This window comes from Lathyrus oleraceus, chromosome 6 (genome assembly GCF_024323335.1).
Source record: "Lathyrus oleraceus cultivar Zhongwan6 chromosome 6, CAAS_Psat_ZW6_1.0, whole genome shotgun sequence".
Taxonomy (NCBI): domain Eukaryota; kingdom Viridiplantae; phylum Streptophyta; class Magnoliopsida; order Fabales; family Fabaceae; genus Lathyrus; species Lathyrus oleraceus.
In genome coordinates this window covers 309,419,016-309,485,561 of record NC_066584.1, presented here as the reverse complement: position 1 = coordinate 309,485,561, position 66,546 = coordinate 309,419,016, and the positions used below count along the sequence as shown (strand labels likewise).

The window sequence follows — 66,546 nt, the reverse complement described above, 5'->3', positions numbered from 1 at the left end:
ACTGGAAATGGGAGAATTAAGACCGACCAAAATGTCTGTGCAATTAGCAGATCGTTCCATCAAATATCCTGTAGGAATCCTTGAAAACGTTCCCGTACGCATAGGTCAGTTTTACATTCCCACTGACTTCACAATTATGGACATTAGAGAAGATGATACGACACCTATTATACTAGGAAGACCATTCTTAGCAACTGCCGGTGCAATCATAGACGTAAAACGAGGACGACTCACCTTCGAAGTAGGTGAAGAGAAAATTGAATTCATTCTTTCCCAATTCTTGAAAGCACCTGCAATAGAAGCCACATGTTATTTCATGGATATCATCGATGAATGCATAAAAGAAGCAGAGTCAGGAGAAGACAAATCATCAGACTATCTTTTAGAGGACAAATCTAAACAATGCCTAGCAATAACACCGGATCCTACGCAGTGTCTTAACAAACCAACCCCTGATTTGAAAACACTTCCCAAAAATCTGAGATATGAATTCCTAGACTTAGAACTTGAACGACCTGTGATAGTTAATGCAGATCTAGGAAGACTCGAAACAGAAAAACTCCTACATATCTTAAGAAAATATCCAACCGCACTAGGATACCACATCACCGATCTTAAAGGAATAAGCCCTTCTATTTGTATGCACCGCATCATGTTAGAAGAAGACTGTAAAACCTCTAGGGAACACCAGAGAAGACTAAATCCGATCCTAAGTGAGGTAGTAAAGAAAGAAATAACCAAGTTATTGGAAGCAGGTATTATATATCCTATATCTGATAGCAAATGGGTTAGTCCTGTACACGTTGTACCAAAGAAAGGAGGCATAACCGTTATTGAAAACGAAAAAGGAGAAACTATAACTAAACGAATCGAATCGGGATGGAGAATGTGCATTGATTATAGGAAACTAAACAAAGCAACCCGAAAAGATCATTTCCCTTTACCATTCATTGACCAGATGTTAGAACGATTAGCTAAACATTCACATTTCTGTTATTTAGACGGTTATTCAGGCTTCTTTCAAATACCAATTCACCCTGATGACCAAGAAAAGACAACATTCACATGCCCTTTTGGTACCTTCGCGTATAGACGAATGCCGTTTGGTCTGTGTAATGCCCCTGCAACTTTTCAAAGATGCATGATGGCAATATTCGCCGACTTTCTCGAAAACATCATGGAAGTATTTATGGATGACTTTTCTGTATACGGACAGAGTTTCGAAGAATGCCTTGAAAACCTGGAAAGAGTTCTGGAACGATGTGTAAAAGTAAACTTAGTACTTAATTGGGAAAAGTGCCACTTTATGGTACAAGAAGGCATTGTTTTAGGACACATCATCTCGAACAGAGGAATTGAAGTAGACAAAGCCAAAATAGAGGTAATCGAAAATCTTCAACCCCCAAGAACTGTGAGAGAAGTACGAAGCTTTTTAGGACACGCCGGTTTTTACCGACGATTCATCAAAGACTTCTCTAAGATAACTAAACCCTTAACCGGACTGTTGATGAAAGATGCTGAATTCATATTCGACGATAACTGTTTAAAAGCATTTCAAACTCTTAAACAAGCATTGATCTCCGCACCCATTATGCAGACACCAGACTGGAATGAACCATTCGAAATAATGTGCGATGCCAGTGATTATGCTGTAGGTGCTGTTTTAGGACAAAGAAAGGATAAAAAGCTTCACGTTATATATTACGCTAGCAGAACCCTGGATGAAGCGCAGATGAATTATGCCACAACCGAGAAAGAACTCCTAGCAGTGGTATTTGCGCTAGATAAATTTCGTTCTTACCTGGTAGGAGCCAAAATAATAGTTTACACTGATCACGCTGCTATCAGGTACCTTTTAACAAAAAGGATGCTAAACCTAGACTCCTAAGATGGATCTTGTTACTACAAGAATTCGACTTAGAAATCAAGGACAAGAAAGGAACTGAAAACGTAGTAGCAGACCATCTCTCTAGACTTGAGAACCTTGAACCAGAAAGAACATCCATTAATGATGATTTCTCGTATGATAAACTCATAGCTACTTTGGAAGAGAACAACTCCGACATGCAAGTAGAAACCACCTTAGCTATATCTGTCATACCATGGTACGCTGATCTAGTCAATTATTTAGCTGCCGGAATAGTTCCACCTACTTTATCTTACCAGCAGAAGAAACGATTCTTCCACGACATAAAACACTATTACTGGGATGATCCCTTACTTTTCAAAAGAGGCCCCGATGGTATTTTCCGTCGATGTATACCCGAAGAAGAGGTAGAAAATATAATCCAACACTGTCACTCTGCGCCTTATGGTGGACACACAAGTACATCCAAGACCTGCTCTAAAATCCTACAAGCTGGCTTTTATTGGCCAACTATATGGAAGGACGTACATGCGGCTATTAAGGAGTGTGACAGATGTCAACGCACGGGAAACATATCTAGACGTGACGAGATGCCACAAAAAGGTATTTTGGAAGTAGAGATTTTTGACGTGTGGGGGATAGACTTCATGGGACCTTTCCCATCCTCTTTCGGTAACAAATACATACTCGTGGCAGTTGACTACGTATCAAAATGGATCGAAGCTATAGCTTCTCCAACAAATGACACCCGAGTAGTAACTAGACTCTTTAAAAATATAATATTTCCGAGATTTGGCATCCCAAGAATAGTAGTCAGTGATGGTGGATCACACTTTATATCCAAGGTACTCGAAAAACTACTACTTAAATATGGAGTGAGACATAGGATAGCAACACCTTACCACCCTCAAACCAGTGGACAAGTGGAAGTATCTAACAGAGAAATCAAGCAAATACTAGAAAAAACGGTCGCCACTTCAAGGAAAGATTGGTCATTGAAATTACCAGAAGCTTTATGGGCATACCGAACTGCTTATAAAACTCCCATAGGGACGACCCCATTTAAGCTCATTTATGGAAAATCCTGTCACCTCCCGGTAGAATTAGAACATAAAGCCTATTGGGCTATTAGAAATTTAAATTTGAATTATAAAGCCGCCGGTGAAAAGAGAATCCTTGACATAAACGAATTAGAGGAACTCAGAAGAGACGCCTATGAAAATGCCAAAATCTATAAAGAAAGAACAAAACAATGGCATGACAAGCGTATATCAAGGAAAATCTTCAAGCAAGGCGACGCAGTACTTTTATTTAACTCTAGACTAAAGTTATTCCCGGGAAAACTACGATCCAGATGGTCAGGACCTTTTCATATCACTAAAATCTTTCCCAGTGGAGCGGTAGAAATAAAAGGACAATCTACAGAACCGTTCACCGTAAACGGGCAACGTCTGAAACATTATCACTATGCGGAAACCAACGAGGATTCGCAAATTCTACACTTAGACGAAACGCCCCCAGGACTCATAGACTATATTTAACAGTTTATTTGTCGAGCTTGCGACATTTAAACAAAGCGCTTAGTGGGAGACAACCCACAAATTAATTTGTTATTTTATTATTCTATTATTATTATCATTTCCTTATTTTTCTCTTAATTATTTCTTTTAATTTCTATTTAGTATTCACTATTGATTTATTCAAAAAGAAAAAAAATATATCTATATATAATAATAATAATTCTTTTCTTCTTTCGGCATTTGGCCAAATCCTGACTTAAACTCATGTTTCTTTTCTCTAGCTAACACTAACCAGATGGGACATTCTGATCGTATGGGTATCAAGTTCCGAGGAATGGCTCAGAAACGAAAGTTTGAAGAACTAGCCGCTAGAGAGATGCTACCTAGTTTGTATGCTGATGATTAGGCTATGACTGCCCTTGGACTGAGACAGAGTGTCCTGTTTTTGCTGAATCAGATAGGATGGGAGACCTCCCCTATCCTGAGACATTTCACCACCTACCGGAGACTCACACTAGAATTCCTTAGTTCATTAATCTATCTACCCAGCCATGGAAAAGGAATTAGCAGAGGTTTTATCCAGTTCAGAATGTTCAATATGGAGTACCAATTTAATATTAGAGACTTCACCAACCTTTTGGGTTTTCCTACCTCCTTTGATACATTCACTGTAAGCCAGGAAGAACTTTTTGAATATAGAGAGCTTGAACACTTTTGGGGTAAGCTGACTGGAAATGATGAGCCCGAAGAACATGAGTTTCTCTCTGGAAACATACATAACCCGGCTTTTCGCTATTTCCATAAGATCCTGACCCACACTTTATTTGGGAAGAAGCCAAATAGTACTTCAGTTTCACGTGATGAACTCTTCATCATATTTTGTGCTTCCCAGAACCGTCCAGTAAACGGTGCTACTTTTATGTTAGCTAATTTGGACCACCTTATCCAGGATGAGCGAGCACCCATTAGAATAGGCGGTTTGATCACCATGATAGGTAATGCTATTGGATTACGTCAGCCTATGCTTGACCTTAGCCCTTTTTGCGGCATTAATACTATGAGTATACCCTTCCTCTTCAACACTATGTTTATAGCAAACATAGGGTCTGATGAGTTTGAGCTTATTATTGATAACCAGGTTCTCTGCCTATTCACCATGCCCGATCCTAGAACTAGTGTTCATAACCAAAGGAACTGGCTCTATAACCTGAATGAAACCCCAACTCCGGCTGGATCCACTGAATCCATCCAGGATTATGAGATTTGTGATGACTATGAGCACTATGTTGACCATATCTCTCATGCTGAATCTGACCCTCAGACACCTTCCGGCTACTATGATATTGATCCTCCCCCTCAGCCTGTCCTGACCGAAGAATCAGTCATGCCTGATCTCCGACATCATATGCCAGGAACAGATATTAAAACCGTCATTGAAGCCTTGATGTCAGAACAAGACGCCCTCAGGGAAGATTTCCATAACTTGAGACTTGAAATCCTAGAATACATGAGCAGCACGGCAAGTCAGTTACGTATGTTACGGCATCATGTTAACTCTTTTACTCCTCCGGCCAGAGATCCGAAGATAGATGGAATTTAGTTATTTTTCTTTCTAAGTTATTTAGTTTTAAGCTAGATTTTTCATTAATGTTGTTTGAATTCATGTTTATTTCTATTTCATTTCATTATTTTCCTTCCCTGTAATACATTATGATCATTCTTATTGAAGCTGTTTAGTTAATTTTATTATGCAATGGCTATTATGCTCTACTGTTGTTACCTATTATTATTATTATACAAAGCAAGTAAGCGTGCACAATACATTAAAACTGCAGACTAAAAATGATCATAAGCAAAATGAAACATTAAAATACGCTACCAAAGTAATTCTGTGAAGCGCTACTGAAGCCTTGCCAAAAAGGACTGTGTGACGAGCGTCACACACTCCATGACGAACGGCACGCAAAACGCCTGTTACGAACGTCACAGCCTTGTGACGAGCGTAACGCCCCTCAGACATGTGAACGTTAGGGAGCCGTTGGAGACGAACGTTACACTTTAATTTTTTTACATTCCCCATTCATTTTTCATTTACCACACTTAATTACTCTTCAACCACTTTTTCTTTCTATCTTCCAATCCTTCTCCTATAAATACCTACCAAAACTTCCTTCATTCACCACAAAACAATTCTCTCATATCAAATACATTTCTTTTTCTTTCCAAATCATCCCTTCAAAAATTCATCACAATGGCGGAAAATCAAAATTTCGGAAATATCATCTTCCGATCCGGAGATGACAACTATCAGCAAGAGCAATTCGAGCGCTTCCAACAGCGAGGCGTCGCTTCCACCAGGTACCCCGATTTAACTTGTTTACAACAATTAGGCTTACTCCAAGGTATCGAGTGGATGCTCCGTCAAGCCAACTTAACCTTCCTTTGCACCCATAACCAACCCACCTACCCATCCCTAACCTTAGAATTCTTAAGTTCATATGACTACACCACTCCCGCCGGTGAGGGTGAATTTCTGACCGGTACCGCAACCTTCCGCATGTTTAACACCGAGTACTCTCTAACCCAAAACCAATTGAGTACCATGCTACAATTTACCACAGAAGGCCAAGTCTACCCCAGAATCCCTCCCGACCTAAACTGGAACACAGTTGGCGTTTTTGACCTTTTTAAGAAAATTTCTGGTATAGAGACCTACAACTGGGAAGAACTCCTTCTCTCCCACATCCATAACCCCACCATCCGTTATTTTCTCCGTATCTTGCAAAACACAGTTTTTGGTAGACCAAACAACAGTAAGGTCAACTCAAAGGAGTTATTTTTCCTCCAGTGCGTCTTCGAACCGCAAGCCCAGGTAAACGCCGCCTCCTTTCTCTTTCATCATATCCGCACCTTATGTGCTAGAGGCCGGCAACCCTTTATAATTGGTGGATTAATAACCTCCATAGCACTTGGCCTACACCTAGGGGATAGACTCCAAACTTTAGAATCCCTACCTCCCCTGTCTATGGATATCAGCTATTGCCGCTCCAGCCGCCTGATTAAAAACAGAGTAGGCGGAGGGTATTATCTTATGGTGAACAACCAGGCTGTCTCAAGCGTTGTTCTACCAAATATCGCCCTAACTGAGGTCACAAACCCCGACCGCCACCTCTATGATCTAAACGCTCCTGAAACCACCGAGCCTTTACAAACAAACCCACAAACAGATGAGTTTGAAGAAATGGAACAAGGTGATCATCAACCTACACAACGTTCAGCCCCGCTCAACCCTTCCAGTAATGCAGCCGGCCCATCCTCCCAACGTCGTCGACGAAGAAGGCCTGCGACCAACGACGACATTATGGATGCTATCGATGGAATGCAGGCACAGAATGTAGAGATGATGCAGATGATGCGTCAAATGCAACAGCAACAGGACGCTCGGAATGCCATAACCGACCAGCGGTTTACTGAATTGTTCAGCAGTTTCGACAACTTAGACATACGTCAAAGATCACCAGGTCCAAGAACCAGAGGCGGAAGGCAACCTTAGTTGTTATTTTCTTTGCATTTCCATTTTGTATTTCTTTCCCTTAAAACATTGAGGACAATGTTTAGTTTAAGTATGGGGGGGAAACAATATTCTTCCTATTACCATTTTTCAAGTATGTTATTTTCCCTTTCATTGTTATTTCCCTTTCTTATTATGAAAAAAAAAAATTATTATAATATATATTTATTTTAAGTCAAGTCCCTAGTGTGAAAAATTCTTATTATCTATTCCCCTCAATTTTCTTGAGCCATAACAAAAAAAATTTTAACACACCCAATAAGTATAAAGGTTGCTTACTTTATAAAACTTGAGTGAGATCAAAACAAAATCATTACCGTAACAACTCTCTGAGAACCTCAATATGTTAGATCAGGATAAAGTACCTATTATACCGATTCCTTGAACTTTTAGTTCTATGGCAACCCCAAGTAGTTTATACAGAAGTCAGCACCATCTTAATAGCAAACTACGTGGAGAGCCGATGAATATAAGTGAATGATCCCCAAAGTAACCTAAAATATATAAAATATCAAGAAATGCACTAATTAAATTAGGTGATCCTTACCAGATCATTTAATCTAAAGGTTGCAGATCATGCAAAAGCACAATACGAAAGATCCATTATGAGTTGGTTCAGTAGGAATCTGGTACTGAACTTGGTAGGGCGGACTACGGTTCAATCCCCCGCAATTTGCAATGGACTGAATAATGAAGTTATCCGACTTATGTACCAGAACTTCTAGCTAAAAGCGGATCATAATCACTAACCGGTTACTCCACTATGTGCGCGAAAAGATAAAGGGCTTAATGTGATTTCGCTAGAATGAAAACGGGTAAAATAAGACTAAAGGAACCAGGATAGCTATCATAGGGTACTTGAACTGATTTGCATAAGGTAGGGTTATCTAAGTTGTAACGGTAGTTGTTGATGTCAAGATTAAACTCAAGTCCTCCTAAACAAAAATCCATTTGCAACCTAGTACGAATTGATGTGTGCTTTGAAATTTCATCTGGCTAAAAACTTTTAACAAGTTCTATACTGAATTTTGCTTGAGGACAAGCAAAGATTTAAGTATGGGGGAGTTTGATAACACGAAATTATATCACATTTTAAGACTTAATTCAATTAGATTATATTATCATTTACTTTAGTTTATCTCATTTTATCAGATATTATGCAGTATTTCCTTGCTATTTATGTCAGGTATCCATTTTGAAGCAAAAGTGAAAAAGGGAAGAAAAGGAGGTGTAAAAAGGAATAAAAAGAAAACAAATAACAAAGACCAAGCCCAGCCCAAAGAAAGTGCACGTTATGCCTGTGACGGGCGTCACAAGGAGTGTGACGAGCGTCACACTAAAAGCACTCCTGTGACGAGCGTCACACATGGTGTGACGAACGTCACACCAGTCCTCTATATTTTTGGCGCAAGGAACTCAACTGACCACGTTGAAGCCTACTTCCACGCACGCTTAACCCTCGGAACGAGACCACGCACACGGAAACCCTTGAAAAGTAGTTACACCAGCAGCTGTATAAATAGCAGCTAATTGGGAAGTTTCAGAAACCGGTTTTTCCACACTCACATTGCCGAAGCTCTGCCAAATTTTCTTTTCACGCCTTTTGCTTATTTTTTCCTTTCCAGCACTTAGCATTGTTTATTTTATTTATTTCTTTTGCAAGCTTTACATTCTTTTTCCCTTGCAAATTTACCTTTCCAATTTTAACTTTTAGATATTTTTTCGCATAATAGTTTCTACACCGGAAACTATTGTGCAACTTTATACTGGATTTAACCTTACGTTATATTCCAGTTTTATTTCCTTGATTTAATTTACTGTTTAATTGAAGAATCCAAGAACAAATCCTACCGGCTTGTGGTGGAGTGTTCAAGACCATTGTATTACGCATTCAGGTTCTTTAATCATTATTTAATATTTTGTTTTATTATTTATCTATATTATCTGCCTGGAATGAGTCTGTTTATGCATGATATAAGTTCTTATTTATTTAGCATGTCTGGCTAATTTGCCTAGGTATCGGTATGTAAAGTAAGCAGAATAAGGGATCAAGACTGAGTCGGTCTATCTAAACTTAAAATCAAAATCAATCTTTTTACGGTTTCAACTTACAGGTTTAATAACAAGATTTTTTACAAAAGTAAAAGACATAAAGAAGTTAAAATCAATAGAGCGAGAGTTTGAGATTTTAACTGGACAGTGTAAGTTAGGCATTAATTCTAGATCAGGGCGAGAGCAAGTTTTAGAGTTAATTAAATTCTGACCTTTTCCAAAAAGTATTTTTAAAGATTGAATGTGAGGACGAGAGTTAAGCATTTGGATTTAATTATATAACCTAAGTCAACAGAGCGAGAGTTTGAGATAAGGGTGTTTAAAACGGTCAGTATTTTCTTAAAAAGAGTTTCTGCAACTTTATTGTTTTCAAAATATGGTTTTTGACTTAATTATAAGTGACAGCAACATTAATATAAAATCATGGTTTATTCAACAGAGCGAGAGTTTGAGATAGAACCTTTAACCAATAAAGTTAACCGAAACGATTCATTTTACAACTAAGAAACCGACAAAGACTTGATTCCCTAGTTTTGACGAACTACATACCGATATCCGTCTTATTAATATTTAATCTAGATATTAGTTTAGCTCTTAGTTTTTCCCAAACAATCAAACATTTTCACCTTAGATTTACGTAGTAACCTTAGTTAACGGTATATCGATTCATAAGTCCCTGTGGGATCGATATCTTTTAAAACTACGCGATAGAACTGTGCACTTGCAGTTTGTATCCCATTCTCGACTCACCCAGTCGAGCGATCAAGGGCACAGACAAAATGACCTATAATCTTTTACCATAAAAAATGACTTTTCAAGAAAATTAGCTCTTAATTCCAACATAAACATTATTTAGAATGTCATAAATAGTAACCTTTCTCTTGAAATCATTTTCATATGACAAAAATTGTAGGAGATGGGGTCTAGAGAACCCTAGATTTGACTAGTTGACTTTTCTGGTCAACCTCTTTGGACCAACTTGCAAACTTGAAGTTCTATTGCTCTTTGGGGATCATGGAGGATCATATATGATTATGATGAAGTTCAATAGATTATCTCATGATATCTTTGTCCAAATGTAGAAGAAACTTGTTGAGGAAGACACACAAGATACCCAGATGAATTAGGACTTCCTTGACAAACAAGCTTCAAACACTTGATGAATTCTTGACCAAAATGAAAAATAAAGAACATGGGGATCAATATATGATTATTTGAACCAATGTGTACCTTTTTTAACATGATCCCTTACATTGAGGGTCTCAAACCCTAGTTGTGAGCTTGATAAGGCACGGGTGGATGCACACACTACCTACAAAAGAAATAAAGGTACACTAGACATATTTTTGTATTTTTGGTTAGTAAAAAAATAAAAATAAAGTATGATACAATCAAATATGCTTGATGATATCTCCCAATGCAACCCCAATGAATGATAGGTGAGGAGGATATCAATGTGTGATCCCAATGCCAATGCAAAGTTATGAGATGGAATGAGGGATCTTAGGGTCAAAATTGGGGTCTTACAGCTGCCCCTATTTAAGGTCATTCTATCCGGGGATGTGAAGGTTAAAATCTTTGTATCAATGCGATAGAATGGACTTCAATAACAATAATAAGAAACAAATTTTGGTTCCTAAGAGACCTCATGATGCATATGATATGAATGCAAAAATAATCTTTGTGGGGAATATATTACCCCAAAGGAAAAGAATCCAAAGAAACTGAAAGTCCACAGGAGTACAATGCATTCCATAAGGAAAGCTCACTGAGGGGACAGGGACTCTGGGGGATAAAAGTTATGCGTAGGCCAGGCTACGACTTAAAAACTGCTGGAGACACGAGGGGATTTCCATGAAAATAAATCAATGGAAAGACTCGGACTGGGGGAAAAGAGTTTGCATGTGTTGGAATAAAACCAACACAATAAGAAATAAACATTGGGGAAAGGCGTAAATTAGGACGAAGCTAAAATACTCACACAATAAAAAGGAAATTCGATTTCACAGAGAAATGTGAAACCAGACTCACTTGAGGAAGAAAAACTTCAACACAGAAGTAAAAGAGATATATTATCTACCACCTGTTACTGGGTAGGAAGATAATACACTCGAACAGAGGGACATCCATTACCGATTAAGATAAACATATCAAGGATGACTCACTGAGAAAAATGGGGAATATTCATTATCGATTACTGGGTAAGAATAGCCTATTGGGGGAAATGAAGAAATAGGATTTACAACTACCTATCACTAGGCAGAATACCGAAAGAAGAATATTTGTTATCGGTTAGGGTAAACATATCAAGGATAGATTTTCAGGAAGAATCATCAGCTACCGGTTACTGGGCAACTTAAAAAAGGAAAGGATATTTGTTACCAGTTACGATAAACATATCAAGGATAGACTACTAGAAAAGGAGGAAAAACCACCAACTACCAGTTACTAGGCATCTTAACAAAGGTGATGACCACAAAAACACATAGGATTTATATCTACCAGTTACTGGGTAGAAGATCAAAGAGAGAGTATTCGTCACCGGTTAAGGTGAACATATCAAGGATGGACTTAGAAGGAAGAATATATGTCACCGTTTAAGATGAACATATCAAGGATAGAATACCAAAAGGAATAGGATTTACAACTATCGGATACTGGGTAGAAGATCAAAGAAGGAGAACTTGCGAACTTGGTTGAATATTGGGTAGAAAATAGGGTTTGTTCTTGTGAACTTGGTTGAATATTTTCTTGTAACTCATTTGTAATATTTTATCAATTCTTGTAAGTATAGTGAATCGGATAATTGCTCTCTCCCCGAGAGTAGATCGTTTGATCTAACTCGATAAACAAGTTATTATGTTTATTGTCTTTACTTTATCTTATTTTGCCAAGTTAAATTATTGTCGTATTGCTTAGAGGGATATTTTTGCTGGAGGACAATTATATTGGTTGTCATTGTTCTTTGTCTCCATACACCAAATTTCTTGGTGCGTTTGAACTTTGAATAATTCTTTGCAAATGCTTTTAATTACTATATCCATTTCATAACAAGTGGCACCCACTGTGGGGCAAAGGGGTTTTTTTTACAAGTGAGCGCCATTGATTCTAAATGGGAGATCGGGAAGTTTTTAGGAGGAAACAACTTTTTATTGTGGAAAGTGAAGATGCAAGCAATCTTAACTCAAGAGAAGTGTATTGAAATATTGAAGGGTGAGACATCATTGTCTTTATGCCTAACATAAGCAGAGAAGAACAAGATGTTGGATAAGGCCAGAAGTGTCATTATCTTGTGTCTCTGGGATAAAGTTTTAAGGGAAGACGCAAAAGAGAAAAATGTGGCTTCGATGTGGGCAAAACTTGATCATTGTATATGACCAAGTCTTTGGATCACAAGTTGTGTAAGAAACAATAATTATACTCATTATGAATGGTAGAGAATAAATCCATAGTGAAGCACTTGACAGAATTTCACAAGGTTGTTGATGGTCTTGAGAATATTTAGGTAAATATTGATGATGAAGATAAGTTTTACTCTTGTTAATATCATTATCCAGATCGTTTGAGAATTTTAAAGATTAATTTATTTATAGTAAGGAAGATACTATTACATTAGATGAATTCCATACAGCCGCGGGATCCAAAAAAAACCAAACGTAAAAAATTTGAAGATTGACAATAGTGGTGAAAGCTTGAGTGTCTCAAGAGGAGGAAGTGAATGTGGATGGATATCCAAATCAAAGAGGTTTGACAAGTCAAAGTTAAAATGCTTTATTTTTTAGAAACTCGTCCCCTTTAAGATGGATTGTCCTAAGAGAGGAATAATGAAATTTATGTTTAGATTGTAGTTGCCTACGATGAGAATAATTATGAAAGTGTTGGTGTATTAAGGTGTCGAGGATGGAGACTGAAGAGGTTTAGTTCGTAGAATCGGGTTAATTTTATCACATGTGTTCATTAAAATGTATTTTGAGACTTTGAAGCAAGAGCAATGTGGAGTTGGTCTCCTTGGTGATAATAAGTCTTACAAGCTTCATGATATTGTTTCCCTCAAACTTAAAATGTTTGATTATCGTGAGTTTCTTCTTCACAATGTGAGGTATGTTCTAGAGCTCAGGCAAAATTTGTTATCTATAAGCATGTTTGATGATTTAGTCTATTGCATTAGAGTTGAATATAGGATGTTGAAGATTTTGCATGGTGAATTGATCATAACTAAAGGATTTATAATATGTGGCTTATATATTTTAGAAGATTCCAATATTATTGTTCACTTATCATCGACTAGTGGAGACTTTCATGACAAGAATAAGATATGAGATTTGAGATCAGAGCATGGTGGATGCTTGGAGGTTGTTTTAGAGAACTTTAATTAGATTTTCATAATATAATGTATTAAATTACACGTGATTGTTAAGTTATCATTGAGTTCGAGGGTAAGGCTGGTGCCAAAGCAACTTACCTAGTTGGTAAGTTTTCATTTAGAGGAATATACTTCTAAATACTTATGGAGGTTTGGAGTAGGAATACCGTAACATAATATGTTTTGAAGATCATCAAAACTTTTCTTATTGATCAAATCAATCTAATTCGACTTGATGGTAAAGTTGTTGATTATGTCTTCAAAGGTTATTCAAGAGGTAGGAAGGGTTATGAGTTGTTGGGAGTGGAACTTAGATGATCAAAGTTCATGCATCGCAGATGTATTACTTATAGTACCTTCTATAACGGGAATAAGAATAAAGACTTAGGGATTAAGCTTTTAGAAACTATGGCTGAGAAAACTCGGTTTGAGGTGGAGGTTCCTACGAATGATAATAATAGTTGTGATAGAACAATTATAGAGGCCTCTAATTATCATTTGACTTTTAATAAAGTAAGGAGGGAGTTTGTACCATCTCAAAGGGATGGTTATGCATGCCTTGAGTATTATGCTTTTAATGTGGCTGAAGGGTTATGAAACTCATAAACATGGACCTTTATGGAGGAATTCAAAATTAGCTGGAGTTAAAGATTGTTGAAAAATTATATTTCTGGGATTGTTAAACTACTAAAGCATAAAAAGGTGGTTTATAAAAAGTAGATGCAAGTTGCTAGATTAATTTTCAAGTGTGTCTTGAACTTGATCAATATTGTTGAATATTGATTCAACATGGTAGATACCAGCAAGACGCTTGATGGGTAAATTGACATCATCACGGTTTTAAGTCAAAGTGGGGATTTTTGAAGTGTTCCGTAAAAATTTAAGTGTTGAAGAGAAAGAAAACATATTTATGGATTGCATAGACTAGAAATCATCCTGGAAGCTGACGAATACGACATAGCCAAGAGTAAGGCTCGCTGTGAAGGAGGCATGGTGTGAGGCTGACGAAGGAGTTGACACGATGTTAGACTAGCTTAAGAGCTGGAACGAGGGGGAAGAGTGAGGATGGTGATTGAGTCAGAGAAAATTGAGGTTAGCGATGGAGTCGGCATGGTGAGAGGTTGGCAGCAACATGACAGTGGGTATGGGTCCAGCGGATGGTTCAATTCGTCGGAGCTCGAGTTTGGTTTTCTTGCTATGCGCGTATTGGGATTCAATGTTTTAGTTTGTGGATATGTTTGTTTATGGGTTATTTTTTTTGGCTTGTTGTGGATCCATTGAGATTCAGCAATTATAAATGTGTATCTCTTACATGCTTTCCATCACAACCTTTAGAATTTTAGAGTTGAAGACAGAGAAAAGAGTTTGAGAATCCTAATAATAATCTTAGATAGGCAATAGAAAATTCCTAAAAATATGTTATTGAAATTTGGGAAATCCTTTGAGATATCTAAGGGGAATTAGTAAACACTTCTAAACACTTTGGACTTATGTAATTCATATATTGATAGTTGGAGAGATTAGGAAAAACTTGGATAGAAAATAGGGTTTGTTCTTGGGAACTTAGGTGACTATTATCCTGTAACTCATTTGTAATCTTTTGTAACAACTCTTGAAAATATAGTGAATTGGATGAGAGTTGTACTTTCCCCCATAGTAGATCGTATTATTGAATTGGATTAACAGATTATTATGTTTATTGTATTTACTTTATCTTTTTTCCAAGTTAAATTGTTGTCTTATTCCTTTGAGAGTTATTTTTTCTGAAGGTCTTTTATTTTGGTTTCCATTATTCTTTGTCCCCATACATCAAATTTCTTGTGTGTTTGAACTCTGTAAATTCTTCACATGTGTTTTTTATTATTCTATCAATTTCAAAACAAGTGGCACCCACCTGGGTCAGAGGGATTTTGTTTAAAAGTTAGTATCTTTGATTCTAAATGGCAGATCGAGAGGTTTTAAGGAGGCAACGACTTTGGATTGTGGAAAGTAAAGATGCAAACAATCTTAACTCAAAAGAAATATATTGAAGCACTAAAGAGTGAGGTGTCGATGGCTGCACGCCTAATAGAAAAAGAGAAGATCAAGATGGTGGATAAGACCAGAAATTTCATTATCTTGTGGCCTATGGATAAAGTTCTAAGGAAGTCACCAAGGAGAATATTGCAGCTTTGATGTGGACAAAATTTGAGTTTTTGTATAAATCTTCACAATTGCTTTTAATTATTCTATCAACGTCACAACATTAGGCTTTATCAAGTTTAAATATGTCTTAATAAAAAATCAAAGTTCATAACTGATTCTGCCTTTTCAAAAGTCTGGTTAGCATTTTGGCATATTTAAAAGTTTATTTATTTTAATATATTTAAATTAGTAATTTGGTTTATATTTAAATCTACTAATGAGGTAACTAACTAGATAAAAGATTAACGAGACTAACAACTTATTTGGATTGATTTATATGAATTTACTTAGTGACTTAAGTTTTGTGAAACTCTTTATTTGAGATGAATTATGAAAATAACTTATATTATTGTTTTGTTTTATATTTAACCTGGAATTTTAGAATCTAATTATATAAAATATCATATTTTCATTCTATTTAATAATAATACATTTAAATTTGCAAAAAAAATATTAATAATGTTAATAAACTTATATTGTTGAAAAGGTTAATAAATTATAATTTAACCTAAACTAAAAATATATAAAAGAATAACAATAGTAATTAAAAGAACATTCTTTATGTTTACTTATTATTATGTGGTTCTGTCTAATATGATTAAGAGATTTTTGTATGATACGAGGTCTAGTTTTTTTATTTAAATAAATTTATAAAGTTATATAAGTATTATGAGGAAATAATATTAAATGAAAATGAATATGTCATGAGTAAAGTGGATAAATATATATATATATATATATATATATATATATATATATATATATATATATATATATATATATATATATATATATATATATATATATAATCACACTCCACATCTTATGGGGCGATGTGTAACTTAGTTAATGATGGCGGTTTAAAATTCTCTATATCTCCCCAACATATATTTAAAATTCTCTAAGAACGAATGTTTCTCATATCTCATCAGACATATGTTGAGGATCCAATACCTCCAACTCATTCATAATATATGTCTCTGACTAAAGTTGTTGGACATTAATGACCTTATCTTTCGAGGATTAGTTTTGGCGATGAAGATTGTCCATAGCGGTGCGCATTTCTTTTATGACATTTTTCTCGCCGTCAAACTCCTCACTTAGTATAATAATCTGACTGAATTCTACAATGGTGATCCAATTTAATTTTATCCAGACACCAGTATAGATGCGTATTATACTTGCTAAAGGTACAAATATATAATAATCTCTAGTCATTAAAGCTTGTCAAAAGTTTTAAAATTTATGGTAAGATTAAGAGTTTGCTCCATGTTGGGAGAAACTCATGTACTTTGTATTTCTATGTTGTAGTTAGTTGGTTGTCTATCACCATATAATAAAGTCACTTTTCAGCTACAAAGAATGACATGCCTAACTTTATTATATTGATTATAGGGTGTCATATATTTGAATTGAAAAGGATGTGTATTGTTAAAATTGCTTGCAATTCTCACTTTTTCAAATTAAGAAGATTTGATAAAAGAAAACTGTAATGTATAGAAATTAAATTTTGGAATCTTTTTGATATTCATGAAATGGACATCCATAATCTAAAATCTGGGAATAACTTAGAATAGTTTGTTTAGGAGCTCCTTTTTCCATGAACATAGATACTCATAACATTGATTTGATATGTTGTTTAATTCTCGAGTATCTTCCCCCGTTTCATATGAGCAATTTTATATTTTAGGAGTTGAAACCTCTTGCTACTTTAAGGAGACACTTCAAGCCTATATCTTCTATGAAAAAGGGGCCAAATATATATGAAAGTGATTCAACCTTATCCATTTATTAAAGGTTGAGAATTCTAATAACAGAGGAAAATTGTAAACTATAGTAAAAGAGTGCATAAAATTTGGTTATGTTCAATTGAAATAAGTGGAAAAAAAATTGGTTATTTAAATAAATAGAAAAGGAGTACTCATCCATGTTAAATAAACTTTAAATATAAAATGGTTGATTGGTTTAAAAAGGAGGTGTGTTGAGAGAATATTAATAAAAAATATAGTTGATTTGTTTTTAATATGAATTATTTTTGTAATTTATATAATATCAAATTAAAATTTGATGTGAGGTTAAGGCTTTTTATTTAGATTTTTTTTTTTTAAACATTTGTGATAATTAAATTAAAAGAAAATCTGGTTTAGTTATTGACTTTAAAATTTATAATGGTCAAATTAAAAGTAAATTTTATATTGTGACTATATTTTGATTTTTGTTAAATTAAAATATGTTAAATTTAATATTTTATTAAATATTTAATTGTGATGATTAAACTAAAAGAAAATCTTACCTAGCCATTTATTTTGAGATTTACACAATTAGTTAATTTTTTATTATTATTCAAAAGTATTTGTGATGATCAAATAAAATAAAAGTTAAATTAATCACCAATTTAAAAATGAATTTGATAAAGCCACGCGATTTTAAAAATTAAAATCATGTTGTATTTGAATAGCATTTTCATTAAAATTCTTTTTTTTAACATAATTCAAAATGAATTAAATAATAATAATAATAATAATAATAATAATAATAATAATAATAATAATAATAGTTTAAGTTTAATAGATTGATATTAAAATCTAATGTATATTTATTCAAAAATAGATTAAGCAAATTGAATAATAATAATAATAATAATAATAATAATAATAATAATATATTTGATAAAAATAATAACAATATAAATAAAAGTAATAACAAAAGGCGGAAATTCAAAAGAAAATGGGATTATAGTTCTTTCTTTTTTATTTTATTTTTCATGGTTAAAGAAAAATAAAATAAAATGTCAAAATAAATAAATAAAAGATTGTGGATGAAAATATGATCACAAGTAAAAGAGATGCCTTTGGCTTGTGATTTATTATTTATGGATTGTTTGAGAAGAAAATGTGAGTTTAGAAGAGGAAGATGATGAGTTTGGAGATATGAGAGTTGTATCCTTCTCTTATATAGTTCTTTCTATTTTGTGAGCAAAACTATCCTCTCATTTTGGAGGAACCAGAAATGAAGGCAAATTTTTGAAAGGGAAGAAAAATGATTATGATGTGAATAGAAGTTGTTTGAAAAATAAGGAAAATGGATATGGCATGAATATTAGGTGAAAATGGAAATGGCATGGATTTTAGTTGGATAGATGAGAGTTTTATCTCCTCTAATTTGGGAGAGATGACATATGGAGGGAAGATGTTGAAAGAGAAAAAAAAGATTATGATGCAAATAAAAGTTGTTGAAAAATAAAAAAAAAATGGAAATAGCTTGAATCTTAATTGAAAATGAAGATGATGCGGGTGTTAGTTGGAACTTCCGTATGTTTGGGCTCAGATAAAATGGGTGTGATAAATAGACATCAAACTAATTATTTTTTAGAAGAATTTGGTTTTTAATTTTTATTTCTTTTTTTGTTATTTTAAACATAATTTTGTATTTCAAGTTTTAGACTAATATGTTGAAGGATTCTATTAATTTTATATAAGAAAAGTATTGTGAATTGATGATGTAGATTCTTTATACAGTTGTGCATACTTTGGGTGTGGTTGCACTAGGGGTTGTAAAATTAACACTTCAGCGTCCAAGTCAGACAGTGAATAAAATGGGGTGAGTGAATTATGATTAGAATCGTACCTTATACTACACATGTGGTGACTTATATATGATGGATGATAATTAGGTTTATTTTGTATTGGGTCTTTTGCTAACCCAAAATAGTTGCACTCGCTTTCCGTGGCGTGGCATACGGGAAGCCTTTCAAGAAACTAGAAAAGACTTTTTATGATAGGGTATCACGCAGAGAAATGGAAGATATCTGAGGAACATATGCATTAAATTATAATTTCATCATTGAGACACTTCACATGATTTCCTTACTCTTGGTCCTAGGTTCATAAGTTAGGGCGTTGCACTTTTCCATTATGTGCTCGAATGCACTCAAGTGTCTTTGTTTTGTTAAGGCGAGATTTGACTTGTTTTTCATCTTCCCATTTTCTTTCATTTTAAATCATTTATTTATCTATCTTGCTCTATTATATAAAAAATATTTTGGTCTTTCAATTTATTGTTTATCCTTCTTGCAACTGAGACTTGCTTTCTTCTCACAAACTCTTTCTTTCTTCCCTGGACTACAGTGACCTCTAAGTTCTGCGTTTTTTGATTCACCATCATCTTCGAAATTCGCTTGCCTTTTAAATTATTAAAAAATGAAGAAGAAAATGAAAATAAGGCGGCAAGCCTGCGCCCGTCAACCCGACACCTCGGTGGGGCGGACTAGATTTATATGCCCATTTTTATTTGAGGGGTTTGCCCGTCCCACACCTTTTTTTACGGGTTTAAGGTAGGACGGAACAGGAACCCCGTTTTGCCACCCCTAACACCCGTTTTGCCACCCCTAACATTGTAACTTATTTTGTGTGCATATATACATATTAGTATAATTAAAACTATTATTATTATTATTTTTGTTATGTGACATTACTTCAAGTTGGTTTTGTAAATATGTATCATTTCCAACTTGAATAGAAGAGTGTTGAATAGTTGAAGAAGCAAATGTTTTGTAAGAAAATCTCAAATAACTTTATGGGGTTGGGTTGTAATTTCTCTCTCACAATGTGGTTGTCAATTTCTTGATGTTTCAGCAATGTGGATGAAACTAAGGGTATCATAATAAATAATTAGTAATTTGGTGCGTTTAATTTAAAGTTCTTGAAACAAGTATAATAGAGTGATTCAACGATCTTTGTATGATTGAAACATGGAGGAGACGCGATATATCCTCAAATGTAATACTCATCTTACCAATGAAAAGATGAAATGATGATGTCTTTGTGTGTCATCTCTCAACAAATACAGACAAAAGACCATGGTCAATATAACCATATATTGTCCTACACAATATTTTCTAAAATCAAAGTTCATCTGGCTTTGGATAGCTTTGTTATCTCCTAGCATAATTTATACACTTCAATATATCACGGTTCTGCAAAAATAAATACATCAACGCCATACAATATAATTTGTATGAAACTGATGTTTAAAAAAGTAAATATTTATGCTACCTCTCTTTCTCACACATGTCTAGTAATATAATGTGCATAAAGAGGAAATAAAAACATATTATTTAAGCCTATAGGATAACCACTTGATGCAGAAATAGAAGGTTCGGCTACAGGATGTGAATGATTCGCATGTACAACGACGGCATTAGGGGCATGAACAGGAGCAGAGGTGTTTTGTCATTAACCAGAGAAACATGCCCATGGGAAGACAATCTCTTAATATACTGAGATGATTCTCCATCAACTCATAATGTTTTGACTCTCTTTATACGCATTAAAGCTTGTTGAGACACCCAACCATGTATGTATCTTAGTTGTTTGTCAACCATATTTTTATTAGCAAACACAATTAAAAAAAGAATGATAAAAAGAATAACAAACATATAATTCATATTTTGTTTTCCGTATTAGGGTTTAGATTTTAAAATCTGAATTTTTAAAATTGTGTGGATTTTAAAATCTGAATTATCTCGCATCAGGAGAAACCGCAACACACACCCTACAATCCAAATGCAAAAGGATTCAAACAAATGATGTAACCAAATGTGACTTAACTCGTTTCTATTGAATGTAACTTAATGGAGTTTAACTGAAATCATTTATAAAATTGTATTGCGTGCATCAAAAGCAGAAAAAACAAGAATGAAAAAATTATCAAATATGAGAGATAAAAACTTGCTTGAATAAAAAAGAGTAAAAGTTGATGAAGATGCTTGATTTGAATGAGCAGAGTACATATTGCGAGAGAAGCTTGAAAAAAAATGTGAAAATTGAATTTGTACGAGATTTGTTTGTGTTCTTGAGAGAATTTTTTTCAAATGTAATAAAATGGATTAAAAAAAATAAGATCCCATAACTAATATTTATATGATAATTATATGTAGTTATATTTATATGATAATTTTATGTTGATAAATATTTTTTAAATAAATTGGATCAACAATTACGCAATCCAACCAATGATGTATCTGTCTTCCCATTAATCTAGTGTCTTGATCAGATTGACCATCTTTCTAATTTAAAACGTTGCATGATGCAAAGAAACAACCTACACATCAAACTCCATAGTGCCAATAATTCTCATCTCTTCTAGTAACTTTTGACAACTCTGAATATATCTGTATTTTTTTTGCTTACGCCCACACACAAAAAGAACTTTGAACACTCATCTTCGTTAACAACTTGGCCCAACTCTGGTTCTAAAAGCCAAGTGCCTCAAAATTTCAATTGGTACATGTAATATTGCTGATATTTAAAAAAGAGATTTCTTAATGTACCCTAAGACAACATAAAACTACTTAAATACCCCTAATTTTTAAAGATGTATCCGCAAAATTTAAGGGAATTCAAATATTTTCAGGTGGTTCCTAAGTAATTTAATAAATCCCCTTAAAAATTACATGTATAAGAGTACTAGTTTTGAAGACTTGAAGAGAAGTATTTTTAGCTCCAAACACCAAAGTATAGTTGGCTAAAAAATCAAATGGCTAGAGAATGAAGGGCACGCCGTTTATTTCTTCCTACTATGTTTTCTAAGGCTGGCCCTGAGTACACACAAAGGTAGTGATGCACACAATGGAATAGTTTCTTTTCGATCAAAAGTTCAAGTTTGACAAGCATGCCAAACCACTATACTTGTGTAAGAACAGCAGAAGAACTGGCAACCACCTAACAGGCCATGGGCTGGCTTGTGTTGGCACTTGGCATATCAAATATATCAAAGTAAAACATGGAATGAGAGAATACAGTTGAGTTGGCAGAGAAGTTTTCCTCTATTAAGAACAATTCCAGGAAATATTCACTGAAATTTATATATATACTGATCTAAATTCTGTACGGGATATCATAAAATAAATTATAAAAACTTTGCAGGGAAAAATTTTGACACCACCTAAGTTAAAGTTACACCTCTCCCACAACTCTACAATGACTCTTCCTGCCCTGCATTTTGCAAAACAGGCTTAAATACATATGTACAACAAATCTAGTGATACATTCACATGTCATGTGCAGATTATGTTGAATCCTCCTTCAAGGAGTCCTGCATGTACAGAATGATGGACCATAAACCCCTCCTAAACAAAGCCAGAGTTCGGGTTGAAAAAGACAGTTATACCTAGTAATCAAGGAGGGAAACATGAGTACCACAAACCCTATTGTTAGTTGAAGGACAACTCAACAGTTAATCGGAAGCATACCAGACTTGGATCCTTGGTTACTATCACCTAGGCCGCCAAAAGTTTGGACCTGACATGCAAACATAATTTTTCAGTAATCTCCAAAGTCAAAGGGTCCAAAAAGATCATCTAATAAAGAATCATCATAGTAGAGGAAAAATAGTGGTAAGGGGGGATGGACCTCTGTTTGTAACTGGAATTGAATCTTCAAAGGGTGGTCTAAATGGCATGGTGTTCCTGTGATTCATTGACCGAGGAGGAAATCTCCACCCATGACCTGGTACTCTAGGTGGTTCACATGGATGACACCCATATGGGGAAGGCATATCTTCGTCCGGATATCTAGGACCTACACAATAAAAAATACTATTTCAATATACACATCAACAAAAAAGAAAAACCATTGCATGGTCAATCAACATGAATATTCGCTACAACGAAAACCATCAAAATACGTATATCTATTGTCCTAATCTTACCAGAATAAGTTGGGGGTACATCCCATCTCTCTCGGTAATCATATGGAGGCGGTTTTAATCTTTCATGATTATTATTATAGAAGTGCTCTCTCTCCAAGTTCTCCGCAAAGTGTTGCCTGTTGGAGTAAGGAGGTGGTGGTGGTGGTGGTGGTGGAACCTCCCTTTGATGTCTCACATGATGTTCCCCGTGAACAAAAGAAAATTGATTTGACGGCACATGACATGGTGGCCTTATAGAATATCCTCTATTATTCATAGCAACACCATCAGAATGTTGATAATTTACTGGTGGTACAGGGAAACTGTTGAAAGAGCAAGTAGACTCTGGCATGTGCACTTCTCTATATTCTGAGCCATGATAGTGTACTGCATCACTACTAGGATGGTTACTCCTTGGTGCAGCCGATGGCTGAGCCATGGGGTGAAGTGGGTTGTCTTTTACACACTACAAAAGAACAGAGTAGAAAGGACACCATTAGTTATTACTTCTTGGTGCCACTGATTATTGTATGAGCTCTCGAGTTAAATACAGTACAATATGGATCAGAAGTAGATGAAACAAGGTGTGAAATATTAAGAGAAAGTTGTGAAACATACCTGTGATTCTGCATGACCTCTTGAATTAAATACAGCACTACATGGATCAGAGGTAGATGCAACAAGGTGTGGCATAGGAAGGGGTGGTGGGGGAGGAGGTGGTGGGGGTGGGGGTGGTGGAGGTGGTGGGGGTGGGGGTGGAGGGGCTGATGGTGGAAGTGGGGAAGATTGAGGCACAAGCTGAGGTAGAGGGGCAGCAGACAGGGAGATATTCTTCTCAAACTGTGAGGTATTTCCTCTTTCAACATTGCAAAATGAATTCATTTCAACATCATGAGTGGGAGCAACATCTTCCATTTCAAGTTCACCATCAACATCTTCTAAGATATGCCTGTGTTTATCAATTGTAGAAGTCATTTCATGTACTTCAGAAATATGCTCAGGTGTGACAGCCTCAAAATTCCCTCCATCGGAATCACTCTCTTCATTGTCATCTTCATCTTCGTCTTTGAGCATTCGGGGCATGCAAAATCCAGGTAGCTGCAAACTTGAGTTGCTACAAGATCAAATGAATGTTTAAGTACACTATCCTGATCACCAAAAAAAAACTGCCAGCAGTGTATGCATATTAATAGAAAAAAACTCTACAAACAAAATCAAACCTTCCATATTCGTCAACATGCATACCCTCCATTTCTCTTATAGGGTCATCCATAGCCCTCTCTGTTTTTAATGATCGTCGTGAAAAGACACCTGCAGAAATTGAACTATACAAATCCAATTCCCGGATATGGTGGCGAACCATGGGTTCTGGTAGGATTTTTCTCTCCAACCACAGCCTTAAAACCTATACAAAGTTAAAAGATAATATTAACAAAGAATGATAATAAAACATAGCAACAAATAAAAGCATAGAGTTCTAACTCTATACTTAAAATGAACCTTAATTAACTTGCCTTAAGACATTGCCTACGGTTCTCTTGTGCAGCATTTCCAGGAGGAACAGCAGCGGATAATAGTCGAGGGAGGACTGCTTGGATAGCGGAGGAATAAACTAAACAAACATCACCTGGAAAAATCAGACATCTTAAATATCAATTATTTATTAACTGTTGGCTTCAATGTATTCTTTCTTCTCTTTTGGTCAACAAGACTCGGGCAGTAAAGCAATAAACAAGTTACCTTTTAAACCTCTAGAAAACTGTGCAATAGAGTCAACAAGAAAAAACAAATCTACCCTCCGATGCAGACTTGATTCATTTTCAAGATTGTGGGCAAGAATTTCCATGACCTGTAACACAGCCCAACATCTCAAAATATGCATATGGTATCAATAAAAGACATGGAAAATTTTATAAAATAAACAATTTTGCAAAGAAAATAACAGAAATGCCTATTCAATGACTTTAACTCCCATTGATGCCCAGACGCCAAAAGAATAATAACAGAACATACAACAATCAAGCCTTATCACACTAAGTGGGGGTCTGTCACATCGATCAAATACTGCCACAATGTTCTATTCAGGACCATGTTTCTATCTAATTCGTTAATCTCGAGATCTTTCTTAATAACTTCTCTTATAGTTTTTTAGGTCTTCCTCTACATCTGTTTGACTCCTCTCCATCTGATCTACTTTCCTTACCGCAGAATCTACCGGTCTTCCCTCTACATGCTCAAACCACCTAAGTCTATTTTTCACCATTTTTTCTACTATATGTGTTACCTCAACACTCTTTAATGTTGTTATTTCTAATCTTATCCTGTCTAGTCTTGCCACACAATCAAAAAGAGTACATACATGCTCCATATTCTAAGTTACACTTTGACAAGCAAACTCAATAAACTCAATAAACTCTAATGAGGTTAGAACCCAAGCTTTCTGATAGACCTCTTAATAGTATTAATATTATATTATATTATATTATATTATATTAGGCTTCAAGTATTACGTTATTAGGTAACAGCCAGCAAGAGATCCAATGATAATATTGTAGAAAACTAACTATAATTAATTAATTAATTAAATAAATAAATTCAATGCAAGCTTGTATTTTATGATTGGGGAGGTACAAAAATGAAAAAACAGTGATGACTCAAGGCAACCCATTAAGCAATTGAATAAACAGTCTTCAAGAGACCTTCCCTCCAATTTATTGGTCTTGAAAAATCAAAATGATCCTCCCATAGAATCCATACCTAACTCATTGTCAATATTAAACTCAAGTATTAACAGTCCAACATTGGGATGCAGAAACAATTCCTAATCGCACCATTCACCTTGAGATCATTTTTAGAAGAGGTTAAAAATCAATTCATATTTAAGAACAAGGGCACATGAGACAACTGAATTATACCATGCTTTTTGTAACAATATCCCCTCTCTTCCCCCTCAAAGTGGAAACGCAACAGAACAAGAGGAATGTGACTATAAATGCAGACCATATAATCTTTGACTTGTTTCTTATAAAACGCACATGGAAGATTCAGATTGGATGGGGCTCAATGGTCACAAAAACTTCCAAAAAAAATCATAAATAGACGAATTACAAGGATAAAAGTAGAGCTAATCTAAATCAACAAGTATTCACAATTCAGATTCAACAACAGAACATTTTCAGATTAGAGGTGAGGGAATTTTTTAAAAGAAAGAGAAATTTGTATTACCTTAGCTGCAATGCCAAACTTTGCACAGTCAATAGCTATACGTGTTGCTCGGCCAATACTTTCCTTTGTCCTTTTCAATGTCCCAAGCATTGCTTCAAAATAAAGCAGAGCAGCCCGACCCGCTTCAGTTGACTTGCCCATTGATCTTGATTGTTGAGTTGCCTCAGATCCATACTTATTTTCATCAACGGGACCAGAAAAAGTTTGTTTCTGGTGTAAATGTACACCAGGACTACAACTTCCATTGTGAAGCATATTACTACTGTCTGATGTGGATACATTGCAAATTGACGTGTTTGGAGGTGATCCTTGTGGAAGGCAGTCTCCCCCATCTGTCAGGGATGTACTTGACCGAATGCCCGAAATAACCTTTTGACCCAGACAGTCAGATGTTGAAACAGAATTCAAATCCTCCTCTGGTCCTTTACACTTTACCTCTTTTATGACCTCACTCCTGAAATTGAGGAACAGTCACAGGACTATTCTAGAAATAAAAGAAATGGAGCACAAATAACTTTTACTCAATAATTGGTCTCATTTAATATTTAGCTAAAACTGTAACACGAATAAAAGATATCAAGTCACTCCATAGGATTCCATCATAACAAACTTTCAATATGATCTAAATACAAAAATGGATATGATCTAAATGAGGAAAGCAAAAGTCTACCAAGGTAAATTCTATAACAAAATATCATAACAGACAAGAGAGAGATAAACAAAAAAAAGTAATTTAAGACTATAAAGATTGTTCTTTTACTAATTTTTGCTGTGAAGATTTGTATCAAAAAGATTAGGCCAAGAACTATAGAAAACCACAACTAAGCTTACATGTCATTTGCTCTGTCAACATCCACAACTACTGGCGTCAGACACTTCATATCCTCAGAAATAGCAACCTCATTCCGAGGCAGAGCAATATTATTTTGAGGGGAAATAACTTCTTTCTTAATCACATCTGCCACGGAAAGATGGCTTATTCCATTGTGCTCTGATGCATCAGATGTTGTATTTGAATGATTCGATGTTATAATATTGTCTTCACTAATTGGTGGTAATGACAGGTCAGGTGAATCTTGATTGCTTTCAACTTCATAACATTTTGAATCAAAATTTGGAGAAATTTCCCTATGAACCTGAATTTCCGAATCCGCGTTAGTAGCATGACAAACCACAAAATCACCGAGTTCTTCAACTTTATCTGCAGCACCTGCGAGAACATCTGTGCCAGTTTTTTGTGGTTGGAACCTGGTTGACAGCTTATCCACTTGATTTGAATTAGCTGGCAAACTATGCACAATGATATGAGAAGAATCACCATCACAGGCATTGAACTTTTGCAGCTCTAAACTACCACCTTCATGATCATTAATAGTCATATTTTGGCTTGTCTTGATAGCAGATATACAGCATGTGCCAATTGATGTCATTCTGGAGGCTGATGATTCTATGCGAGCTTGACCTTCTTCCGCAGCATTAGCTGACATGGCTTCTAAAGCTCGATGAAGACGTTTAGATGGAGGTAAAGCAGCTTCACAATCCACAGAGCAGAATGTTTGATCTCTCTTATTATTACAAATCTGATTTTCAAAACATGGTGCAAAATTCTTTGAAGGAGAAAAACTTTCCACAGTTCCAATCAGGACGGATGAGCCTGCATCAAGAGAGCTTCCATTTTCACGATTGGAGGAATCTATCATCTGGGATGGTGGGCTAATACCTTCCTTAAAGCTTTTCCCTGGAGCATTGGTTCCATTTTCACAATTTGAGGAATCTATCATCTGGGATGGTGGGCTAAAATCTTCCTTACAGCTTTTCCCTGGAGCATTGCTTCCATTTTCGGGATTTGAGGAATCTATCATCTGGGAAGGCAGGCTAATATCTTCCTTATAGCTTTTCACTGGAGCATGTAGAATGCTATTGAGTTCTCCCTCTGTGGAAGATGATTTACCCATTCTGACTCTTGCTCGTTTCACAAGGGGCAAGTGTTCATCTCCATCTTGCTCAAAGCATCTTTCTTCAGAATTTCCGCAAATATTCTGGGAACTTTGACTGGAATTCCGCAAACCAAGTTCCTCCCCAAGTCTAACGGTTGGCTTAGAAGACTCAATGGTTGGCTTGGTAGAATCATTGGTTGCCCTCTTCCTATTGTGGTTTCTTTTCTTCTTATTGACCACACCCTTTATTTTAAGATCAAGGCCTTTGTTCAGCTCATCTTCTTCAGGGCATTCAATAGTTTCCGTGTGTTTAAAATTTGAATCCATTGCACTATCCTCATTCAGGCTAAATTCATCAGAATCAATTGTAAGAATTTCAGAGCTGTTGCCTTTGTCCTCCATGTTATCATTCAAGACCAAAGCAGATGAATCAAAATCATTACAGCCAGCAAGATCAGGCGACTTCCTAAGACGTTTATTCCTTCGTACAGATGCACCCTGAGCGGCATTGGTTAATTGGCTGACAGAATTTTTTCCACCATCATTACAGGGAAACATAATGGTTTGGACCCGCGATGAGCTTCTTCTATTCCTTCGAACTGGCATATGTCTATCTGTTATGAAGCCCTGTGGGCACAAGTCGCCAGCAGATTTCTTTCGAGAAGAGTAAGTAATGGGCTTAGGCGATTGTATAGAAGCAAAATTATCAGTAAGCTCCTTCTTTGATGCCTCCTTATCATGACATTCATCTTTCAACACAGCAGCTGAGTCATCTTTAGCTGGACACAACTCATGTCTGTCGATAGCAGAATTTGAAGATTTCATGGGTAAAGTGGGTGATAAGTCAGGAGCATCTTTCTGATCCTTGTCGTATGAGTTGAATGGATTTAAAATATTTGCATCAGCAACATTGCCGCCACAATTAGCTTCACCAAGTTGTCTCTCTTTTTTTAATTTTTCATAGCTATCAACAATCTCCTTAACAGCGCGAACAAAGTCAGCACCCTTTCCTTGACGTTTCACAAGAGACTGTTTTTTCTCCTCAGTAAATGCTTCAACATCAGCAGGATTGCAGAAAGCACTGCACACACACAAAAAAGTAAGTTATGTGCAAGGGAGAAACTAGATGATAAAGAGAGAACAAGGATTAAAATAAGTTCACTATTACTTTTATCAGGAAAAAAATGCTTTCAGTACTCAAATTACCTAGAAGTCTACATTGAAACAGAGTAACAATGGCCACTTTTTCAACCAGATAACCAATGAAGAAATAGACTTTCAAACTTCACGTTCTGATACTATCTTTTTACCCTATAAGGTTGGTTTAAATTACTTCATTCCCTCAAAAGAGCATTTATTCAAATTTATTCAAATCCAACTGTATTTATCATTGGAAAATGCTAATGATTGCTCTTGGGACATCGGTTAAGAAAACAAATAGCGAAATTGTGTAGCAAAATGGTGCATTCAACTTTTAAAAAGGTTTATATTGTTGTTTCCAATAAAAGCTTCCACTTTTGGCTTCTTTAACTAGTGCTCTTAGGATACTTGTTAGCATAACCTTTAATCATCGGATGGCCAAAAATAAGGAGCAATTCTCAAATACATAAATAAACAGCTAGTTTCAAAAACAAAATGTGCCTCAACAATCTTCCAACAATCTGTTCAAAACCTCAAGTTTGCATAACCAGATGTTCTTCAAGACTGGCCAATGCTATGTCACACAACCATTCTTCATAAACCTCAAGAAGTAATATTTGATACATTTAAAAGTTATGAATCATGTATAAGACCTACTGTGTTGAAATGGACTATTCTAAACCTAATGGGCCAAATACAAGTTACTATTACTAAAAATTATAAAAAATATATTGTTAATCTCCCCCTCATGCTGGTGAATGAATATCTACCGTTCTCAATTTGGAAACAATCCTTTTAAAGTTATTGTTGTTAGTCCCCTAAATTAGAAAATCTGCAAGGTTGCCTTGGAAAGAGATAGATGGACGACACTTTCTATTTTTCTTGGATTAAGTGTCTAGCAACTTCAATGTGTTTAGTTCTATTACACTGTATTGGATTTTGGACTATGCTAAAACAGATAAATTATCACAATAAAGTTCCATTGATTCATCTCACTTTATTCTCAAATCTACCAAGATGATCTTCAGTCATAGCCGTTTACATATATCATGTGTCATTGTCATCAACTCTGACACTGACACTGGATCTGGATGTTACACTTTGTTATTACTCTTTCAAGTCACAAGATTCCAACTAGGAATGTACAATATCATGTAGTTTTTATCCATAATTGACCATATATAGTTAGCATCAATATATGATTCAAGCCCGGCACTTCCATTACGTTCGAAGAAAATTAATCTACTTTGGGTTCCTTTCAAATATTGCAAGGCTAGGAGTGCAACTAGTAAATAAATCTTCTTTGGTTTGTGCATGAATCGGATGGCTAAGCTTTCCTTCTAGAGCAGCATCAAGTCTAATATGTGACAGGTATATAACTTTGTCGACTAACCTTTTAGACATTTCCTTATCAATTGCAACAGCTTCTGCATTCCCCAACTTTATATCGGATCAATTGATGTAGTTGAAGGAAGGCTTGCGTGCTGCCCTGTCAGCCTCTTGAGGAAGATCAGTTATTTATTTTTGTTGGAATATGAAAGTTCCTTTCTTAGAGTGGGTCACTGCAATTCTCAAAAAACACTAGAATTTTTCCAAGGCCTTAACCTCAAGATCCTTGACTGAGTATTGGCCTGGCCGTAGTTGCTCCTCTTCATCATTATATGATCATCTACATAAACTAAAAACATGGTCTCTTAAATTTTGTTTGAAGCCCAAACCACCATAACTTAGTGAAACTTTCAAACCATGCTAGTGATGATTGTCTTAGCCCAAATAATACAATGGCAATTTATATCCAGGGGCAATTCCATGTAAATCTCATCCTCACGTTCTCTAGCAAATTGTTACAAGCTCCAACCACATTAGTTGCATAGGATAATTTCACCTTGACAATTGTCCATTTTTGCAATTAGAGCAAATATCTCCAAGTAACCCACTACATAGGTTTGAGTGAATTCTTCGGCTACCAATTTTGCATTGTACCTTGCAATAGATCCATCATCCTTATGTTCTACCATGGGTTTGCACCTACTGGTTTCTTTCAATTTGGTAGAGGAACAAATTCTCACGCATTGATATTGTTCTTATCTCAGGCTTCCATTTCCTGCCAGACAATACCTCAGATAGAGACGTAGGTATCATGGTAGTGTTTTGGTTTGTGGGGAAAGCTTTATGTACAGGTGAGATTAGTTCAAAGCATAGATAGTAGGATAGGGGATAGAGTGGCTTAATGGTACATGTTCTAGTATCTTTCATAAGGACAGTTGGAAGATGTAGATCTCTAGTGCAACGGTGGAGCTGGATTTTGGTTCTTCTGTTTTACTAGGTTTGATTCTACCCCTTTTTGGATGGAAGAGTATCCTATAAATAAATATTTTAAGGCTCTGGAATCAAGATTCCATCTACCATCACTATGAACATGAACAAATGAAGTACACTTAAATATTCCGAGAATAAGATTACTAGAGGTCAACACATCAAGATAGAACGAAAACAAAATCTCCATAGGAGTTTTAGAGGCAAGTACACAAGGTGAACGACTTATGAGATAAGATTCAGCAAAAACCGATTTCCCCCAAAATTTCTTGGGAATCTTATTTTGGAATAACATAGCTCTAGTTTGATCTAACAAGTGCCAATTTATTCCCGCAACAGTCCTAATTTGTTGAGGGGGTTTGGCGAGAAAAGAAGTTGTCATCGAGTAGATTAGGGGGAAGATTATAGTTATTCAAGTAAAAAAGGTCATTCCATTCTCCAACACTTCCAATCGTCCTCTCCAAATTCTGGTAATAGATAACACAAGCATTGATATAAAAAAAATATTACATGATAGGTTTTTGGTGAGAAGCAAGGAAATTGGGATGGTGGACACTTGAAAATATGAAGGACATTTTGTAAAATTATAGATGTACTTATTTGGACATCTTCTTGACTTGTAGTTATGCGGGTACATCAAATGTGGGGTATTTCCTTGTTAGTAGGACAAGGTGAATAAGTAAAAGAAGTGTGTCGGTAAAGGTGGCATGAGGTCAATGGCTCTAGAACCTAATACCAATACTATCTAATGTCGCTATTTCCTTGTCACTAGGCAATGTGAATAAGTAGGAGAAGTGTGTGGGTAATGCCATGAAGTTAGTGACTTGAAATCCAGTCAAAACGGATTTTCCCCGTCAAACTCAGGGTTGGTTCAGGTGGATCCCCAGGGGTACGGGTTATGTTGTCATGCCTAGTTGGTGGAAACAAAAGTATGTACTTAATATATAAAAGTAGCTATTGGATTAATGGGTCAAATACAAATTACTACAATTAAATATAAAAATACATTACTTACAACAATAAATCTCCAACCTAAAATGCAGCAGTTGAAACCCTCATCCACCTCACTTATCAAAAATACATATACAATACAAGCAATAATATACTAGTACTGACTCAATATACAATCACAACTATAGAAGTATTAATTTTTGTCAGTTAGTTGATGGAATGATAAAATTTGAGATCACAATCTTTTCTCCCAAATACTTTTCTACCACTGTAAACAACGTTTACCCTTGAATTTTCATAACCATTTTCCCACCTATTGGGATTTCTAAGTTTCTGATAAACTATGCTATGCAATGATATATTCAGTTCCCGTAAATTTAATACAGTTCCTGCAAATGATTACATTTTGAAGACTCTCAAATCATGTAGCATTTCAACACCTAATAAAACTTCCCTTAATTGAGAAGGATGGCCTGATCTATTAAGTACCCATCATGAGTACATTTTGAAGAGTACTAAGGCTAAGATGGTCAAAACCTATGTTATGTTATCAATCTCGGATAGCTGTGGGACACGGCCATCCCCAAAAGTGGAATGGAACGAGAGCGGGGTGCGGAACGGGTGATATTTAGTCACGCGGACACTAATATAGTTAATACAACTAAACACAATTGTTAAAAACTAAAATAAATTAATCAAAATTCATGAAGTATTCATATTTAAAAATAAAAGCCACGAGTCTTTTAAACAAAACATATTTCAAAATGTCAATAAAATTCAATAAAATAACCTTGCTATCCTTAAAAATTTAAGGGTAATATCATATACAGCTGCGTGGCCGGAGCGACCAAGTCAGAGCGGCATCATTCTGAATCCAATCTCATTATCGCAGTCGTTCAAGCCGAGTCACCCATCTGTGTCGGAACAGCACGGCCATGCCGAGATAACAGCCGAGTTTGATAACATAGAGTAAAATATATTACGCCACGGAAAACAAAGGGAAAGTGTGTGGAGTTAGTGTTAGTGAAAGTTACATAAGGCATGGAGCATAAGGCATGGAACCAGGTTATCACTTTGCCAAAGGCAGTAAATATGATAATTGAAAAGGCACCAAATAGTTGTTGTTCATCTCGGATAGCGCTCTGTAGCACAGATCCCCTAAAATGATATAGTGGTATAATAGATCCCCTAAATCAGTGTACAAACAAAGTATACACAAATACTCGAATAAAATAAAATAAAAAATACACAACATTAAAGAGACCATGATATTATCATACTTAATAGTTAAAGAACCTTAAGTGTAGAGCAATAAAACTTAAACAAAGAAGAACATAACTAAATTAAAAGTAGGAAGAAGAACAAAACAATTGTTTGTGAGCAAGAAAACGACACAATTGTTTGTGAGCAAGAACATAACAGAGTGAAGAATAGAACCCTTAAAAGAGTTTGGATTGAAATTTATAATCTTAAAAATACAATGTTTATAAAAAAAGAATTTGAAGAATTTATTCCCAAAACCCTAATGGTGGATGTGATAGTGGTTTGGGACCACAATTAACGGCCGCAACAACTTCTATTGTTGACGGCGGCTCGCAAGCCAAAAGCGTTGAGCCGAACCCTACCACCGCCACACTATTGCGCTATAGCATACTATTGACAACATAACCAAATAACTCAGATGTCACATCAAAAGAAGTTAATAACACCACAGTGGAGCAAAGCATCCCATCAAAACCGATATCCCAGTATAGCAGAGTCTGTTGCAGACCCCACATTAAAAACTGAAAATAAACTCAAAAAACATTTATACTACCTTCGTCCCTAATTATAAGACACTCGTGAAATTTTTCTTTATCCCTTTTTATAAGACTCTCTTCAAATTTGAAAGTGCTTTAATTATTTATTTACTCATATACCTATAAATATATTACATTTTTTTCTGCAATATGCATTAAACACTCCTAAAAATAAACTTGTAAAATTTTACAAATAGTCAACAAACTTAATACTCCAACCAACTTTCTTAATTCTGGTGATTTACTCTAGGGGTCTTATATGCATCAAATACTGTTAACACAAACACGTAACATAATTCTCTCTCATGGATAAACTTGAATAGTTAGATCGTGTCTAAGGAATTATCAAGTGTGAAAGGAGAGTTTCTTTGGGTTAGCCTTGAGTGCAAGGTTATCATCTTCGTTGTAAACCTATTGTGTATTCACTTTTAATCTCTCAACACCAATTAAAAATCCTTCATTTGTTTGCAATATTTATTCATTTGAATATGTTTTTAACCACTACTCTAGGAATTCTATGTTGTTTAAAGAAAAGATCCTAGCTATGGTAGGATAACAACTCAGCATTGTTAGCTACATGCTAGTCTGAATCAGCATAGCATATAAAAATCATAAAAATGAAGTTCACAAAACTCGTAGAATTAGAAAAACAATAATAAATTAAGAAACCGTTTTTCAGTTTCTATTGAACAACTTATTAGTATTGGCATTATGTTATTAGGTTGTGTTTGAATTTCCGCCTTAATTGTGGTCCACCCCTAGTCGCCTTAATTGCGGCACTTTGGCTTGCCTTCATTGCAGCCACTAACACCTTCATTGCGTTGGGGTGGATTTAGTCTCACATGGCTAAGAGATATGGCTTGTGTTGTGTTTATAAGTGGGGGCATTCCTCACCTTACTAGCCGGTTTAATAAGGATGAGCTAGGTCAAACTCAAATATGGTATCGGAGCTTATCTTAGGTCCGCTGGTGGGTTTCCCACATTGTCTACGCTTCGGGCTCATTGAGGCCCAAACGTGAAGGGGGGTGTTGGAATTTCCGCCTTAATTGCAATTTGCCCCTAGTCGCCTTAGTTGCGGCACTTTGGATTGCCTTCATTGCAGCACCAAACACCTTCATTGTGTTGGCTTTGAAGGGGTGGATTTAGTCTCACATTGTTAAGAGATATGGTTTGTGTTGTGTTTATAAGTGGGGGCAATCCTCACCTTACAAGCCGGTTTAGTAAGGATGCGTTAGATCAAACTCTAATATGGTGTTATTATGATATTAGGCAACAATTATTATATTCGCCAGCAGTTACTATTAGGAAGTTATGGAATAAATAGGGAAATGGAAGGAAAAATAGGTTGGGATTTGGATTTTATTTTGGGACTGTATTGATTGGGAGAAACCAAGTTCTTGAATTTTTGAGACTCGAGACTCTCAAATTTCTTTGGAACCTGTTGTAATTTCATTTGTCTATGTAACATTTCAATTCTGTAACACTGTATGCAGGTATTTCGTCTGTAGGTATTCAATAAACTTCCGCTGTTATTCAGTATAGTATATATTCTTGATACTAGTTTCTCTTAGTTTCTTGCTCTTTTCTCTCTTGCATCAAATTCCAATATGGTAATCAGAGCTTGTGCAGCTTAGTTCCATGGCTCCAGATCCTCCTCTGTAATTTCCTCCTAAAAGGAGGAAAACATAGAGATTCCTCATGTCCTCCACCTGAAAATGAGCCAGCTTATTATCTAATGTTTCTGCCTTGCTTTGTGTCATCACTAGCGAACAGAGCTACAGAGAATGCTAGATTAAGTGAACATTCAAATTTGTTCTGGATTCTATTTGTGTTTGTTATATATCTAATGCTTCTTCCGCCTTGCTTTGTGTCATCACTGGCAAACTAAGCTCCAGTGAATGCTAGATTAAGTGAACATTCATAGTTGTTCTGGATTCTATTTGTGTTATGTTAGATATCTAATGCTTCTTCCGCCTTGCTTTGTGTCATCCCTGGCAAACTAAGCTCCAGTGAATGCTAGATTAAGTGAACTTTAGCATTTTGTTCTAGATTCTATTGTAGGTGTAATGTTAGTTGTTCTGATTGGATACAGCTCAACACTCATAAGTACTGAGTCTAACTAATTCATTGTACCCTATAAGTATGAGTTTGCTTAACTTGTAGAATTAGAATAACTAATAGACAGTTTTTCCATTTCTCTCCAGTAGTAGTATCATATTCAAAGAATCAATACTCAAAAGGATAATAGCAACATATTCTAATAATCAATACTCAAAAGGCATAGCTTAAAGACAAACTTGTATTAAATATTCAGCAACAGAGCATAAAGACAATCATTAATCTAAGGCAGAACTATTAAAAATAAGTCAGTAACAACAGTATGACATGGTTATAATAGGCAGAAGGATTAAGAATGAATGAGATAAGCTAAAATGAAGTTTAAAATAGTAAGATATTTATCATGCCCTACTAACATATTTAAATCTGGTCTAACTGTCCGACACAAACAACCAGAACAGACCTTAGTTAATAGCTGCTACTACTAAAAAATTTCAAAAAACATATCTGCCATGTAAACAAACATGATCCCCTTATGTAGCCTATGATGGCTCAAGATTATAATCTTGTATTATGCTGAGATAAAACAACAAACATCTGTTCTCAAATAATACAATTGTGCAAACTAAAAAGGAGAATCAGCATTTCATGTAAATACCATAAATTATAAGATGCAAATCAGCCTAGTGTGAAGCAAGCTCCTAGAAATAATGATAGTAAAGAAGAGAAAGCTTAATATCGAAACCAAACTGAATACCCATAAGCTATCATAATACAATTGATATCATATGATTCTTAAACTAAGCTACCTTTTGTCAAAACAAAATATTTTAGTTGCCTTGATTACAAAATTTGAGAATGGTATATTTTCATTACTGAGTTTTTATATTTCTAGATCAGTTGTTATAAGCATACTTACATCTGTTGGGTGCCAAAAAAGTAAACAACCACTTTCTTCCAATCAGTAGAGTAACCCCACTTCTCCGGCTCACTGACCTGCCAGAAGCAATGAACTTGAACTGTCAAATGAAGTGTCAACAAACCAAGAAAATAAAAAATACAAACACACTTATGGTGCGCCAAATTGGAGTTGAAGGATGAGAAGGAAAGATATTGAAATCAAAGATATAAAAACTACATTAGGAGTAAAACAATGTTTTTCCCACATTATTATGTTGTCTATGAGACAAGCATAGGATATATAGCAAATTAGCAATATTAAGCTTTTATCATAAAGGAAACTACTTCGATATTAACATAAACTCCCTTAAATACTAAAAGGGAGCTTAAGTTTAGGGGATTTCTTCATTTTAGATGTTCATCTGCCTCCTAAACCTTCAAAATTATTCATTTCTATGACAATTCCTCCATATCCTCCCATCGTGAGACTATTGGGTTGAAAACGGGAGCTCTTCCATTCTTGGAACTAGTAGCTTCCTTCAGATTCAAGACAAGGCTGCCCGGCAGAAAGGGGAAAATCATATGAGATGGCCTAAAAGTATTTATTTTTACCAAACATTGTGAGAAATATAAGTTTTAGTCCATCAATATCAATCGATTACATAAAAAACTAAGATTATTTACCTAGCAGTCTTCAGTTTAAGTATAACCTACCAAGCATAGAGTTATCTATTCATCTTTAATTTCCCAGGAGGAGTTGGATAGTAAGCAGTCCTCAGTTTAAGTATTACCTACCACGCATAGAGTTATCTATTCATCTTTAATTTCCCAGGAGGAGTTGGATAGTGATGGGAAACTCCAAGCAGGGGTCTCATCCTATTGTCACTAGTTTCTGTCTTATCCATAATGAATAAGAAGTTTCCTTCTCTAAATAAAACCCTCTTTGAATTTCAGTAATAATTTGGTATGATTAACAAGAAACCAAAAAAAAGTAAAAGTTAGGAATAAGAAATTGATGCTAAGACTAGGATCCACAAAAATAATGAATAATTACAGACAAATACTGAACCAGTATTTTTGAAGTCCACCAACATGCAGTACAGATGCAAGTGAAAAAATAGAGAAAGACATAAACTTTTAATTATTAAAAGCAAAAAATTAAAACAGCAGTTACCGTGGCAGGCCAAGCAGGGAACCCCTTGACTTTAGCAAGAACGAGATCGCCAACTTTCCATTTACGAGCGGCAGCGGCGGCGGCCGCTGCTTTGCTTCCTCCCTTTCTACGGCTAGGGGCCATCGGAGGAAGCCGGCGGCGCTATTGTCAGATGAGAGGGGGAAGTGATGTGAAGTGAATCGAATGCCGAAATCGGTTTATAATGGAACGAATTGGCACTGAGTTGAATTTGCCTATGGAATTTGCAGGCATTGAAACGAGATGATGGATCGGGGAGAAGAAAATTGGTGTGAGAGAGCGCGAAAGAGTGTGCCAACGAAAACCCTAATTGAGAGAGAGAGAGAGAGAGAGAGAGAGAGAGAGAGAGAGAGAGAGATTTTGTGTGACCACGCAGCGTAAGTGGTTTTCAGAGAGAGATGAGTTGTTAGGTAGAAGCTAGGGTGCGCAAGGAGCATGGGCTTCTGTTCTTTCTTGATATGGGCTAACGTGCGCTCAGTGCTGACAATGTTTCTTTCAATATTAAGACTACTTCGGTGCACGTGACTTGATGCTGGACTAAATTATGGGCCTCGTGCCTAATTTGAGGCTTTGATGGGCTCTGTTAGACTCAACGTGATATAGAGAGCATTGCTATATCACCCCAGATTTTAAGGAAACAGGATTCCCTGCTCTCAATGGATTTTGCAGTCATCCAGTTGGGACATTTTTTACTATCTAATTTTGATTTAATGGATCAAACGAATGAATGTTTAATATTTATCATATAATCAAAAATATTGAGATTAAGTTTAGATCATCAGCGTGAGTGTCTCAATTTATTAACTGTTGTCAATCATGATCCCATTTTAAAGGGATTTCTCTTATCATCCTATGAGATTATCACTCACCCTTAATTTTTATGAAATCCTAAAATGTCTTTCCCAATATCTAAAGATTGAAATTTGGACGCGTCTATTTAACAATAAAATGACTTCATTAGAGAGACACCTATATTCTTCCTAAAATTAATTTGGATATTAATCTCTAAATAAACCCATGGATGAGTGTGAATAACGAAATTTGAACTCAACCTTATATAGAGTATATATAAATGTCATTCAATTAAATCATATATATTTTTCATTCAATTAAAATATCATATATTAAGTCAAAGTTGTGGTAAGGATGTTTCCATCATACATCATTTGTTACCGAATAACCAAGCATCATTGTTCATAAAATACAAACCATAATACAAATTATCAAAATACTCAGAAAAAGTCAAATATTTGGTATATATAACCTTCATGTTTCCTTCTCTACCTCATGTATTGTAAGGAATGTCTTGCATCGGCTATCATGGCATATACAATGGTCATCCTAGTAGTGCCTTACTCGAACTCTCGTCTTTTTCTTGTTGATCTCCCAATTTTCATAATATGATGATAGATCGGTAACACATCAATGGCATGCTAGGCCTTAACTTTCTCATCTTTTAATATCTCTTTATGAAGTGGATCTCCCTTTGCAGCTGGCGTCATGTAAGGATGTGACACTCTATAAAATCATTAGATGTAATTGCATACCATGCTTTATGGTTGAGGAGTTGTCACACGATGTACATCCACGAGGACCAAATGATTATATAACGCCTCAAATATTTGATCAACAACTTTGCGGAGGGTAGTGGGAGGAGCAAACATGGTTAGGGCCTTAGGAATACCATGCATAAACCCAAACTTTTGCATGACTCACTCAGGTAAATGTGGATACATCAATCATGATCCAAAAGTCAACCAACCGGAGTATAAGGGCATCACATCCAATTAGAGTATCTCACGTTGATCGACATTGAAGTTGTGAAAAACACAAGAAATAGGGGGTTTGAATTGGATTTTAAAAACAAAAGCTTTTTATCAACTAAAAAACAACACAAAATACTAAGAACAAAGAGAAAAGGACACAAGTATTTTTATTCTGGTTCGCTTGAAATCAAAGTTACTCCAGTTCATCCGCCAAGGTGATTTTGCCATATACCCAAGGACATAATCCATTATAATCAAATAGATTACAGAAAAACCACAAAGAACGACTTTTTTTGTCTTCTCAAGGATCCCACTAAACCTAGTCTTCTTGAGGAAAATCACAAAGAACAACTTTCTTTGTCTTCTCAAGGATCCGACTAAAACCTAGTCTCCTTACGGAAATACAAACAAACAAGTTTGAATAAAGTTTGTTGTGTTACAAGTTGCTTTTACACAAACAGATTTTACACAAATGAAATACAAACACTTAAAAGAAAAATGTTGCACAAAATTGATAGTTTTTCACGTAGAAACAGACTTGTTAAATATTGTAGTGCACTAGTTTTTTTTCTTCAAGCCTCTAAGTCATACTTATATAGCATAAGAAAGAGACTGTTGGAGGACAAAATTGGGATACCAAAAGAGTGGTTGTTCACTGTTGGATTGGTGACATGAGTGATACATCATACAGTTCTTCGCCCATAATTCCAATGATAGTTATGATGTATAGTATTGTCTGTCACCCATGAATTCAAGAGTAGAAGGATATTTGATTTGTACTATGTATTATTTGATCATGTATCCACTTTATCTCATCTTCAAATTCATTGGCTTATGAGAAACAGTTGGTGAAGCATGAAAATAAGAAACACAAAGCTGATATTAGAATCTTCAGAGTCTTCAGTCAGAACCTTGACCATGTCAGCGTCTGGCTTGAGATCTTCAGAATCTTCAGCTAAGTAATGAAACTTTATAAGTTTGATAATCAGAGTCACATCCAGAAGTAGAGCATAGAGAACATTGCAGCAACAACATAACGTCTTTCCGGAACTTCTTAGGAGTGAATCAGTATAGAAGCAGAAAGAACATTGCAGTAGCAACCTGACGTCTTTCAGAACTTCTTATGAATTATGATTAGCACAAAAGCGGAATTCGGAATAAAATATTCAGAAATTGATGATATTGCATATCATATACTCATAATCAGAATTGGTTGTTAAAGTTACACAATAATAAACCATTGGGATATCAAAAAGTTTCTCACACAAATACAATATTGTTATCATCAATAGTAAAGGTGAATTTTTTTAATCATAAATAGACAGATATTTCCTATCATTTGCCTAGTCTTCCATAAACAAGTTTCACTTAACTTATAGTAGAGGTAAACCAAACAAGAGGCCCCCTAATTGTACTCATGAGTCCTTTCTAAGTCAATGAAGCATTTAACATATATGACATCAACATAGGTTACACTTTTATCCACAAATATAGATGTGTCAACTAAAACTATGAGGTATGCCCTCAATGTACATCCTCTATAATACACAAATCGTGCATCATCACCATCATAATCCACTATCATAGTCAGGTGGTCTCTATACAACATTTTTAGGAATGAAAATATGGTTTGGCATCTTGTGGTGTCATTTATCTCCTTTTAGGCATCACCCGTACCAACTCCTAAATATGTCATTATCATGTCTAGTGCCTCAGGTTTATTACATATGGAGTAGTTTAATGAAATCCCATGATCAAAAGCTATATGAGAGATAACATATTAACAAATGTGATGGACATCTCACTTATCGAAGATGAAATGACGATGTCTTTGTGTGCCATCTCGCCACGAAAGTGTTGAATATGTGACTTTATACACAAGAGATGAGTGAATTATGAAGGTTTGAAAAGTTGTAGTTTAAAACAATTATTTTATGAATAAGAGTTTGAAAACATTTTTTAAAAAGCATTTAGAAAAGTTGTGGAAAGTAAAGATAAAAAAAATATATGGAAAGTAAAAAGTTAAGAGAATAGATATAACACCAGAGAATTATAGAGGTTTGGTCTTAAAGAAGTGACATATTCCCCTCCCCGAATTTGATCTTGAGAGTAACCAATAATTCTTGAGAGATTTTATAAGGTTAAGTCTGAAGTTGCTCTTCTCTCTAGGTTTTGGATTTTTTGCTTGTCTCGTTTATTATCGTTTATCATTTATCGCTTTCATAATTGAGTCTCATTTAAGTTTGTTATTTCCAAATATCTCAGGATTGAGTGCAGTGCTTTTTACATTATATTTTGCATTAAATGGTTTTTTGTATGCATAATCAAAATATTTATTTTTTAGTGTGAGCGATATGCTTTAAGTTACTCAGCCGAGTTTTTAGATCAAGAATCATATTTGAGATTGGTTTAAGGCATGACAATAATAGAATCTCAAAGCGTATTTAAAATTGTAAAAAAATGAGACTTTAGGTGTGGGATTCAAATCACACATCCTATGAGTCGGATCAAATGAAACACAGGGATTTCAAGAAATTTGTTACTCGAATCAAAGGCTATACATGACTCAAATCATGGATCCATGTGACTCAAATCAGAAGTTACTCGTGACTCAAATCATAAAGTGTTGAAATTCCAAGTTTTTCCTTCTCACTTGTTTGACTCGAATCATACTTTTTATGATTTTAATAATGACTTGAGTCATGACTCAAATCATGGGTTAAATCATACAAATGAGTTTCTCATACATTTTAGATCTTGATTCAAAAAAAAAGTTCACTTGACTCAAATCACATTTTTGCTTATGACTCGAATTAAGCATCATTTTTTCACTCGTTTTTATGCATAATCTCGATCACCTATATAAATCATTTTCCTCTCTGACTCACCAAAATATAGAATATTATTGTGACGATAACCATAACTTCGAAATCCCCTTTCTAAAAACCTGGAAACCCACTTCCAAAGAACACATTTTCACATGTTTCTTTTGCATCTTAACATGTCTTCAACCTCTAGCAAGATTAACATGTTTTGGTTGCTTATCAATTCTTAGAGAATGTGAGATCTATCTTATAAGAGGTTCATTATTTGTTGATGTTTGTGAAAAAATTTAGTTTCAGGTCAAGATTCAGATTGTGTGTGAAGGTTCAAGAAACACAAGAAATAAGACTTGAATTGGGTTTCTAAATTAAAACTTCCTCGCTATCCAAGAACACACATAACAAAGATTCAACAAAGATAAAAGACACATATATTTTTATCCTGATTCGCTATTAACTAAGTTACATCCAGTCCACCCACCAGAGTGATTTTGTCTTCTTAATAAAGACTTATGTAACACCATGAATTCAATTAAATTATTTAATTAAATTTATTTATGTTCCATTTAATTATTTAAATTAACTTATATGCATTTATTTGGATAAGTGGTAAATATACGTGTATTCGTGGGTATTGGAGAGAGTTAATAAAATGGTAAAAATTAATTGGATTAATTTTAATTAATTTAATTTGATAGAATGGTTAAAAAATAATATTGTTGGGAGGAAACTTAGATTTAAAATAAAAATAAGATAATTATAGAAAAATAAGAGAAATAGTAGAATTTGGTGAAAATTGAGTTATTATGATTAAAAATTAAAATAAAATAAATTAGAGTTAGTAAGAGGAGTATGGACAAGATAAGGAATATGAAGTAAGTCGAGGGTAATGGGAGAATAAGCTAATTAAGGGGAATTAGGTTTTGATTTAAATAAAAAATGTGAGAGCTGGAACTTTTACCGTACATATTATTTTGGAACAAGAGAAAAGAGAAAATAGGGGCAACTTAGGGCTTAGAGTGAGAGATCACCATTATTATAGAGTTTGTTTTGCTGGAAATCTAAGATAAGGGGAGAGATTACACTAATATGGGTATATATTGTATGAATAGTAGAGATGGGTCATCACCCTCCTATAGGTTTCCCCACCATTATTGTGTTTTATGAGATTTTTATATGGTTATGAATATTTGATGCTAATAATGATTATTAATGTGTGATTATGTGTTCATGATATAATGATTTTAGAATTTGATATGTGAATTGTATGTGAGGTTAGATTTGATATCATTCTTGTTGATGTGTTTGATGACGATGAACATAAATATAATTTTTATGGTGAATTGATGTTAATATATAAATTGCATGAAAGCTGGTGTATTGATTGCCTATTATATGTGTATTGATGTTGAAGTTACAATATAAATTATTTAGGTATGTTAAGACATGTTTGGATGAGGTTTGGAAGGGATAAATATTGTTGAAACGTGATTAAAATTGGAATTTTGGAAAAGTTGCAGACATCAATCGATTGAACTCTTATGACAATCGATTGATGCTCGTGGATTTTAGGGAAAATTTAAAGAAATTATTATGCCAATTGATTAATTCCCTGAATCAATCGATTGCACTAAGCCAAAATATGAAAAATAGGAAAAAAATAATGTTTGGAGAAATCAAATCAATTGATTGACAACCTGAAAATTGTGAAAATTTCTTGAGTAGAAATTAGTTGAAACCTATTATTTTCTCCGATTATTTTTTCCATAATTTTAGTTCTGTAAATTCAAATGAGGTGTAGTTTGAAGCGTTAGAAGGTTGACGTGTATGACTATCCTATAATTATGTATTAAGAGGCTAGATGGATACTGGAATATGTGAAATTTAATTGTTTTACTTATTTCATAATGGTTGACGGTATACATTACTTATTTATGATTGTTGTTGTTATTTAGGCTACCCTTCGTGGTCTTTTGCACCACTAACATATTTGAGTGTATTCTCACCCATTTGTTGTTTTGTGATGCATGTTGATGTATGATGTGTAAAAATACTCAAGAACATGAGTAGTATTTGTAATGTGTTGGAAAATGGCCTTGGAACTCATCTTCATTTACTTTATCGTTTATTGTCTTTAGTTGATTAAATGATCTAATCTGTAACATTAGTAGCGGGGCATCTTATTTTATTTTATTGGTGAGTTAATAATTGGATGATAATATTTCGATTTAGCATTTAGAATTGTTGAGATATTTGAATTTTATGAACTTTAATTTGAAATATCGTTGTGAGTATTTTGATTTAAATGTGAAGTATGCATGTTGTTTGAGAGTAGCATCCTAAATATGTCAAGTGATTCTTTTAATATGAGTTTTGGGGTTTAGGGTGTTATAATTTAATCCATTAACTAAAAGACTTGATTACAAACTTAAAGACAACTTGTATAAGACTTCTTGAGAATCTTGACTATAACTTAGTCTTTAAAGGTATTTAACCAGAGGTTAAGTATACAAGATTGTGTTTACAAAGTTGCTTCCAAAATAAGCAGATACAAAATTAAAAATAGATATTATATTTAATATATATTCAATAAAATGTTCTAAATGTATGAACATGATATTTTTCTTAGTGTGGAAACACTTCTTTTTATTTATCTTCAGTTGTGTTCAATATGTTCAATATCATCCAAACTTTCGAGACCTCTTTATATAGACGATGAATAGATCTTTTGGAGGGTGGAACTGGCATATCCTCAATATCACAACTGTAAGAAGGTCATTTAATTCTACAATAGTAGAATGACGTGTAACACCATACATAATATACAGTTAGAAAATATATTACATATAATGTAATTTACTACTTATACACATAAATGTCTATCAACATCAATATATACACATGTCCAAAAGAATAATGTACAATATGACACATGTGTATATAAAGGTGTCTAATCAAAACTAACATTTATGTACACATCGACCTATATACATAATCTACAACGAAAGATCATCAAAAAGGAAGTCTTTGAAACATCATCAGGCAAGTTTATCATTACCTTTAACTTGCATAGAACCACATGAAAACAACAATAATAGCAAGGTGGGATAATAATCTCAGCGGGTTCCCTATCTTATGAATTCACTAGGTTCTACAGGGATCTCTTACTGATTCTTAACTTAAGTCATTAAGCTTCGTCCTACTTGTGCTTACTTACACAATGGAACAAGGACTTAAGAATCGAATGGATGTTCGCATTATATAATAACATGTAACTTGAGTTCACTTAACTCAATAAATCATTATTCGGAAGCCACAAAGCATCATCCCCCGACCGAACCTACGTCTAGGGCAAGCCTTGGCTCCCATGTGTTTGTATGATTTGACTTTCTTGTGCATTCAGGTTCTCCATGGGACTCGAATCCACTTTAAGAACGGCCACTCGTATGGGACTTAAACCAATTTAGAGTCTTTCTCCATATGGGACTCAAACCCACTTAGCCGTCCATCTCTCCTTCATGGATTCAATCCATAATTGGGGCTCAAACCCATTGTGAGGCACAAATTACTGGTGCCATGTCCCAATTATACTTTACATAAGCATTTCAATTGGGATGTGAATGATCAATGGTTATTTCCGAATATGTGATTAGGTTCCAACATTCATTGTGATTTCACTCATCAATCACTAGGTGATCACACTCACCAAAATTCTCATATCATCATAACATGTTCTATATAAAGCCTATTGATTCTAAATTCAAGTGACTACTCATCTATGATACACACCAAGGTACATTCATATTCAAGCATCACCACTTAAGTCATTCCATAACCAAAGTTATCCTTCTAATTCATTCACCTAGTTGCAACCTAGGTTTAGCCTCGCTTTTCCTTGTAGGTTTTAATCAATTATTATATAATCAACAAAAACAAGTAAGGCGTATAATAATTCATGAAATACATAATCGTTCATCTAATACACATGATAATTCATCAACAATAGAACTTTTGGAACAAAGGTTCCTCACCAATAGCCAACCAATAATTGGAGTATAATCATAGGATAAGACAATCATAATTCGAAAATATGTCCATAAGTATTATCTTATTACACTGTAGAATAACTCTCTCGATAAGTTTTCAAATGCTTTGAGTATCGTGTCAATCGGAATTATGGTTCCCATTTTATGGTGGACACAAGTAACCAAATGAGATTCTTAGATAAACAAATAACATGAGTATTATCACAGGGAATATGAATGTTAATCTCATATATCTATAAATCTTCTAGTTGAATTTTCATCCAGAGCATCTGAGTGTTGCATCCAGAAGTTATAATGTATTCAGCTTCTGCAATTGATAGTGTTATGGTTGACTGTCTCTTGTTGGACCATGAGATCAAGTTGTCTCCCAGAAACTGACAACTTATAGAAGTGTTTTTTCTTTCAAGTCTATCTCCAGCGTAATCAGTATCATAATAAACCACTAGCTTGTTCTCTTTTGATTTTCTATAACACAAGTCAAGGTTAAAAGTACCTTTCAGATACCTGAAGATCCTCTTAGCAACTGTTAAGTGGGATTCTCTAGAATCTGATTGGAAGCGAGCATACAAACAGACACTAAACAAAATTTCAGGTCTATAAGCAATTAAATATAAGAGATAACCAATCATATGTTTGTATACCTTTTACTCTATCTTTCCACTTACCCCGTTATTCACAAGGATGCATGTAGGATGTATATGAGTCTTTGCTATCTTACATTCTGACATGTCAAACTTCTTTAGAAACTCTTTAGTATATTTACTCTGATGAATATATGTTCCTTCTGGACTTTGATTGATCTAAATTCCTATAAAGAACTTAAGTTCTCCCATAAATCTCATCTCAAGTTCTACCTGCATAGACTTAGCAAATTCCTTGCACAAAGTAGCATTAGCATAACCAAATATGATATCATCCACATAGATTTGAATAATAAGGATATCATTTTTGAATGTTTTACAAAACAAAGTTGTGTCGACCTCCCCTCTGGTGAAATCATTTTCTAAAAGAAAATTGCTTAGTCTTTCATACCATGCTCGAGGAGCTTGTTTCATACCATACAATAACTTCTTAAGTTTGTAAACAAATAATGGGTTTTTATGATTTTCAAAACTAGGAGGTTGATGTACATACACTTCTTTAGTTATGTAACCATTCAGAAATGCACTATTGACATCCATTTGATACATGATGATATTATGATTAATAACAAAGGAAATTAAGAGACGAATAGACGCTAACCTGACAACTGGTGCAAAGGTCTCAGTATAGTCAATCCCATCTTGATGACTATAGCCTTGTGCAACCAGTCTGGCCTTGTTTCTTACTACCTTTCCTTGTTCGTTCAGCTTGTTTCTGAAGACCCACTTTGTCCCAAAATGACATGAGTTCCATTGGGTCTTGGCACAAGACCCCACACGTTATTTATAGAGAATTGATTGAGTTCTTCTTGCATAGCCAAAATCCACTATGTGTCCATAAGCGTTTCATTAGCAGATGTAGGTTCTATAAGGGACACCAAACCCATAAGCGCCTCTTCAGAAGGTTTGAACAAGGATATGGTTCTGACTAGTTTAGATTTATCATCTAAAATTAATTATTCAGAGTATGAAGATCTTTGTATGTACTTTCTTAGAGGAGTCTGAACTTCAACAACTTTTGATTGAGTAGTTTCAGAGTCTTTTGCCTCAAAATCTTTTGCTTCTGAAGTTTTACCTTTAAAACCTGAATAGGTGATCTATAGAGCTGCAAACTTCTCAATCAGTTTTGACTTTTCAAGGTCAAGTTTATCATCAAATCTAACAGGTACATGAAATGAATTTAGGATATAGTTTCCTACTTATCAATTAAAGCAAGCATAACTTTAAACAAATCTTTGCAAAATAAAAAATTACCAACAAACACAAAATTCAGATGAGAAAATAAGAGAAAGTTAGGGTATCAACAAAAATTGATCATTCTCCTCAATAAAACATAAATTCAGAAATTAGAGAAAAGAAATAATAAACTTCTTTTATGCCACAACTCACTTTCCTTCACAACACTTGTTGCGCTAAGGCATTCAGAGTTTGCAGTTTTAAGATTCACTTTGAATGTTCTATTCCTTCCCTGTCCTGACTCCATAATCAACTTCTGATTACAGTCATACAACTTCAAAATATTGTCCTTCATGGTAAGTGAGAATCCTTTTTCAATTAATTGATCTACACTCATCAGATTACTCCTCATGCCAGGAACATACCAGACGTTCTGACATTCCCCATTCCTTCAGCATTCAGATACTTATCATCAACACATTTGTTCTTGGTCCTCTTCCCAGAATCAAAATCAACCAGCCATTTCTTATTTCCAGTAATATGGTTTGAACAACCAGTGTCCATATACCACCAGTCTTCTAGAGACGCACTATCAGAATCATAAGCCATTAATAGCACATGTTCATCATCAAAACTTATGGCTATATTCGCTTCTTCTGATTTCCTCTCCTTAATTGACCAACAATCTGCAGCGGAGTGGTCAAACTTCTTACAATAGTAACATTGAATTTTTCTTTTGTCATACTTCTCCTTTCTCCTCCGACTCCTAGAAGTCGAGGTTTCTGACTTCTGAGACCTACCATGTCTTTTCTTGGCTTCTGACAGAGATGACTTTTGGTCTTTCTTGACAAAAGAAGCTTTCAGAGTCTGCTATACCTCTCTCTCAGAGGTTCTTTCAGTCAGACGTAACTCTTGCGCCTCTAGGCTGCTTTGTAGCTCTTATACTCTCATGGTTCTTAGATCCTTAGAGTGTTCAATTGCTACAATGATGTAATCGAACAGAGGAGTAAGAGATATAAGTACCTTCTCAATGATACTTTCTTCATAGAGAGTTCTCCACACGACTTCATCTCATTTATGATCAGAATCACTCTTGTAGGCAGATACCTTCTCATTGTTCTTCATGCTAAGATTCTCATACTGCTTGCGTAGAGACTAAATCTTCACCTTTTTCACTGATGTATCACCGTCGTAGCACCACACCAGTGTGTCCCAAGCAGCTTTCGTCGTTGTCGAATCATCGATTTTCTCAAATACGTCCACATCCACACAATGATGGATGTAAAATAGAGCCTTCAGATCCTTCTTCCTCAAATCACGCTGAGCATTTCTCTGTGTATCTGTTGCATTTTTTGGAAGTGCAACCTGAACGTAATCGTCATTGATGAGATCAGGAACATCTTGAGCTTCAAATAAAACACACATCTGAATCATCCAATGATTCCAGTTCTTGCCATCGAACACTAGAAGCTTGGTACTCAGATTACTGTTTCCGTTCATCTTCATTCTTATGCAATACACTCAGATTTCACATATACACAATGTTTCCCAATCCTGCAGAATCAAGATATGTGATTCTATTACGATTCTAAACAGAAATTCAACACGAATTCTCCAAACACAAATCAATCACACAACGCATCATCGTTTCACTCGTGTTTCCCTGTGGATCTGAACCAGAGCTCTAGGTATCAATTGTTGATGCACGAGGTGATAAAGATGAACAATGAAAAACAATAGAGAGAAGATAAAATAATAACAAACTTCCACTACTCAAAAAATGGTTACACAGAAAAATGCACACACACACACACTGCAAAAGAAATAAAGGTATAATTTGTTCACACCACTCACTTGCTTATGTACAAGTGGAACTTTAGAAGAAATACTAAAATATCCTTTAACAAACTGTCTACAAATTTCTGTAAAAATATGAATTAATTCTAACATTTAGTTAGAGAAAAATAACATTATTTTTGTTAGAAATGTGATAAACACGAAGGGTATGATTAATAATATTAAAAGAATTTTTTGGTCTAATTTATTACTCTTTTCGTCTTTTAAAAAGTGTTTCATTTGAATTCATTTTTTTTTTCTTAAAATAATTGTTCATTTATATTATCAATACAACTTTTATTATTATTTTTCCACTACTATACTCTTATTCATTAACTTTCATTTTATCCAACTACTTTATTAATTATATTTAATAAGGATATTCTAATAATTAATATTTTTTTTTACTAAAATCAATATATTTAATTATTTTTAAAAAAAACCATGTATTACTTAAATATAATATTTTTTATGAGATTGATGGAGTAACAGAGAATTAATAATAAAACAAAATGTGGCATCTCGGACTGGTGTAGTTGTCCTCTTCCATGCCTCAAATGTGTAGTGACCTGAAATGAATGTGCGATGCTGATTAAGTGGCTAGACATTGGGAAAAAAATATGTTGCCCCTATGATAAATCATACTTAGAGATCTGAATGATATATAGATGATTTGTTTCTCTTGTACAGAAGTTATGTCATACGAAAATGAACTAACATATAATATTCAGAATATTCGTGGTTACATCTTCACTCAATCTATTACTCCATTTTTTTCCATAAAAAATATTAAATATATTGATTTTAATAATAATTTTATTATTAATTATTAAAATATTTTTATTAATTATAGTTAATAAAGTAATTGACAAAAATAAAAACTAATAAATAAAAATATAATAGTAAAAAAAATTTATTAATATTGTAAAAGAATAATTATTTTAAGACAAAGAAAAATATAAATGTGACACTTTATAAGAAAGAGGGAATAATTCTTTAAAGTTTATTTCCATTCAACATCATTTATGGCATGTCATTTTATTTTTGCCACATATATATATATATATATATATATATATATATATATATATATATATATATATATATATATATATATATATATATATATATATATATATATATATATATATATATGAAAAATTCTAAGCAGAAGTCATTAAATTTTTTTTTGGTGAATTCATAAATTTATCCAATGAAAAAGCAATGTTGACTTACTCAATGTCACTTAAGATTATATGGTGCACATCATTAGTGTGTATCATATGTGTATTTCATATATCAAAATCTTTAATTTAAATCCAAATTTTCATGTTCATCTTGTACATTCATCAATGTCACTTAAGATTATATGGTGCACATCATTAGAAGCGGAATTTCACCATGAACACAAGTCTATAGTTACTTTTTCATAAAACCTCATAATCAAGTTAGATTGAACGTGTTTGTTTTTGATTTTCACACCACTTTTTCGTTTCTATCTATCAAATTAATAATACTCCGCAAAAGTCTTTAACACAGTGGACATGTTACATGCAAGTTTTTGAAAATTTTAGTTTTAGATTTTTTGTTTTAGACTATTTGAGTCAAAAAAATTTAGATTTTTTGTTTTAGACTATTTGAGTCAAAATTAAAATCATAAATGTATTGTAAATGGTATTTGTGATGTTTCTAGATAGTTAATTGTTATTTTCGATTTTTAAATGGATCTGAAACCGTTGGATTTTATGCTGATATTACGGATCCAAAATAGAGTTGAAATGACCTAGTTAAAGGTTGAAGATGATGATTAAGAACTTTTTTATTATAAATAAAATTAAATTAATGAATAATGATTAATCAAAAGAATGACAATTATACACCCTCGTGTAATATCTCGAATTTTTTCAAAGCTGGCATTTGGATAACTTCAATATTGAAGCTCCCTATATATAAATGTTAAAAGTCAAATTCACCATTAGTGAGAAGATAATAAATGAAACATAGTGTTTGCATTTCATTATGGCATTATTTCACCTCGTACAATATTAATCACCACTTATACATACATGCATACGAGTTTAGATTATGAACAGTGTGTGAGGGATTTTACAAGGCCATAACTTTATTAATATTTTTAGAACTGAAGTTTTGAGTACAGCAATTCAAAATTTATTTCCTTATTATTTTATTTCATAAAATGGCCACCTCAACATTCCATTGCATGATTTTACTGAGATTGTGGCTGAACCAACGGGCCACGGTTTCCATTAGACTTAATTTGAGCAACCTGGCTGTGGCGAAGTCCGAAAGCATTTGCAAGAACCTCACCAGGAGTGGCCCTAAACACTTGATTTACATGGCTAACAGCAGCTCTATCATTTGTCTTAAACACTACATACTCAAATCCTTCTTCATTTCCTGCTTGTTGAGCCACCACAAAGTTTTGTGGCACCACCACCAATTGTCCCTTTCTCACCTTATCGTCGAACACTTTGTTCCCTTCACTGTTCACTATTCTAACTCTTCCTTCTCCTCTAATCACGTACAAGAGGCTGTTGGCGTTGATGTTCCAGTGTGGAGCATATATACCATTCTGCATATACATACATACATACAAATATACACATTAATCATATTATGGAAATATACACGTTACTTAAACAACTAGTACTATATACATACCCTGTAGAGAAGAACATATTCAGCACTGAGGCGTAAATTGCGGAGGATGGGGAGGGTTAAACTGTTGACAGTGCTGATGCGACCGGCACCTGAGTTGTAGAGATCACCACGTGAAGGGCGAGCGATGTTCTCACGAATCTTTGCACTGCAAATAGTTTCTTCCAAACCATTCTTTCTTCCTTTGCTGTGTTGACGTTGTATTTCTTCCTCTTCCTCCTCTTCCTTTTCTAGTTCTTCTTCTTCTTCCCCTTGTCCGTGTGATTCTCGTTTCTTCTCTGCGGTGTGTTTTTTCCACTTTCGACGAGTCTCATAGCTGCGAGGTTCATCCTCATCCTCCTCTTCTTTTTCGCTATGTTTGCGGTGTCTTTGTTCTCGTTCTTCTTCTTCTTCTTCATCCTCATCCTCATCTTCTTTTTTGCTATGTTTGCGGTGTCTTTGTTCTTGTTCTTCTTCCTCTTCCTCCTTCCGTTGACTGTGACTTTGTTCTTCTTCTTCTTGCAACTCAGGACTGATGATGTGAAGACCGTCCTCTACTTTTACGATTTGACCCCTTTCGTCCTGTGGAGATCGAAGTCTCTTGGCTGTATCCTCTTTGGTGTTGAGTGAATGTGCTAAAAACTCTACGTTAAAGCCACTCAGCACGCTGTTACCTTCGTTTTGTTCCTCAGATTCCTCCTCTTGTTGTTGTCCACCTCTACGTCCAACCAAGAAACTGTACCTTTGTTGACGTGGTTCATGTTGTTTTTGCTGTGTTTCGGGGAACTCTATCTCTGGGTTTCCGCCTAGGTAAAATACCTGCAAACACATACTTACATGTGATTAATTGAATAGAAAATGGTATACCTTAGAAAAGTTTATAAGTCTCTTCAATAGCATGAATATATCAAAATTTGGATAATGTAACGTTAAGTTATAGAGTTACTTACTCTGGGGGTTGAGTCGAGCTGGTTTAGAGTGTTGGAAGTGTCGAGAAGAGTAATGGCAACAAGAGGTTCATGACCATGGTTATAGGTCCAGTAAGGAATTCCAGGTGGAATGGCAATGACATCACCTTTAGAGAAGCGTCGAATCTTCTGGTGGCTGTCACGTTGCTGTTGTTGCCGTCTAGATTGTGAGCGTGGTTCTTCGTAAGTTTCAGGACAACCAGGGACTGCAAGCCCAAGTACTCCCTTCCCTATATAGAAGAAATAACATTAATCAGTTATAAAACAATTCAATGGATGAATAGAATATTTAGCAAATAATGAATATTTGATCATACAACCTTGGATGATGAAAATCAACTGTGGAGATGGTGAATAAGAAGGCAAGTGAAGGCCATTAGGATCAATGGTGCGTCGGATAAGAGATACACCAGCACATTTTAGCTCAGGGTGATTGGGGTTCCATGTTTCAGTGAGACCAGCTTCTGATTCAACACGGTGATCTGGTTCCAATGCATTGATACTGTCAAGCTGACATTGGTTGAACCTGTCTGATTCAGAGTGATGTGCTAAACACGCGGTAGTGAAGAGCAGGAAGCAGAGGGAAAATGAAGATAGAAAGTGCCTGGCCATTGTGATTGTTATCATTAACTGATTACTAATGATATTGATGAAGCGGAGAACCTGCGGTGTGGTTATTTATAGGGATGGGAGAAGAGTGAAGGAGGGACACGTAACAGAATGTGAGTGACATTCTTCAGCATGCATGGTTTCCAAATCCTAATTGCTTACAGCTCTCAAATGATGATGATATATATGTTCACAGTGACAGCACAGAATGAATATTTGCTGCTATCCTTACATATGTAGTAGTCCTCATCACTACACTTAAATGGTCCCCTTGCACTCTGCGTCTAGTTTTTACACTTTCATTTTATTCAATTACACTCTTGAAGTTTAATTTAACAGAAGATGTACATTTGGATAGATAAAATGAAAATTCAAAAACTCAATTTATAACACATGATCACCCAAAATTGTCATGCCTGCATTTGTGTTTCCTTTGATCACTTGGTACTAATTTTTTACATCATTATCCTTATAAGGGGAAAAATTACAACACCATGAAATTACTTGGATTGAAATTGCACTACAAACTAATTTCTATTCAAAACTATAAACTGTAGGACATCTGAAAAGATATACGTAAATCATAATACAAGCTTGGACCAAATAGCTACCATTTCAAACTAATGGCTAAATCTAGCAGAGCTTCTACTTGACGTATAGTTTGTTGCTTCTCTTGTTGCTTTAATCTATTTGCAACTGATTCAGGATCAAACTCTTGTTCATTTTCTTCTTCATCCTGTTCCGAACGAACCTCTTGCAGCAGTTCATCCACCTCCCTTACAAAGTCCACCCTCAAAAGAGTATTATCATCGATTTCAAGTGATGGTCGCCATGGCCCGTGATGCTGATATAATACAAGATTGGAAACAAGAATTAGAGATTTCAAACAGATATGAACTCCAATCTGCAATCTTTAGCTTAGATGGTATTTGCACCATCTTACTTTTAACCAAACTTATGTACAAAAAATTACCAATCAAGTTTAATCATAGAATTTGGTGCAACTTACCTTATCTATGTCAAATGACTCAAATCCAGGTGGAACAAGAATGCTATATGGATCCTCCTGTGGAAATGTATCACTCATGATCTTTTTACATTTATTTAACCACTCGTCGAAATTAAAGCCATCATACATAATCAAAAGATCATTGAGCAATCTCATTGCAGGGGTAGCCTCTCGCTTCAAGATCTCAGTCTACAATCGATACAAAAAATTAAACTAAGAACAGAAACAAAAGAAGTATCAAGGTTGAGCTATTCCATAACATGGTAGAAATGTTCCAAATAGAAGCCAATAAGAAAAAGGTCTAAAATATCCGATGTATTAAACAATTGGTTAACAAACAAAAGTTTATGTTTTTGCATTAAGAAATACTATTTAAGGAAACAGCTAAGTCATTAGAATAAATAGCGGTGCACAACAGAAAAATGATGATTGCGAGAAACTAAATAACGAGTTGAGTCAATCATCTAATGCAAAACTTCTCTATCATGACTGCTAGGAAATTCAATCACCGAAGTGACCAGAAGAGGTTTTGTTTGGAACCAATTTGACTTTGTTGTGAATCATTATTGCTCTCATTATTATTTAACTAAAGCGGGAACTCCAAATTAAAAGGGCGTATGTATATATACTAGGTAGCCATAAACAAAAGGGGACAGCTATTACCTCAACCCTTCTGTACAACAGATCCAGACTTCTTATAGCATCCTTTTCATCCTGTAAATACGTGATCCGATAATGTATAAAACAAGATAGTGAGAGAAAGATGACAAAAATATTGTACAAACTTTTTTAAGTAAACACAACAAATTCTGAGATTCAATCCTAACAATCACTTTCAAATTATAATAATAATCATATCCAAGATAGAAAGAAGGATGCAAAGGAGAAAACAATCTCTTTCAAATTAGTATTTCTATCGTAATATTAAATTACTTAGATTTGTATTGTCTGAGTTAGGTTTTAGCTCATTGGATGCTTAGAGCTCCGGGGTTGAGAGTCCATACACCATCCTTACCTACTATGCAAATGGATTCACATGGGTTTAAATGCATATCTGTGCACTACACATCCTTATCATTTGACTGTTGCACTTGAGTTTATTTTTAAGAAAAATACAGAACTACCATCATTTTAAGCGGGGAAATAACCAGTAAGTTGTTAACTTGTTCAATTGTCCTCAACCTCGCAAGTCTATTAGAGTTTAGACAGAAAACAATTTTTTTTGTTTGCAAGTTAACTCAATTTTGATATCTAAATTGTAACCTCTTGATTCAATAAGTTAACTCAAGAATTTGACAACCATAGTCACCACTATTTCGTTCTATGCAAATGATTACCTTAAAAACTGGGGTCGAAGAATTACGGTCAAATGATCGGCTCATCGAAAAATGGAAAGAAATATATAATACTTTCCTTTTATCAGAAAATTAAATCTAGTCGCCAAGAACACTCCAAACACCAAATTAATAACTTACATCACGCCGGGCAAGATCAAGACGATTCCATATGACCAACAAAACAAGTTCGGTAAGTTCTCCCTTCTCAGCAGCTTCCTCAATTTTCTACAAGAAAAACAATAAGTCGTTTAAGGTTGAATATTCATGCAATGCCAGAGACCCTTCAAAAATAAAAACTTATTGATGAAAATAAAACACGCACAAAACTGCATAAAGAAATGAAAGGAAAAAAGGCTTATACCATCTGGAATTAAAATATGTTTTTTTTTTATAATATTACTCTTTTTCATATACACAAGTAAATTAAATCACTTTTACTTAATGAGGAATTAACTAATCAGGGTGTACATTAATCATAATTTTAAGATAAAAACTTGGTTATGGTGGAATATTTTATCTGCGTGACAATTAGGAATTTAGGATAGTGAATTGCATCACCAAGAAGCTACCTCTTCTACTTCTTCAACAGCTCTTATGAAGCTTGAAACCAATTTCCGTGCATTTCTAACATCTTCTTCAGGGTATCCCTTCAGCCGCATGCCAACTTCACGATACTCGTCAATCTTTCTCTCTTCTTCCTCGTCTTCTTCTCTGCGTCTTCGATGCAACTCCTTGGTATTTTCACGTTGTTGGGCTTGCCATTCCTATTCTAGAGATGGTTAACGAAATCTATCCAAATAAAACCTTCCAACAAATTTGGTTTCACAAGCTAACATACATGCACACCAAGAAACACATTGATACCAAAATGCTTTTACAATTATAACTCATCAGTCAAGAAGAAAAGTGTCCACCCATCCACTCTACATTTTGATATGATAGTTTATACTTATAAAATAGAAAACAGAATTGAAAGTCAGAAACTATGCCAAGCATTTAAGATATGATAATAATATACATTTTGCCCTAAACATATTCTGCCAAGGTTATTAGTAGAAGCCTAACTGGCTGACAGAACAAGAATTCAAGTTTGAGTGAAGCCAAGCATTTTTCCTTCAAAGAACTAAAACAGTGCAATTCAAAACAAAATAAAGAAGAAATAGTAACAAGCCAACAAGGCGACCCCAAAAAACAAATATATAGAGTACTAAACAAACACAATTAAAGAGTTTTGAATTCACAATAGTGACTTAAGTTTTGTGACACGGTTTGGGAGAGATTATCGAAACACTAATGACATTTTTCATAAACACTTTTTAGCTTATTTTTATAAATTCTCCAAGATAGTTTACACAAACAACTTATAGCATATAAAAAATAATTTAAATTTATTTTATCATTTGTTATAAAAGTAGCTTATGCAAGCTTATTCATAAAGGCTTATTTCAAATTGTTTTCACATGAAATGTAAAGCTGTTAGACATATAGATAAATTAAGTATACACAAATAAATAAGCAATAAGTGAAAAGCAGAAATGATAAGAGGCATACATCATCATAATAGTGAGAAGGCATCCCTTCTAGAAGCACCTCTTCCTTTTCCTTGTTGACGCATCTTCTTAAACCTATAAGCAGAAATCAAAATAATCGATTTTGAGAGAGAGTGAACGTGATTGAATTATGCGGGGGAAGAGACTAACCTGCGCTGGATGTGAACTTGTATGAAGAAGAAGAAGAAGAAGAAGAAGAAGGAAACGCAGATGCTCTTGCTGCAACAAGGGATGAAGAAGAAACGGGGAGGAAGAAGATAGAAGTGGAGGTTATTGCGAGGAGATTCATCAACTCGGTTGACTGAGTTAAACCCTTTTTTGGCTTCGCTCACTGAGTCGAAAAGGCTTCAACTCGGGATAGTTACTTGCTAACAATATCAAAACAAAACAGGTGAGAGAGGGAGGGTTTAAGACAATGAATGAATAAAAATCTTATATATTAAATATTTAAAGCGACAAATAAATAAATAAAATTCTAAATACCATAAATAAAAAGAAGCGTGAGTATTGGATTTTTTTTTAAATAACCAAATTTTTTAAAAATAATTCGAAAATAATATTTTTTTTTAAAAACAAACAAATCAAAATAACCACATTTAGGGCGCGTTTGAAACACTTTCCAATTTTAGTTCTTAAAATTTGTTTTTCAAATCTATTTTAAAAAACTATTTTTAAGAAGAAAATTAACAAAAAATTTGTTTGATAAGGTAATTTTTAAAAACTGTTTTAAAAATATGAAAATGAAAAAACTTGTTTGATAATCTAATCTTTTAAAATCACATTAATGTTATTAATGAAAATTATAAATTTTTTATGTTTTTTCTTCAAGTTTTATAATACTAAAAATTAAAAAGTGAGAAGGAAAACACAACTAAACTGTTTCACTTTTTTACTTTTAAAAACTGAAAAATAGAAAAGAGTTTTTAAAAACACTTTTGCAAAACATTATATTCAAACAAGTTTTTAAATTTTAAATTTTTAAAAACTAAAAAAGAGTTTTTAAGATGCATTTCAAACAGGCCCTTAGTCTTAAACATCAAGAAGAGGGGTCCAAGGCATTGTCGTCTGCATTTGGCTCCTCACGAGGAGGCGTCAATGCTCTTGGCGCATGCATTGACCCTCATGAGGAGGCGCTAATACCCCTGGCGCCTGCATGATGCCTTAAGTGGAGACACTAATGCCTCTGACGCCTGCATGTTCTTGACATGTTAGGCGCCTAACCTCTTGGCGCATGCATTTTATGTCTTCTGTGTATAAATATCACGCATTGGATGCAACATTTTTCACATAAGATCATCCCCTACTACCATATTTTCTCTAATTCAACTCCACTCTCCTTCAAGTTTTTGTGTTTTAACTATGTCTGCATACATTCAGAAGCGAAATGCCAATGTAATATTTTCCGCCGCTGGGACTCCGATACATATTCGTCTTTGGAACACAGATACGTTTGAACGTCTTAATCAGATATTGTACAGTTGGTTAGAGGGAGAAATTGGAGATGGTGAAAGGATTAGAAGAATACAATGGTCTGTGTCCACGTTCAACCAAAATGGAGAAGTGCGCAAATGAGTGGATATTAAGACCGACCAAGACGCTCGTAGGATGATGCATTACATGTTCAAAATTGTTTTGATGGTTGTAATCGCATAGTTCTTGTATTCTAGTTGTTTTAATTGTTTGTGTTATTGTTTATATAATGGTATTTTCGTCATAGACGTCTAATATGAAATAAATTTAGTTTTTTATATATTGCAACAAAAGTACATGTGAATTTATCTGGTTATGCTCGTTCCAACACTAGGACAGTTATTACGATTGTGATCTGGATGACGACATGAACTACATAATCTAACCATTTTGTTCACCATATCCATTTCGATTCGAATCCGGATGCTGTTTGGGCGATCCTTTTTCTTCTTTCGCATAACTTCGTTGTGCCAGACGATGTCCACTTGATATTCTGGCCAGTAATCCTATTTTGCCACTACGAAAAAAACTAATTTTATAAATATTTGATAGGCTGGTGACTTTTTAAACTTTAGATAGCAAATAGGATGGATCCCTTCGAACTTTTGAGCATGCCACAATGACATGAGAGCAGGGCGTACGAAAGGCTTGGAACTTTTCGCAGTCGCACCAACCTCTATCTAGTTTGACTCTATCTAGTTTGACTCTGTAATGTCCCATCGGCATGCTCTCATTGTGATCCATGGACTCTACAACAGTATACCAACCTTTAGTGCGGTCAAACACTGTAACTACATGTGTGTTTGCTTTGGCAGCTTCATGTCTAATGAATTTCATTGAAGCATCACTGAACAACTGCCCATATTGCAACACTGAACTCCATTTGGAACGTCTGCTCTCAAATAACGCCCCTAGCATGAAATATGTTGCCTGCACCAAAGCAGTTATAGGTAGGTTACGGATCCCCTTGAAGACAGAGTTCATTGATTCCACAAGATTTGTTGTCATGTGGCCCCAACGTTGACCATTATCGTATGTCCTAGTCCATTTCTCCAATGAAATACTATCGATCCACCGTATTGCATCTTCGTTTGACAATCTTATTTCTTCGCGGTAGTGTTCGAAAGAAGGTTCTAATAACGCGTAACCTGCATTGACAACCTTCTTCCGCAACGTCTTATCTTTGATTTACCGCATGAAATTCTGAGCAATATGTCTAATACAGAAGACATGCGTCGAAGGAGGATTTTGCCGGCCATTATCAATGTTATTATATGCACTGATGATTGAAGGGTGTCTGTCGGAGATCAAACATAAGTTAGGCTGAGGTGCAACGTGCAATCGGAGATTTCTTAGAAAAAAACTCCATCCCTCAGCAGTCCCCCCTTCAAATAGGGCAAAGGCGATTAGAAAAATGTTGTTGTTGCCATCTTGTGTCACTGCCATCAGTAACGTGTCTTTGTATTTCCCGTACAACCATGTACCATCAATTTGTATAATTGGTTTACAGAAAGAAAAACCTATGATGAATGGTTGATACACCTAGAAGAGACGGTGGAATATTCCATTTCCAACAGCACACATCCCGTCTGGTGTATACGCGGGCAATGTTTCCAACTTGACAATAGTCCCTGGAGCATATTGTTTTAGAGCCAACGTGTATTTTGGAAGTTGTTTGTAAGACTCCTCCCAATTTCCAATCACTTTTTCAACAGCCTTTGTCCTAGCTATCCATGTCTTCCTATATGATGGAGTGTACTCGTACTTTGCCCTAATATGCGAAATTATTATACTCACCTTTAACGACGAATTGTCGCCAGTGACACACAATATTTCATCGTATATTAGCTGAGAGCTTAATTTCCGATGATCCTGCATTGGGTTTGTCAGCATGCATGTGTGATTTGGACCCATGAATCCAATCTCCCAAGACTCACTCCTCTTTCTGTATGAAACTAACAACCTAAAAAGGCAGTGGTCATTCGGACAATAAATTTTGTACCTCAATGCGTTAGTTCTATCAACTCTGAAGTCAGCTGATAGTTGCATGTGAAATTTTTTAATGACTTTTACACATTCCTCTTTTGTGCGAAATGTGTCTCCTTGTTTCAAAGATCCTTGCATTTGCACATAAGGATTGTACCATATATCTGATGAAGGTTCATCGAAACCCAAATTAAACCTTGTCATGTGTTGGGGTCGATAATATACATGACTAGCTGGTATTGGCTCCTCTTCCTCATCAGCGTTCACCATTGAATTAACCATGATCTCGGCTTCTTCTTCTTTGTCATCTGGAACATTCACCTCAGATTATTCGTCATCAGTTTCACAAAACACTTGTGACTGATCAATGAACTGAGACTCTTGTTGTCGATGTGATAATATATACAACTCTATATCGTTGTAACCATATTGTTCGTGACTGACAAACATATGCTGAACATCGTCATCATCTCGAATCTTCTTCTGATAAAACTTCACCTGGTTTTCTGCAAACCAAACCGGATTTTTATAGATGATTTGGCCCATATTACTGCACTGCAATTTCTTTTCTATTCTTTGTTTCAGATGTGAAAATTTTGATCGTCAATTTATTGTAAACCGAGTTACCTCTGTGTTGCGAAAGCAAAAACCGAATAATTGATGATCAAATATTTCACCTTCGATATGGGCACTGATCATGTAATGTTGTAAGGAAGACATTTTTTTAAAATATAACATTCTTTTCTATATTTAAATTGAATGCATTGCTAAGTTGTTCATTTGCACGGACTTAAATAGCGTAAATGTTGAATGCATTGATCACTTGGTTCGTCTGCACAGACTTGACCATGCATGCAGTGAAAAGAATACATATGCAGTGGCAAGAATGACAAGAACACACATGCGCCCAAGGAACCTTTGTGGCAAGGAATCTCACAAGAGAATCTCTTTCCTAATAGTCCAAACAGGTGCCCATTCCTTAGGCGCATAAACCAACATAGGTGCAAAGAGGAAGGGCGCCCCTTCTATAGAAGTACACCTAGGCGCCAAGAGGAAGGGTGCCTTTTCCTTGCATGCGCCTAAGACTATGGCTACTCTACTTTTGTCATTGCATGCAACCAATCCCATGCTTCGTAGGTTGCAAACCTAGTAACTCACTCATCTATAAGTATCCTTCAAATCACAATATCAAATCATCTCCTACACTACTCATCTATGCTCTTTCTTTACCACACTATTTCTCTGCCACACTCAAGCTCTACAACATCAAATTATGTCTTTGTTGACTATGGATGATGAACACAAAGGAACACTCGAGAATATCTCGACATTTGTATGTTATCACTCTCTTTTTACCTATTCCATTTTTAAGTCGTATACCTTTGTTATCTATGTTTGTATTATATATTACTTCTTCTTATTGTATTTCTTACTTATGTGTTATTAGGATCCAAAGCATTTTCAATATCGTGTACATGAATATGTACCCCACGATCCTTTGATAGAACCATATATTAGAGGATGTGGATTTGGAAATCTCCTTAACATTGTATCATACTCGGTGGACTACAAGTTCATTCTTGCTTTGTTGGAGAGGTGGAGACCCAAGACCCACACATTCCACCTTCCTATCGGTGAGTGTATCGTCACACTTGAGGACGTATACATGTTGTTGGGTCTCCGTATAGATGGAAATATCGTGAATGATAGAGTTAACCAGGACAACTCTATCTGCAACGAATTATTGGGTGCCCCTTTGTGCGACGACCAAACTGAGGGAGAGTCATCCGGTCAAGCAAGGGGGCAAGGTATAAATTTAAAATACCTTAAACAATATTATGCGAGTATAATATTGTCTGAAGAATCAACCAAGTACGAGAAAATAATTAAAGCTCAGTGTTATATTATGATTTTATTTGGTAATTTTTTATTTCCAGAAAGTACAGGTAATTCAGTAAATATTATGTATTTATCTTTGTTACGCAACATTAATAAGGTAAGCACATATAGTTGGGGTTCAGCTGTGTTGGCCCATTTATATAGTGCAATGTGTAAAACTGCAAAAAAGAATACTTGTACGTTTTTTTTCATGTGCGTATTTGCTACAAGTATGGGGTTGGTCAAGAATGTCGTCACTCGCCCTGATAAACGAGAACTCATTCATGTTCCCATTTGCAACAAAGTAAGTCTAACACTTTACCATTTAATTAATTATATTTTATATTACAATTAACTGTAAATAGTATTTTTCACTTCTTTTTTTATCTAAGATGGTCAGTAAGGGGGATGAACTACAATAGGTGTATGAAACACGCTATTATAGTCTATCGCAATCTGTTGGACCACATTGGACATGACGATGTAATACTCTAACACAACTATATTTTAATTTAAAAATACTTATCAAATTATTTATCATCTAATAGTTTCGTATAGTTTTACAGTTTATCTGAAGGCCATATATGGGTCTTGATCATGATGTGAACCATGACGATGTTGCAGTTTGGATAGCAAAGACACCGATTATCCGGTTCACTACGGTGGAAATGCACCAGAGTGACTAGGTCAAACTGCAGTTTGGCATGCAATAACAAATTCCAGAACCTCCTACGTGTTTGGGGAATTGTCATCAAAAAAGGGTTGATGCACAATGAGATTATTCAGATTGGAGAGACTTTGCAAAAGAGACGTGTCGTCAATGGAGGAATCGACGATAACACATCTTAAACGAACCTGTTATCCATGGTGTAAGACCAACTCAACAATATATTGCATGGTTTAGGTCGGTAACAACTCAACAATTTGTATCTGAGTCACAATATTTAATGGATCCACGCCAACTAGCTTCGCCATCGTACGCTCCACAATAATTCCCCACCTAACACCAATGTCAACCCACCCAAACCCAACAACCAACCTCACAACATCAACCTACCACATACACATAACAACTAAACACCTAACCTCGCAACCCGTTCATGCCATCCACCCAACAACCAACCACCCAACCTCACAATCCCTCCATGTCACCCACCCAACCATAAAACCAAGAATCAAACCCTACCCACCAACAACCATACGCTACAACCACAACCGTCTATAGCTCATATGATTCATATGGGTCACTTCATCATAGCCCCCCACCAATGATCACTTAAATCTCCCATCACCAAAACACACAATCATTGTTTAACTATAGTACGCCCCAGAAACCATTGCTTCGTTTCCAAAACGATTCAATGTCCCAATTTGGGCAACTATACCGTCCCCAATCCACCCAACCCCATGGACCTAACTACTATGACATGGGCACCGAACTCCATTACGGAAGCGCCGTTGGCCAGAGCCCCTCCGGATATTGGGAACAAATGATGACACATCTATCAAATACCGTTGGAACTTTCGCCGGACCTTCACACCGGTCATCATTTGATCAGGTCAGCACACAAAGACCTCAAACACCTCAAAAAAATCGTGGGAGACCTCGAAGACAAACTAACGCACCTGGATGTGGAACAGGGGGACGTTTCGATCAGGTCGGTCATTAAATTTTTGTCAACCCATGTAACAATTATTACCACATGAATACTTTTTTTACATTATTCTTTTTTATTTGATAAATAATAAAAAAATACTACAAGGGTGTAGCGCCAGATAAATTGGCGCATACACCACATGCACCATGCAGGCGCCAGGGGCATTGACGCCTCCTCATGAGGGCCAATGTATGCGCCAAGAGCATTGACGCCTCCTCATGAGGAGCCCAATGCAGGCGCCAATGCCTTGGGCGCCTCTTCTTGATGTTTAAGGGATACGCCAGTTCATCTAGCGCATCCTCTATTAAATGTGGTTATTTTGTATGTATTTTTTGAAAAAAATATTATTTTCGAATTATTTTTAAAAAAATT

General features: G+C 35.0%; 3 protein-coding genes across 5 annotated transcripts; all 3 read right to left on the bottom strand.

Moving 5' to 3' along the window:
* Window positions 1–22,364: 22,364 nt before the first annotated feature.
* On the bottom strand, window positions 22,365–39,227 carry LOC127097571 (protein HUA2-LIKE 2). Of its 3 annotated transcripts, XM_051036064.1 has the most exons (12): window positions 38,747–39,227; window positions 37,592–37,668; window positions 27,303–29,489; window positions 26,472–26,925; window positions 24,987–25,095; window positions 24,761–24,873; window positions 24,467–24,651; window positions 23,865–24,360; window positions 23,268–23,712; window positions 22,970–23,137; window positions 22,810–22,858; window positions 22,365–22,727 (listed from the first exon to the last, which is right to left on the bottom strand). In XM_051036064.1, exons 1-11 carry the CDS (start codon window positions 38,867–38,869, stop codon window positions 22,833–22,835), a joined length of 4,383 nt encoding a protein of 1,460 aa, XP_050892021.1. In that variant the 5' UTR covers window positions 38,870–39,227; the 3' UTR covers window positions 22,365–22,727; window positions 22,810–22,832. The 3 variants fall into 3 exon arrangements, with proteins under 3 accessions (XP_050892021.1, XP_050892023.1, XP_050892022.1); XM_051036066.1 differs by lacking the exons at window positions 37,592–37,668; window positions 38,747–39,227 and adding an exon at window positions 33,606–34,109; XM_051036065.1 differs by lacking the exons at window positions 37,592–37,668; window positions 38,747–39,227 and adding an exon at window positions 29,615–30,989.
* Window positions 39,228–53,056: 13,829 nt separating this feature from the next.
* Window positions 53,057–55,315, bottom strand: LOC127096906 (legumin B). The gene is made up of 4 exons (NM_001426961.1): window positions 54,998–55,315; window positions 54,660–54,907; window positions 53,734–54,528; window positions 53,057–53,644 (listed from the first exon to the last, which is right to left on the bottom strand). The coding sequence occupies exons 1-4, from the start codon at window positions 55,302–55,304 to the stop codon at window positions 53,279–53,281; spliced, it is 1,716 nt and encodes a 571-aa protein (NP_001413890.1). The 5' UTR covers window positions 55,305–55,315; the 3' UTR covers window positions 53,057–53,278.
* A 368-nt stretch (window positions 55,316–55,683) lies between these two features.
* Window positions 55,684–59,600, bottom strand: LOC127096907 (protein PALE CRESS, chloroplastic). The gene is made up of 7 exons (XM_051035439.1): window positions 59,333–59,600; window positions 59,184–59,257; window positions 58,202–58,396; window positions 57,771–57,857; window positions 56,959–57,009; window positions 56,296–56,484; window positions 55,684–56,130 (listed from the first exon to the last, which is right to left on the bottom strand). The coding sequence occupies exons 1-7, from the start codon at window positions 59,469–59,471 to the stop codon at window positions 55,894–55,896; spliced, it is 972 nt and encodes a 323-aa protein (XP_050891396.1). The 5' UTR covers window positions 59,472–59,600; the 3' UTR covers window positions 55,684–55,893.
* Window positions 59,601–66,546: the final 6,946 nt, after the last annotated feature.

Excerpts from the sequence above, each read along its gene's own strand:
- LOC127096906 (NM_001426961.1), bottom strand. The coding sequence starts at position 55,304 with ATGATAACAATCACAATGGCCAGGCACTTTCTATCTTCATTTTCCCTC. Across the intron at positions 54,529-54,659 it reads AGCTCGACTCAACCCCCAGA|GTATTTTACCTAGGCGGAAA; the intron begins GTAAGTAACTCT and ends ATGTGTTTGCAG. Across the intron at positions 53,645-53,733 it reads AATATGTTCTTCTCTACAGG|AATGGTATATATGCTCCACA; the intron begins GTATGTATATAG and ends ATGTATATGCAG.
- LOC127096907 (XM_051035439.1), bottom strand. The coding sequence starts at position 59,471 with ATGAATCTCCTCGCAATAACCTCCACTTCTATCTTCTTCCTCCCCGTT. Across the intron at positions 58,397-59,183 it reads CTTCTCACTATTATGATGAT|GAATGGCAAGCCCAACAACG; the intron begins GTATGCCTCTTA and ends TCTCTAGAATAG. Across the intron at positions 57,858-58,201 it reads CTGTTGAAGAAGTAGAAGAG|AAAATTGAGGAAGCTGCTGA; the intron begins GTAGCTTCTTGG and ends TTTTTCTTGTAG.
- LOC127097571 (XM_051036064.1), bottom strand. The coding sequence starts at position 38,869 with ATGGCCCCTAGCCGTAGAAAGGGAGGAAGCAAAGCAGCGGCCGCCGCC. Across the intron at positions 24,361-24,466 it reads CATGTTGACGAATATGGAAG|CAACTCAAGTTTGCAGCTAC; the intron begins GTTTGATTTTGT and ends TTGATCTTGTAG. Across the intron at positions 23,138-23,267 it reads TGTACCCCCAACTTATTCTG|GTCCTAGATATCCGGACGAA; the intron begins GTAAGATTAGGA and ends TTTATTGTGTAG.